General features: G+C 40.4%; 3 non-coding genes across 3 annotated transcripts; 2 read left to right on the forward strand and 1 right to left on the reverse strand.

The window, feature by feature from the left end:
* Window positions 1–11,043: 11,043 nt before the first annotated feature.
* LOC122022008 lies at window positions 11,044–11,149 on the reverse strand. The gene has a single exon (XR_006122758.1). It is a non-coding gene; the product is annotated as a small nucleolar RNA R71 (small nucleolar RNA).
* A 23,202-nt stretch (window positions 11,150–34,351) lies between these two features.
* On the forward strand, window positions 34,352–34,458 carry LOC122022136. Its single transcript, XR_006122867.1, has one exon. It is a non-coding gene; the product is annotated as a small nucleolar RNA R71 (small nucleolar RNA).
* A 12,893-nt stretch (window positions 34,459–47,351) lies between these two features.
* Window positions 47,352–47,457, forward strand: LOC122022041. The gene has a single exon (XR_006122790.1). It is a non-coding gene; the product is annotated as a small nucleolar RNA R71 (small nucleolar RNA).
* Window positions 47,458–72,089: the final 24,632 nt, after the last annotated feature.

The following is a 72,089-nucleotide window of genomic DNA, read 5'->3' on the forward strand; positions in this document are numbered from 1 at the left end:
CGGGTGACGTTTGACGAAACCAAAGTACATAACTCCTTATGTAGGGATCTATGGTGACTTCAGGTCTAAGGACTAGTAGTCATACTAATAGCCACATGAGAAAGTATATGACACTCATATAGCGATCCATGATACTTTCTCATGGCGGGTCATTCAGTATACATTCTCTAATGTATACCCATGTGTCAACTTGATATCTCTATATCCATGACTTGTGAGATCAAGTCATCGAGTTGACCTACATGCTAGTCTTATTGCATTAACATTGTCCCTGAATGTTAATACTCGACTAGGAATGATTAAGAGTAGTGTTCCCTATATCATCTCACTATCGGTTCAACTAACCGATTGATATAGGTGAGAACCGTCTACTCAAGGACATTATTATACTTAGTTTATTTGGCTCCAATACAAGTAAGTGCAATAACCAAAATCAAAATGTCTTTATTTATATAGAATATGATACAATAAGTCCAAAATACAATCATCAAATGATTTGCTCTAAGGCTCTAGCTAACAATTTCCACTCACGACAACTATTTTTTATGTCCCTTTTTCAATATTTTTTTCATTCACTTCTTTTTTCCTTTTTCATACATTAAGTGATTGCATTGTGCAACACTTAAACACATAAGTTCATAAGCACAAAAATTGGGATATTTTAATTTTTCCAAATGAGCTTACAAGATTCGAGCCTCATCTAGTAACCAAAATGAAGTTTGAGAAATTACCATGGAAACCAAGTACTAAACAAATAGGATGAATCATGACTATTTCAATTATATCAACTATTCAAGCTCAAGTTAAGTGAAGTGAATGTAAGATCCTTAAGGTTAAGCTAAAACTCAAACTTATTTCCATATGATACTTAGCTCACATCATGCTACTCAAGATAAAGAAAAGAGGTACACTAAACATACTAGCATCATTTACAATATCATGAATCAAGATAAAAATGTGCTAATAATTTTGCTTTTGGACAAGTAAGCATAAAAGTGAGAATTGATATTTTCAATAGAAATGTCACAAAACACTTCAAAAGACAGTCAAATGACCATAAAAAACAATCCAAACAAAGCAAAACAAATGCAAGACAAACTAAAAATACAGAAATTTCAGGTTGCAAACCACCTCCCCCCAGACTTAAACTTTTCATCGTCCCAATGAAATCAATATGGTGGTGGAGGTGGACGAGGAAAAGGAGGTTTACGTGGACGACCAATAGGAAAACTAGGAAAGCCTGGAGTCTCACTCAAGATCTTATGATATTTATAGAGGGCATCCACTTGTTGACTAGTAATGCTCATGCCCTGCATGAATTCTCTCATTCTATCTTGATCAATATCATAGTCATGAACAAATTCAGCCACTTGACCTTGAAAATTTCTCGTAAACTGAAAATGATCTTGCACCTCTCTAAACTAGTCATCTGATAAAGAAAAATGACCCTCCAACATTACTCGTTGGGCCTCCTGCTTCTCATGAAGCGAGTCTAGAGATGTGCAAAAATTAGAAAAATTAAATCTGGAATGACCTGTACCATGGGCAAAAGAGTGTCTAGCAGGTTCCAGATATCTGGAAGGCTGCGGGTGTCCAGATGATGAGGGCTCAAGGTGGGGCTCACTTTCTCCAGATATGGAAGGAACATTCTCAGGATCTATATCAGTGATAACCCAATTAGCAAGGTTGCGAATAGAGGTCGGCTCGGGATAAGGAAGAGGTAATGGAAAACCATTCTTCCTAGGAAAAGTAAAACCATTCTCATCCCTACAAATCATTTTCATGGAAAAACATGCATCAATATTAATCATGTTATTGCCATGAATGATCTCTAACACATCTAGATCACAACCCAAATTTATAGCTATTTGAGTAATCAACCCACCAAAAATAATTGCTCTCGAGGATGCCTTCCCAGCTCTCACCAAGGTTTGCAATGGAAATTGGAATCAAAGTCAGCCTTGTGTAACATAGCCCACAAAGCATAAAGCTCCACTTTCTTAATGACTCCATCACTTTCCCCTCTACCAAAAATAGTTTTACTCATAACACGATGTAATTACCTAAAAATAGGGTTTTGCATATGGGAAACCTTAGCTCTTGAGAGCTCATAAGGTTGATCCAATCTAGTGATCAAATTTCAAAAATGATTCAAATTGAATCTTGAGTCAAACCTGCGAGAGATACCGGTAGACAATCCAAAATAATTATTGAAGTTACTAAATGTCCACTGAAACTCTTGATTCATTAATCTAAAAGTTATTTTGCCAACATAATCATCTTCATTAGCAAAGTGAACATCTAGTGAACTCAAGAACTCCAGTATGATACAAGGATATGTAGGTAGATGTGTGTACATAATATCATTCCAATCAAGAGACTCAATCATCCAATCTACATCATCTCTAATTCCTAGAATATCTAAAATAGTTGGGTCCATATATCGTGTACACACAATCTTTCTATTGACAAGAATTTCAAATCTAAATTTATGGTCCTCATTTCTAAACACAATATTGAATTCATTCTTGTTACCTTCATCGCGTGCAATCCTCGTTCCTTTGCCCTTTGTTGGCTCCTTTCCTTTTTCCTTTGTTGGCTCCCTTCCTCCGCTTGATCCACCTCTTCCCTTGCAAAGTTTCTTCAAAATATTAGACATGTTGTCAAGCTTAAGTAGGGAAAGGTGCTATTTTGTTGGAGAAGTAAGATCTTGTAAGAATAGATCTTGAAAGCAAGATCTTTGGGAAAAGGAATTTTAGATCTTGGAGATAGGAGAGGAGAAAAGTGTTGTTAAGATCTAGATCTTGATTAAGTTTGTGGAGAGAAATGAGTTTGAGATCTAGATCTGAGAAGATTAGAGGAAAGGTTGAAGATGAGTAGAGTTTGGGAGAGAGAAGTGACTTGAGGGTATGGAGGTGTGTGGTCGACACGGCCTGGGCACGGTCATGCCTTATAGACATGGCTAAGGCAAAATCACTCCACACAGGCCGTGTAGATCTACACGGCCCTAACCTTCTCCTTCTCGGGTAAGTCCGCACGGTCGTGCTGATTTGCACGGGCACAACAACCTTCTTCTCGGGGTTGTTCACATGGTCGTGTCTGAGACACGGCTGTATCCTTCTTCTTCTTGGGTAATTCTGCACGGTCGTGCTGGTTGGCACGAGCAGTGCAGCCTTCTTCTCTAGATTTCTCACATGGTCGTGCGTGGCACATGGCCGAGCACATCTCCTTCTCGGGTAGGTTCACATGGCCATGTGCTCCTTCTCTGTAATCTTTACACGGCCATGTCTGGTATACGGCCGAGCTCTATTTTGCTCAATATTGGATGATTCTACTCCTTCCCGACTTCTCCAATGCTTCCATGCCCATGAAGTAATCATGTTCAACTCATGAAAGTGAAAAAAAAACAACCTAAAAACAAAAATAACTATAAATTTAAAAGTACTAATTAATGAAAAGAAAAACTTGAGCTAAAAATTACTAAAGAAACCCTTGGGTTGCCTCCTAAGAAGTGCTTGTTTAAGGTCATTAGCTCGACCAATCTTCTTAGTCCTTTTCTCCTTTTCTTGCCCTTGGAGGGTAGATGTATTTTTCATTTTTATTGTGAGGTCTCCTCCCAACATCACTTGTCGGATCATGTCCCTCATCCGGCGGCCTCCCGTGAGGATGGAAATTCCAATCCTCTAGTTTGTAAGTGTCCACCTCACTACAAACACTTACCAAGAGAGAAGAGACATGGTTAGAAGAATTTGATAAATCATATTCCAACCTTTCCTTACCAATTACCAATGAAAGTTTATGAATTTTAGCAGCAATAATTGCCCCAGCTATTGTTGGAACCCCAAGGTTATTTTGGTGTGATCAACAAGTTAAGTTAGGTCCTGTGTGTTTTTTAACCTTGTGTCTAAGTGTGCAAGAGCTTAGGAGCACAGGTAGTCAAGCGGAAGACGCGGCTAGCAAGAAAAATGGCACGCGATGCATCCGAGGGAGGAGACGCTGCGGAAGAGTACACCAGCAGACGAAAATGAAGCGTGCGGTGGTTCCGAGAGACGAGAAGCCGGAGCGGAAGACTGCTCGAGGAGCAAGAGATGCAGCTAGCGAGAAGGTCAGCACGAGGTGCGACCGAGGGACAAAGTCTGCGGATGAGAAGGAAACATGAGGCGATTTCGAGGGATGAGAAGTCGGAGCAGAAACCTGCTCGAGAAGACCGGAAGTTATGTTTGGGTGAGCCCTATTCTGAATGGCAGAGATCACCCAAACAAGCGGAAGACTCGGTCTGAGGCGAATGGAGCCGGAGCAGAAGACCCGGGTGGAAAAAAAGTCAACAGGGTTAACTTTTCCCTTTGGGGCGCCTGGAACAGCCTAGGGCGCCCTGAGCTGCCTGGGGCGCCCGGACCTCTCCGAGGCGCTCGAAACCCTTCCAGGCGCTCAGAGTTGACTTTTTTACAGGATTGAGTTTTGACTCGATCTGAACATTGGGGGATAAAGTTTATCCCCCCAGGTCACCCGGAACCCTTTGGGGCACCCCGACCAAGGCTATAAATATAGCTTTGGTCCAGAAGCTTTTTCAATAATCAAACGAACTCAAGAATTGTAATTCCAACACTTGTGTGCTTTAAGTTTAGAGTTGAGCTTCTATTTCTGTGCTTAAACGCTGTAAGAGGCTTCTCCGCCTGAAGGAGATATTCTAGTGTGCTTCATCTTCCTTGGATTAACAACCTCCCCGGTTGTAACCAAGTAAATCTCTTTGTCTCTTACTTTTAGTTTATTTGTTTAATTTATTTATGCAAGTATTCTGTTGAGAATTCAAGAAGGGTTGGTTTTTGTTTTTGTGTTTGCAGGCTATCCAACCCCCCTTCAAGTCGGCCGCCAACGGTCCAATAAGTGGTATCAGAGCTAAGGCACCTCAGAAGGACTAACCGCCAACAGAAGCAACAAAATGATGGATGGAGCTAGCATCTGTTAGAACTTTCAAGCCGCAAAAATGGCTTTTTACATTTTGGAAACCCTGAAGTTCTTGCCACGGATCTATGCAAAGATAAAAAATTTACATATACATAGTTTTCTCCTAGATCTACACTAGATCTACATGGTAGAGATTATACCTTTGTAGCGAAGCCCTTCGCTTATCCTGCTCGTCCAAAAGGTGCCGGATCTCGAAAAGTGTCAAGTGAACACTCCTCTACAAGTATCCACACAGACAAAAGGTGGAGAAAAAATCACTTAGAGTGTACTAGCACTCTTGGGTGGCTCGACAATGGAGGAGAGGGAGAGATGAGAAGAGAGGAGGAAGAAGATGATGTCTTGAATGAGCACTTGATTGCTTCACATAAAGTGGCCGGCCACTTCATGAGAGGTTTTATACCTCCATGTAATACCAAGAGTCATGGCTCTTGTGTTGGGTTTTTCGGGCCGCAAAAACCGCTTTTTACCTTGCGGAAACCCCGAAACCCCCATTCCACGGATCCGTGCAAAGAATAAAAGTAGGAAAACTTCGAGTATGAGTTTTCTAACCTATATCTACACTAGATCTACAAAGGAGAAAGGTTTACCCTTGATGCGAAGCCCTTCGCATAATCCCGCTCGTCCAAAGTTCATCGGATCTCGAGAGTATCAAAGTAGATACTCCTCTATGTGTATCCACACGAACAAATGATGGAGAAAACAACTAAAAAGTGTGCTAGCACCCTTAGATGTTTCGGCCAAGGAGGTGGAGGAGAGGGAGAGAAGATGAGAGCTTGAGAGGAGGAAGAAGATGAAATCAATTAGCACAATTTGGATTACTCTTAATCCAATTTTGTTTATCACATGAACCTAATCTCCATCTAATTGTCCTTTGTGTGTGACCCTATAGCTTCTTGTAATGTTGGCAATGCTCCAAAACCCATTTAGAAGCATAAGTAATGAGCGGTATCAAGCAACACATCATTATTACCCAAGTTACAAGAATGTTGAGATCCAACATCACCTTGTGACTACTAATTGTGACTCCTCACAATATATGACAATGACCTTCTATCCTAGACATCTAGATTGATCAATATGAGACATAGACCGTGTAATCCTCTAATCAATCTAAATCTTGAACTCCAAGTAGACTCACTCAATCAAATGAGCTCAATATCTCATATTGACTCATTTGGGCATGGTCATGCACTTATTGGTCTCACTCTATCAAGAATATCGACATCTCATATAGGAGGGACAGATCTCATCTACATCACATCCCTCTGCATACCGTTCGCCTTTATAGTCCACCCGCCACGGTGACGCTGATGAAACCAGCAACTCCCATGGGAACCATGGTGACTTGCAGTCCGCGACTAGTAGTCATACAGCCACATGAGATGACACTCATATACCATCCATGATACTTTCATGGTGGGTCATTCACATTCTCATCGCATACCATGTCAACCGATATCTCTATATCCATGACTTGTGAGATCAAGTCATCTAGTTGACCTACATGCTAGTTTCGCCGCATTAACATTGTCCCTGAATGTTAATACTCGACTAGGAATGATTAAGAGTAGTGTTCCCTATATCATCTTACTATCAATTCAACCAATCGATTGATATAGGTAAGAACCTTCTACTCAAGGACGCTATTATACTTAGTTATTTGGCACCATTAAAAGTAAGTATAATAACCAAAACAAATGCCTTTATTTATTTACAAGAATATGATACAACGAGTCCATACAACAATCATCAAATGATTGGGTCTAGGGCTCTAACTAACAATCTCCCACTAGCACTAGTGCCAATCAGTGTAGGCTCTAAGGCCTAATGACCTAGTGTTGTTAACTAGAGCCCTAGAGCCAATCATTTGATGATTGTATTATGGACTTATTGTATCATATTCTTATATTAATAAAGGCATTTGTTTGGTTATTATACTTACTTGTATTGGTGCCAAATAAACTAAGTATAATAACGTCCTTGAGTAGAAGGTTCTTACCTATATCAATCGATTGGTTGAATCGATAGTGAGATGATATAGGGAACACTACTCTAAATCATTCCTAGTCGAGTATTAACATTTAGGGACAATGTTAATGCAATAAGACTAGCATGTAGGTCAACTCGATGACTTGATCTCACAAGTCATGGATATGGAGATATCAAGTTGACACATGGGTATGCATTGGAGAATGTATACTGAATGACCCGCCATGAGAAAGTATCATGGATCGTTATATGAGTGTCATATACTTTCTCATGTGACTATTAGTATGACTATTGGTCCTTAGACCTGAAGTCACCATGGTTCCCTACATAAGGAGTTATGTACTTTGGTTTCGTCAAACGTTACCCGTAACTGGGTGAACTATAAAGGCGATTACTGGGTATATAACGAATTATGCAGAGAGATGTGAGTGATTTAGATGGGATCTATCCCTCCCATATGACAGGAGCGACATCGATATTCTTGATAGAGTTAGACCACGAAGTGCATGACCATGCCCAAATGAGTCAATATGAGATATTGAGCTCATTTGATTTAGTGAGTCTACTTGGAGTTCAAGATTTAGATTGATTAGAGGATGACACGATCTATGCCTCACATTGATCAATCTAGATGTCTAGGATAGAAGGACAATGTCACATATTGTGAGGAGTCACAATTAGTTGTCACAAGGTGATGTTGGATCTCAACATTCGTGTAACTTGGGTAGCAATGATGTATTGCTAGATGACGCTCATTGCTTATGTTTCTAAAGGAGTTTAGAAATATTGCCAACGTTACAAGAACCTATTGGGTCACACACAAAGAACAAGTGGATGGAGATTAGGTTCATATGATGAACCAATTGGATTAGGTTCATATGATGCACCAAAGATTGGATTCAAATTAGATTATTGAGTTAGACTCAATTAGATTCAATTGTTGAATGAGTCTAATTTAAATATGATTCATTGAGTCAATTTATATTAATGAATTGAGATTCATTAAATTAAAATTGACTTGAATCAAAGATTGGATTTAACTCAACAAGGAAGAGAATTGGTCAATTTTGACTTGACCAAATGGAAGTTGAAACATCAAGTTTGACTTGATGTATTGCCACATCATGAAGGTTGACTCATCCTACATGGCATGACTAACCTTGCCACATCATCTCCACATCATCAAGGGAGATCAAGAGGTTACAATTCTCCATTTAATGTGGTCGGCCACATAAAATGGGGAGTTACCCATGTGTGGCCGGCCACATAATGAAAAATGGTTTCATTTTTTTGTGGCATTGATTTGGTGTTGAATGCTTCTTCCTCCTTAGCTCTCTTTCTCCTTGTCTTGCGTTGCCGTGGGTTTCAAGAAATTGAGAAGGTGTGTGAGTTGTGTTCCAAGAGAATAAGTGAGAGTGAAGGTCACAAAGGAGGGTACCTAGAGGAGTATGTGAGATTCCTTTTCTTTCTCTCCTTTCTCTCCTTTTAAATCCTACGCGAGAGCCCTAGAAAGTGCTAGCACACTTGGGGTGCTCTTGATGTGCGTAGATTATATACTCTTTTATGCATGTTTTTACGCACATTTACATACTTTGAGCATGCTTGATCTATGCATTTTTATACTTCCAGCTTTCCTTTTAGCATATTTACTCTTTTGGTTCGGAGACCTGCTTTTTGTGCATTTTCTGTACACAGGAGTCGATTTGGAGAAGAATCTACATCTTTGGGCATGCATTGGAGGAAACGAAGGGGGAAAGCACCGGGCCGTGTACCTTACACGGCCATGCACTGGGATGGAGCTCGGGCCGTGTGGAGTTTGGCACCAACAGAAGAGGGAGATGACATGGCCGTGTGAACCTCGCACGGCCGTGTCAAGATTTGAAGCCAACCAGAGCAGAAGCCTTACATGGCCGTGTGGATCTACACGGCCGTGTGAGATTTCCAGAGACCAAGCAGGCTGCGGCCGTGTGCACAACACGGCCGTGTAGCATTTCCAGAGACTAAGCAGGCTGTGGCCGTGTGCACCACACGGCCGTGTAGTATTTCCAGAGAGCAGGAGGGCCTTGGCCGTGTGCACCACACGGCCGTGCAGCATTGGCAGAGAAGGAACTGGACATGGCCATGTGGATCTCACACGGCCGTGTCACGGGGCCGTGTGGCGCCCGATTCCCTCCTCTATTTAAACCCTTCTTCATGAATTGAAAGGGGATCTCTCCCCTTTTGGGAGAAAGCAAGATTTGGTGGTTTCCTCCCATTCTTGGGAGGATTTCTGGGCGATTCTAAGGGAGATCTCGACGATTTCGACTCCGGAGCGTGGATTGGATCCGAAGACGAAGCTTCTTCGTAGATAAGTTTTCTCTTCCTCCCTTTTCTTGGTTTCTTGGATTGGGGGATTCAAGGAATGCTTGTAAACTCTATTTCTTCGGGTTTTCTTTCTCGATTCATGGAGTAGATCTTGTATTCTAGGGTTAAGGGAGTATTTGTATGATGGATTGATGTAATCTCTAATGGATTTGCCATTTTCTTGTTTCAATGACATTGACTTGCTTGTATCAATTAGATCTTGAATGATTAATGGTGATTTGTGCTTAATTCTCATTCTTGATTGATTGTTTGGATTTCTTGTGGACTTTATAAAGATAAACTCTCACTCGATCATCCGAGGGATCCATGTGACAGGTGCAAGCCCGTGTAAGGACGTTTGAGAGATAATCTTGAAGAGGAAATAGGGATATTCAAGAGAGTAGGATGGATTTTATGACTAGCTGCTTGTATCTTGATAGATTAATGAGTCGTGGGCTTCTACGTTGATATCCGAGGAAGGCATAGTAATAGGTGCACTTCTGTGTAAGGACAACATAGGTACATGTCTAATTAATCCTATTTAGATACATTTCTCAGTCCTTAGCCGGTTGTCTATTGCAAGAGGGAACCGACAACTTTCTACATGTTTGGCAATTGAGGGATAAGAATTGGTGAACCATTTACATTCAAGAAATCTTACAAAGAAACCGAAACTCCTAGAATCTCCCTTTATCATAACCCAAAACACTAGACTCTTATTTGTTGATCTTTAAGACTAGATTTGTTTACCTTTACTTTGCTTTTGAAATGATTGGATAGTTGTTTAGCTAATTCGCATTGAGGCATTTCTAGTGCTTATTCCAGTCCCTGTGGATACGATAATCTTTTATATTACTTGCGACATTTCCGTACACTTGCGGAGGGTAACAAGTTTTTGGCGCCGTTGCCGGGGACTGCGCTATAACATTAGGAATTATCAATTGAGTTAGACTAAACATAACTTTTCTTTCTTTCTTTACATTTTCATAGTTGTAACTTTAGAATTCTGTTTCTATAAGCTTTTCTTTTCTTGAATAACATTCTTGACAATTCTTTTTGTTGCAATTCTAATTCTAATTCTAACTTTGCATTCTTGATTTCTAGTACTCTAATCTAACTTTTCTCTGTTTTATCTTTTGATCTTGTTTCTATCTTCTTTTTTTTTGTAAACATATCTTGCAATTTTTAGTATATGAATTATTCTAGACATTTTTCTTTTTCCTTTTATCTTTTCTTTCTTGTTTTCATTATGCACCTTCTTTCTTGCAATTTAAATTCGGCATTTGCTTTCTTGCTTTTCATATTGCATTTTATTTCTTGTTTTTGATTCTTGATAATTTTCTTTTTCTTCTTGAATATCCATGAGCTCTAACATGTCAAGCAGGACCATGAGAAATTTTTCTACACCCTTTTATGCAAGATTTTTATCTCCCATTGTGCAACCTCAAATTGAAGCAGAAAGTTTCCAACTAGACCCAGAGATAATTTTCATGATATAAGGTCACAAATTTGGAGGAGAAGTATCAGAAAGTCCTTATCTGCATCTTGAAACATTTTTAGAGATTTGTGATTTGGTGAAATGTGAAGGAGTATCAGCAGATGCAGTTCGATTGATGACATTTCCTTTCAGTATCAAGGATAAAGCAAGGACTTGGCTATATTCTCTCTGTCCTCAAAGCATCACAAGTTGGGAACAATTGGAGAAGCAATTTCTGAATCATTTTTTCCCTCCAAGTAGAACGGTGTATATGAGGAATTGCATAACAAATTTTTCTCAGGCATATGGAGAATCATTATTTGAAGCATGGGATAGATTCAAGAGTCTTCAAAGGCAGTGCCCTCATCATGGTTTTGAAAAATGGTTGATTTTGCACATATTCTATGGGGGAATTTCTTTCTCAGACAAGACTTTATTGGATTCATCAGCTGGAGGTTCTTTTATGGACAAAAGTGTAGATGAAGCTTATTCGTTAATTGATCAAGTGACATTGAACCTCCATGAATGGTCGAACAAAAGTTGGATGGAATTTCCCTCAGATATTCAAAAAGTGCAAGCCATGAATGTAAGAGAGCCTGTCAAACAAAATGAAATTCAACCACCTAAAAATGTTGAAATTCACAAGTCACAGTGTGAGGAGTTCAAACATTTGGGGGCAAAGCTTAATAGTATTGTTTCAAAATGGTTTAAAGAAGATCCCCCTCCTACACAGTCAAGATCCAATGAAAAGTGTAATGATGTGGGGTTGAGAAGTGGCAAAAATCATGAAGAACTTCTGAAGAATGACATGTTTAGAATTGAGGAGAAGAATAATAGAAGATCACAAGAACTCAATTCCATTTCTCTAGGAAGTTCCCAAAGGCCAGAAGTACCTTTCCCTCAACGATTAATCACACCAACATTAGATAAGCAAGTTGGACCTCCTCCAAAAGCTCAAAGGAAATTTAGGAAAAAGGAAGTTCAGTCTTTCCCAAGACCTTCACTAAGGGTTCCTTTTCCACAAAGGTTAGTGGGGGTCAATGAAAATAAAGATTTCGGCAAATCCTGTGACACTAATATGGTTGAGTGCAGATTTTTGAATATATATGAAGATGAAGATTTTTCAGATGAGGATTTTATTGATAATATAGTGGTAAATAAGTTTTCAGATCTACCTCAAAATTTTATAAGGTGTTATAGTGACATTGAATTTTCAGATGATGAATGTGATGTGGTAGATCAACTTAAAACTGCAAGTGAAGTTATTGATCCTCTTGTTATTGATTCTCCTATTGAGGACATAGATGTTGGTTTATTTTTTGATGTATGTGTTGATGATGATGATATGGAAGAATGTGTAGGGAGCTGTGTTGTGGAAGCAGCATCTCAAGGATCACCACCTTTGTCAAGACAACCCTTAGAGGTTTTAAGAATTGATCATGTTTTGGAACAATGTGTAGAGACTTATGCAGAGCTAGCAGAGTCTCAAGAATCACCATCATTGATATCATCAACACCTAAGCTAGAGACAGAACCATCATTTGATTCAGAGGAAGTCACATCTACATGTTTAGAAATTTCAGGTATTTCTCAGCAAAGTAAGGTTAGTATTTCTTGTGATCTTTTGGAAAACTTTATGGAGGTACCTATAATTGACTTTGTTGGATGTGATTCAGTTTTTATTACTTATTCATCTTATCTTGATATGGTTCTAGCTCTATACTATATAACATGCTTGTGGGAGATTTGTTTTTCTTTTGGATGTGCAGATTTCACATGGGCCAATAATTGGAAGCTCAATCTGAACCGTCTTCGACCACCTGAAAAAATTTCCAAGAAGACGAAGATGGAGAGAGTTTTACTTTACTTTGTAGCTCCTTTGATGAAAGCTCCCTCCATAATAAGAGCCCTTGGTAGGAGGGTTCTAAAATATCTTACCCCTCCAAGAGCAAGATTTAGATGAATCTAATGAGGTGGTCGAGCTAATGACCTTAAACAAGCGCTTCTTGGGAGGCAACCCAAGTTCATTTTCCTTATTTTCTTTTATGTCTTTAGTTCTCTCTTTATAATAAACATGTATCATCTACTTAATTTTTCTTGTCTATCTTATTGTTGTAGAATTCAAAGTTGTGGAAGAATGTGAGTATTGGATAGAGGAGTATCTAAAAAAAAAAATATGAATGTCAACCATTTGGAGCTCATCACTTGGTAACTTCTCTTAAAATCTCCTCCACATTGTTTTTAGTTTTCATTGGGACAATGAAAATTTTAAGTCTGGGGGGATGCATTAGATGCATTTGATTTGCTTTGTTTGTTTTTGTTTTTTGCTTATGTCTTGCATTTTGGTTTTGATTTTTTGTGGCATACATCTTGAGAACATCAAAACTTCACTTATATGCTTTCTTGGATTCAAGTGAAATGTTAGCACGATTATTGTCTTGATTCATGATGTTCGAATGATGCTACTAGTAAACTTTGTGTAGTTCTTTTTTCTATCTTGGGAAGCATTAATAAGCTAAGAATCTATGGTGATGAGTTTTAGTTTTGGTTCAACCTTAAGGATTTTATCTTCACTACACTTGTGCTTGATGCTTGAATAGTTGATGTCATTGAAATAGTCATGATTCATCTTGTTTGCTTAGTACTTGGTTTCCATGGTAATCTCTCAACTTTCATTTTGGTTACTGGATGAGGCTCAAATCATTAAAGCTCATTTGGAAAAATCAAAATATCCCAACATGTGTGCTAAAAGTACATTTGTGAATAAGTTTTGCACAATGCAAACACTTATAAAAAAAAAATGAACAATAAGGGATATAAAAAACAGTTGTCATGAGTGGAATCTAGCAAGTCACCCCTTTGAGACCGAGTTAGGTTACTGGAGAAATGACTGCTTAGCTTCCCTTGAGATTGAGCACACCTTTGAGACCTTGGGTTAGTTGAGAAATATGAACCAAGTGAATGGTGAGTAAGTGCCTATCACTGGTTACTTGTCTTTCACTGGAAACATTAGGAATTCAAATTTGATGACGACTTGACTAGGACATGGATTGAAACTTGAAGGGTGTTGAGTTACTTTTACACTGCGCACAAGATTCTTATGCTTGAACCATACCTTATTTGTTTCCATGATCAAGCTTGTTAATGAAACTTTTTAATAGAGTTAGGAAAGTGCACTGGGTTTTATGAATGTGTTGTAGAACATATGAATTTAGATCGGAATGCTTGAGGACAAGCAAAGGTTTAAGTCTGGGGGTGTGATGTGAGTAGATTATATACTCTTTTATGCATGTTTTTACACACATTTACATACTTTGAGCATGCTTGATCTATGCATTTTTATACTTCCAGCTTTCCTTTTAGCATATTTACTCTTTTGGTTCGGAGACCTGCTTTTTGTGCATTTTCTGTACACAGGAGTCGATTTGGAGAAGAATCTACATCTTTGGGCATGCATTGGAGGAAATGAAGGGGGAAAGCACCGGGTCGTATACCTTACACGGCCATGCACTGGGATGGAGCTCGGGCCGTGTGGAGTTTGGCACCAACAGAAGAGGGAGATGACATGGCCATGTGAACCTCGCACGGCCGTGTCAAGATTTGAAGCCAACCAAAGCAGAAGCCTTACATGGTCGTGTGGATCTACACGGCCGTGTGAGATTTCCAGAGACTAAGCAGGCTGCGGCCGTGTGCACCACACGGCCGTGTAGCATTTCCAGAGACTAAGCAGGCTGTGGCCGTAATATTTCCAGAGAGCAGAGGGCCTTGGCCATGTGCACCACACTACCGTAACCAGGGCAGAAGCCGGACATGGCCGTGTGGATCTCACACTGCCGCGGGGCCGTGTGGCGCCCGATTCCCTCCTCTATTTAAACCCTTCTTCATGAATTGAAAGGGGATCTCTCCCCTTTTGGGAGAAAGCAAGATTTGGTGGTTTCCTCCCATTCTTGGGAGGATTTCTGGGCGATTCTAAGGGAGATCTCGACGATTTCAACTCCGGAGCGTGGATTGGATCCGAAGACGAAGCTTCTTTGTAGATAAGTTTTCTCTTCCTCCCTTTTCTTGGTTTCTTGGATTGGGGGATTCAAGGAATGCTTGTAAACTCTATTTCTTCGGGTTTTCTTCCTCGATTCATGGAGTAGATCTTGTATTCTAGGGTTAAGGGAGTATTTGTATGATGGATTGATGTAATCTCTAATGGATTTGCCATTTTCTTGTTTCAATGACATTGACTTGCTTGTATCAATTAGATCTTGAATGATTAATGGTGATTTGTGCTTAATTCTCATTCTTGATTGATTGTTTGGATTTCTTGTGGACTTTATAAAGATAAACTCTCACTCGATCATCCGAGGGATCCACGTGACAGGTGCAAGCCCGTGTAAGGACGTTTGAGAGATAATCTTGAAGAGGAAATAGGGATATTCAAGAGAGTAGGATGGATTTTATGACTAGCTGCTTGTATCTTGATAGATTAATGAGTCGTGGGCTTCTACGTTGATATCCGAGGAAGGCATAGTAATAGGTGCACTTCTGTGTAAGGACAACATAGGTACATGTCTAATTAATCCTATTTAGATACATTTCTCAATCCTTAGCCGGTTGTCTATTGCAAGAGGGAACCGGCAACTTTCTACATGTTTGGCAATTGAGGGATAAGAATTGGTGAACCATTTACATTCAAGAAATCTTACAAAGAAACCGAAACTCCTAGAATCTCCCTTTATCATAACCCAAAACACTAGACTCTTGTTTGTTGATCTTTAAGACTAGATTTGTTTACCTTTACTTTGCTTTTGAAATGATTGGATAGTTGTTTAGCTAATTCGCATTGAGGCATTTCTAGTGCTTATTCCAGTCCCTGTGGATACGATAATCTTTTATATTACTTGCGACATTTCCGTACACTTGCGGAGGGTAACAGCTCTCTTCTCCATCCTTGAGTGTTAGAGAACACATCTTGTTCGTGTGGATATCACTAGAGAGTTGTCTACGTTGACAACTTCGAGATCCAGCGTACCTTGGACTTGCGGGATTGCGAAGGGCTTCGCTTCGAAGGTATAAATCTTTTCATGTAGATCTAGGAGTATATCTAAGTTGTAAACTCGTACTCGTAAAATTTTGTTCTATACTCTTCGCACGGATTCGTTGGCTAGGGTGATTCGGGGTTTTCGCAACGCGAAAAACCCAACAGTGGTATCAGAGCCACGTGCGAAGCTTGTACAAGTTTAATTTGATTTTTATGAAAAATTAAAGGTTCTGTAATATTCTGTAAATTTAGTTTTTTTTTATGATTTTTATGGGTAATTTTCTCGTAGAAGCGAAGCACAAGTGTTTCGGCACTTGTAGGCTTCGGCTACCGGGAAGATTTTTCCAAAACGGCTTGGTTTCATCCTAAAACTTTTTGGGACAGTGGGCTTAGGTGCTGTTAGATCGCAAAGGAAGCCTCGCGATGGTTAGATCGCAGGTAGGGGCGCTGCCCCTGGCCCCGCAAGGGGATTCGTTCCGCGATTGCGCCCGAAAACGCTAAACGGGACCGCCGGGAAAAATTTACTCATAAAATTGTAAAAATTATGAAAATTACAGAAAATTATGAAAAATATATAATTTAGAATTATATAATAATTTTGTGATAGTCATGGCCCAAAAAAAACCCAATGTGATTGGATTTGTGTTGTAATTCATAATACGGCCTGCGTGCCGTTATGTGATGTGCGTGCTGTATTTTATTTTTTTTTCACGACTTGCGCGTCGTGCCTTTCTCTTATATTCTGGTTGTAAATTAGATTTAGACTTGAATGTAACTCGAGTTTCAAAATTGTAATGTAAATTTTGAAGCGGTGGAAGGTCCACACGAGACGGAGTTACGAGGAGGGCGCGAGCAACACAAGGTGGTCAAAGGAAGAAGCTTGAGAAGCTGTTGACCTTAGGTTGACCATCCGATCTTCTCATTGGCTTGAGAAGATCGTAGTAGGGTCATGACATAATCACAAAATTATTTGATTAATTATTTAATTAATTGTTTTGTGTGTATGTGATGCATGCTAGTTAATTAAGTAATTAATTAGTGCCTTACGATTAGATTAGATCTAAGTCACATGATGCACCCTTCGATTAGATTAGATCTATCGAGTATATGATACGCATCATCGTTTAGATTAGATCTAAATCACGTCAACTCGTAATGCCTACCATGCCGTGATACCTACCACTACCTCGATCGCATGTTGTTGTTGAATCTGCCAAAGCAGAGCAACACATACTATCTTGGTAGCGTACGGAGGGACAATCTTGGTCCCGCCTATCAACGCATGGGTGAGTACAACTCAATTAGATTGAGTATTCCTAGTTAACTCGGTTGGATCGAGTATAACTATAGGCATTCTTCCAACGGTTGGAAAGATAGGTCAAAATCACATATATATTAACTCTCGGGCGTATTAGCCAAAGCTAACTCGAGTTTTAATATAAATGCGGATCTTGATCCTATAAACAAGAGTTGCATAGAGATGTAATTGGTAATCGTTACCTACCGATCATACTAAATCTTGGGCGTATTAGCCAAAGCTAACTCAAAGGGTTAGTATGATGTGGATCTTGTCCCACATGAATTATAGAATTCAGTGGGAGCATTATTTAGTTAAAGGCCTAATTAAAAGATTAAGAATATGATATTTATTTCTGCATTTATTTTTGTTGTAGAATTTCCATGATGTCAAACACGAACAACTTCTCTCTGCGTTCTGTCCTTAAGAAGGACAAGCTCAACGGAGCAAATTTCCTGGACTGGTACAGGAACCTGAGAATAGTTCTCACCCAAGAACGTAAACTGTACGTTCTGGAGCAGCCCATTTCGGAGGCTCCTCCTGCCACTGCCACGCGAGCAGACCGAGATGCTTACAAGAAGCATCAAGATGATGCATTAGATGTGTCCTGTCTTATGCTCGCGACCATGAACTCTGAGCTTCAGAGGCAACATGAGTTGATGGGCGCTTACGATATGGTTGAACATCTTTGTCACCTATATCAAGGACAAGCAAGGCACTGGAAGAGGAACTCCAAAGAATACCTGGAAAATCTTACGAAGAAGAGAAATAAGATTTCTACTTCAGGTATACATGTTATAGAAGTCAACCTCTCTATTTCTTCATCGTGGGTATTAGATACCGGATGTGTTTCGCACATTTGTACTAATGTACAAGCGCTGAGAAATAGCAGGGCATTGACGAAGGGTGAGGTAGACCTACGAGTAGGCAATGGAGCACGGGTTGCTGCTATTGCTGTAGGAACTTATCATCTATCTCTGCCCTCTGGGCTTGTACTAGAATTAGATGATTGTTGTTATGTGCCTGCCTTGACTAAGAACATAATTTCAGTTTCTTGTTTGGACAAGAAAGGATTTTGGTTTACAATAAAGAACAAATGTTGTTCCGTCTATTTAAACGATATGTTTTATTGTAGTGCACATCTGATAAACGGACTCTATATTCTAGACCTTGAAAGCCCTATCTATAACATAAATACCAAGAGGTTCAAGTCAAATGACCTGAACCAAACATACCTCTGGCACTGTCGCTTAGGTGATATAAATGACAAGCGCTTATCCCAGCTCCATAAGGATGGTTTGCTGGACTCATTTGATTTTGAATCATATGAGGTATGCGAGTCATGCCTACGAGGCAAGATGACCAAGACTCCCTTTAGTGGGCACAGCGAGAGAGCGACTGATTTGTTAGGACTCATACATAGTGATGTATGTGACCCTTTCAATGTCGCTGCTAGAGGCGGTTATAGGTACTTCATCACATTTACTGATGACTTCGGTAGATATGGTTATGTGTACTTGATGACACATAAGTCTGAATCCTTTGAAAAGTTCAAAGAATTCAAGAATGAAGTACAGAACCAGCTTGGCAAGAGTATTAAGATACTTCGATCCGATAGAGGTGGAGAATACCTTAGCCATGAGTTTCGTGACTACCTAGCTGAGTGTGGGATTCTATCCCAACTCACTCCTCCTGGAACACCACAGTGGAATGGTGTATCCGAAAGGAGGAATCGTACCCTATTAGATATGGTACGATCTATGATGAGTCACACAGATCGTCCGACATACCTTTGGGGCTATGCTCTAGACACGGCAGCTTTTATACTCAACCGAGTTCCATCCAAGGCCGTGATAAAGACACCATATAGGATATGGACTGGGAGAGATGCCCAGGTGTCTTTCATGAGGATTTGGGGTTGTGAGGCTTACGTTCGATGTCAAGTCTCAGACAAGTTAGGATCCAAATCTGACAAGTGCTACTTTATAGGATATCCCAAGGAAACTAAGAGATATTACTTCTACATTCCCAGTCAGCACAAGATAGTTGTGGCAAAGACTGGAGTCTTTCTAGAAAGGGACTTTGTTTCTAGAAAGACTAGTGGGAGTACATTCGATCTTGAAGAAGTTCAAGATGCGGATCCTAGCACTGAAGCCTCGATGGAAGTTGAACTGGAACCACAAAGTGTTATGGATGATGTTGTTCCACAAGGAGTTGAGGAACAACAACCAGTTCAAGTAGACCTACCTCTTCGCAGGTCTGATAGGGTACGTCGTCAGCCTGAGAGATACTCATTTCTCTTGTCTGACCATGATGACATAGTGCTCATAGAGGATGAGCCTACCACCTATCAGGAAGCTGTGATGAGACCAGATTCCGAGAGATGGCTAGAAGCCATGAGATCCGAAATGGATTCTATGTACACCAACCAAGTATGGACTTTGGTTGATCCACCTGAAGGGGTAAAACCCATAGGGTGTAAGTGGGTCTTTAAGCGAAAGACTGACATGGCTGGACTTATCTATAAGGGTCACTTGGTAGCTAAAGGTTTCAAGCAGATTCATGGTATTGACTATGATGAAACCTTTTCTCCAGTAGCGATGTTTAAGTCCATTCGGATCATGCTTGCTATTGCAGCCTACCATGACTATGAGATATGGCAGATGGATGTCAAAATCACGTTTATGAATGGAAACCTGCTCGAGGATGTGTACATGACACAACCTGATGGTTTTGTAGATCCACAGCATACTAGCAGAGTATACAAGCTGCATAGGTCCATTTATGGACGAAAGCAAGCTTCTCGGAGCTGGAATCTTCGATTCGATGATACAATCAAATAGTTTGGTTTCATCAAGAACGAAGATGAGCCTTGTGTCTACAAGAAGGTTGTAGGGGACATAGTTGTCTTCCTCATATTGTATGTGGATGACATACTACTCATTGGGAAGGACATCCCTTTGCTTCAGTCTGTCAAGACCTGGCTAGGGAGTTGCTTCTCAATGAAGGACTTAGGTGAGGCATCCCGCATTCTAGGGATACAGATCTATAGAGATAGATCTAAGAGATTGCTTGGCCTAAGTCAGAGTACATACATTGACAAGGTACTCCTTCGGTTTGCCATGCAGAACTCCAAGAAGGGATTTCTGCCGATGTCACATGGCGTGAGTCTTTCGAAGACTCAAGGTCCCTCTTCTAGAGAGGAGAGAGACCGTATGGATCAGATCCCTTATGCCTCAGCCATAGGATCGATCATGTACGCCATGCTATGTACTCGACCTGATGTCTCGTATGCTTTGACCATGACGAGCAGATACCAGTCAGATCCAGGTGAAAGTCACTGGATAGCGGTCAAGAATATTCTTAAGTACTTAAGAAGGACTAAAGAATATTTCTTTATATATGGAGGCAATGATGAGCTAGCTGTAAAGGGTTACAGTGATGCAAGCTTCTAGACCGACCAGGATGACTATAGATCGCAGTCGGGGTTCGTGTTCTGCATAAATGGTGGTGTTGTGAGTTGGAAGAGTTCGAAGCAGGACACAATAGCTGATTCTACAACAGAGGCCGAGTACATTGCTGCATCAGAGGCAGCAAAGGAGGCAGTTTGGATCCGCAAGTTCATCACTGAACTTGGGGTGGTTCCTAGCATAGCTGACCCCATTGAGCTCTATTGTGACAACAATGGAGCTATAACACAGGCGAAGGAACCTCGCTCACACCAGCGGACCAAACATATACTACGGCGCTTCCATCTCATTCGAGAGATCACCAAGAGAGGAGATGTGAAGATTTACAGAGTACCTACAGAGGCTAACATCGCAGATCCCTTGACCAAGGCTTTGGCACATAGGAAGCATGATGGTCACACTAGGTCATTGGGGCTTAGAGCCTACACTGATTGGCACTAGTGCTAGTGGAAAATTGTTAGCTAGAGCCCTAGAGCCAATCATTTGATGATTGTATTATGGACTTATTATATCATATTCTTATATTAATAAAGGCATTTGTTTGGTTATTATACTTACTTGTATTGGTGCCAAATAAACTAAGTATTATAACGTCCTTGAGTAGAAGGTTCTTACCTATATCAATCGATTGGTTGAATCGATAGTGAGATGATATAGGGAACACTACTCTAAATCATTCCTAGTCGAGTATTAACATTCAGGGACAATGTTAATGCAATAAGACTAGCATGTAGGTCAACTCGATGACTTGATCTCACAAGTCATGGATATGGAGATATCAAATTGACACATGGGTATGCATTGGAGAATGTATACTGAATGACCCGCCATGAGAAAGTATCATGGATCGTTATATGAGTGTCATATACTTTCTCATGTGACTATTAGTATGACTATTGGTCCTTAGACCTGAAGTCACCATGGTTCCCTACATAAAGAGTTATGTACTTTGGTTTCGTAAAACGTCACCCGTAACTGGGTGGACTATAAAGGCGATTACTGGGTATATAACGAATTATGCAGAGGGATGTGAGTGATGTAGATGGGATCTATCCCTCCCATATGACGGGAGCGACATCGGTATTCTTGATAGAGTTAGACCACGAAGTGCATGGCCATGCCCATATGAGTCAATATGAGATATTGAGCTCATTTGATTTAGTGAGTCTACTTGGAGTTCAAGATTTAGATTGATTAGAGGATGACAAGGTTTATGTCTTACATTGATCAATCTAGATGTCTAGGATAGAAGGACAATGTCACATATTGTGAGGAGTCACAATTAGCAGTCACAAGGTGATGTTGGATCTCAACATTCTTGTAACTTGGGTAGCAATGATGTATTGCTAGATGCCGCTCATTGCTTATGTTTCTAAAGGAGTTTAGAAACATTGCCAACGTTACAAGAACATATTGGGTCACACACAAAGAACAAGTGGATGGAGATTAGGTTCATATGATGAACCAATTGGATTAGGTTCATATGATGCACCAAAGATTGGATTCAAATTAGATTATTGAGTTAGACTCAATTAGATTCAATTGTTGAATGAGTCTAATTTAAATATGATTCATTGAGTCAATTTATATTAATGAATTGAGATTCATTAAATTAAAATTGACTTGAATCAAAGATTGGATTTAACTCAACAAGGAAGAGAATTGGTCAATTTTGACTTGACCAAATGGAAGTTGAAACATCAAGTTTGACTTGATGTATTGCCACATCATGAAGGTTGACTCATCCTACATGGCATGACTAACCTTGCCACATCATCTCCACATCATCAAGGGAGATCAAGAGGTTACAATTCTCCATTTAATGTGGCCAGCCACATTAAATGGGGAGTTACCCATGTGTGGCCGACCACATAATGAAAAATGGTTTCATTTTTTTGTGGCATTGATTTGGTATTGAATGCTTCTTCCTCCTTAGCTCTCTTTCTCCTTCTCTTGTTGTTGCCGTGGGTTTCAAGAAATTGAGAAGGTGTGTGAGTTGTGTTCCAAGAGAATAAGGGAGAGTGAAGGTCACAAAGGAGGGTACCTAGAGGAGTATGTGAGATTCCTTTTCTTTCTCTCCTTTCTCCCCTTTTAAATCCTACCCGAGAGCCCTAGAAAGTGCTAGCACACTTGGGGTGCTCTCTTCTCCATCCTTGAGTGTTAGAGAACACATCTTGTTCGTGTGGATATCACTAGAGAGTTGTCTACGTTGACAACTTTGAGATCTGGCGTACCTTGGACTTGCGGGATTACGAAGGGCTTCGCTTCGAAGGTATAAATCTTTTCATGTAGATCTAGGAGTAGATATAAGTTTTAAACTCATACTCGTAAAATTTTGTTCTATACTCTTCGCACGGATCTGTTGGCTAGGGTGATTCGGGGTTTTCGCGATGCGAAAAAGCCGTTTTCGCGGCCCGAAAAACCCAACAAGTGTGACCATCATGCTTTCTCTGTGCCAAAGTCTTGGTCAAGGGATCTGCGATGTTAGCCTCTGTGGGTACTCTGCAAATCTTCACATCTCCTCTATCGATAATCTCTCGAATGAGATGGATGCGCTGTAGTATATGTTTGGTCCGCTGGTGTGAGCGAGGTTCCTTAGCCTGCGCAATTGCTCCATTGTTGTCACAATAGAGCTCAATGGGGTCAGCAATGCTAGGAACCACCCTAAGTTCAGTGATGAACTTGCAGATCCAAACTGCCTCCTTTGTTGTTTCTGATACAGTAATATACTCGACCTCTGTCGTAGAATCAGCTACTGTGTCCTGCTTCGAACTCTTCCAGCTCACAGCACCACCATTAATGCAAACACGAACCTGACTGCGATCGATAATCATCTTGATCGGTCTGGAAGCTGGCATCACTGTAACCCTTTACAGCTAGCTCGCCATCGCCTCCATATATCAAGAAATATTGTTTAGTCTTTCTCAAGTACTTAAGAATATTCTTGACCGCTATCCAGTGACACTCACCTGGATCTGACTAGTACATGCTCGTCATGCTCAAAGCATACGAAGCATCAGGATGAGTATATAGCATGGCGTACATGATAGATCCTATGGCTGAAGCATAAGGGATCTTATCCATGCGGTCTCTCTCCTCTCTAGAAGAGGGACTTTGAGTCTTCGAAAGACTCACACCATGTAATATCGGCAGAAATTCTTTCTTGGAATTCTGCATGGCAAATCGTAGTAATACCTTGTCAATATATGTACTTTGACTTAGGCTAAGCAATCTCTTAGATCTATCTCTATAGATCTTTATGCCTAGAATGCAGCCTGCTTCACCTAAGTCCTTCATTGAGAAACAATTCCCCAGCCAAGTCTTTACAGACTGCAGCAAAGGGATGTCATTTCCAATGAGTAGTATGTCATCCACATACAATACAAGGAAGACAACTGTGTTCCCAACAACCTTCTTATAGACACAAGGTTCATCTTCATTCTTGATGAAACCAAACTGTTTGATCACATCATCAAATCAAAGATTCCAGCTCTGAGAAGCTTGCTTTAGTCCATAAATGGACTTATGCAGCTTGCATACTCTGCCAGTATGTTGTGGATCTACAAAACCCTCAGGTTGTGTCATGTACACATCCTCGAGCAAGTTTCCATTCAGAAACGTGGTTTTTACATCCATCTACCAGATCTCATAATCATGGTATGCTGTAATAGCAAGCATGATCCGAATAGACTTAAACATCGCCACTGGAGAAAAGGTTTCATCATAGTAAATACCGTGAATTTGCTTGAAACCTTTAGCTACCAAACGACCCTTATAGATAAGTCCATCCATGTCAGTCTTTCTCTTAAAGACCCACTTACACCTAATGGGTTTGACACCTTCAGGTGGATCAACCAAAGTCCATACTTGGTTGGTGTACATGGAGTCCATCTCGGATCTCATGGTCTCTAGCCATTTCTCAGAATCTGGTCTCATCACAGCTTCTTGATAGGAGGTAGGCTCAGTCTCAACGAGCATAACATCATCATGGTCAGACAAGAGAAATGAGTATCTCTCAGGCTGACGACATACCCTATCAGACCTGCGAAGAGGTAGGTCTACTTGAACTGGTTGTTGTTCCTCAACTCCTTGTGGAACAATCTCATCATCCACAATATTTTGTGGTTCCAGTTCAACTTCCATCAAGGCTTCAATGTTATGGTCCATATCTTGAACTTCTTCAATATCGAACGTACTCCCACTAGTTTTTCTAGAAACAAAGTTTCTTTCTAGAAATACCCTAGTCTTAGCCACAAACACTTTGTTATGACTGGGATTATAGAAGTAATATCCCTTCATTTCCTTGGGATATCCTATAAAATAGCACTTATCATATTTGGGTCCCAATTTGTCCAAGACTTGACGTCGAACGTAAGCCTCACAACCCCAAATCCTCATAAAAGATACCTGGGCATCTCTCCCAGTCCATATCCTATATGATGTCTTTATCACAGCTTTTGATGGAACACGGTTAAGTGTGAAGGCTGCTGTGTCTAGAGCATATCCCCAAAAAGATATAGGAAGATCTGTGTGACTCATCATAGATCGTACCATATCTAATAGGGTACGATTCCTCCTTTCAGAAACACCATTCTACTGTGGTGTTCCAAGAGGAGTGAGTTGGGATAGAATCCCACATTCAGCTAAATAGTCACGAAACTCATGGCTAAGGTATTCACCACCTCGATCTGATCGAAGTTTCTTAATACTCTTGCCTAGTTGGTTTTGTACTTCATTCTTAAATTCTTTGAACTTTTCAAAGGATTGTAATTTATGTGTCATCAGATACACATAACTATATCTACTGAAGTCATCAGTAAATGTAATGAAGTACCTATAGCCACCTCTGGCAGTGACATTGAAAGGTCATATACATCACTATGTATAAGTCCTAACAAGTCAGTTGCTCTTTCGCTGTGTCCACTAAAGGGAGTCTTGGTCATCTTGTCCAGTAGGCATGACTCGCATGTCTCATATGATTAAAAATCAAATGAGTCCAGCAAACCATCTTTATGGAGCTGGGATAAGCGATTCTCATTTATATGACCTAAGCGACAATGCCAGAGATAGGTTCGGTTCATTTCATTAGACTTGAACCTTTGGTACTTATGTTATAGATGGGGTTCTCTAAGTCTAGAATATAGAGTCCGTTCATCATAGGTGCACTATAATAGAATATATCTTTTAAATAAATGGAACAACATTTGTTCTTTATTATAAAAGAAAAGTCTTTCTTGTCTAAACAAGAAACTGAAATTATGTTCTTTATGAGAGCAGGCACATAATAACATTCATCTAATTCTAGTACAAGCCCAGAGGGCAGAGATAGAAAATAAGTTCTTACAGTAACCCGTGCTCCATTGCCTACTCGTAAGTCCACCTCGCCCTTCGTCAATGTCCTACTATTTCTCAGAGTCTGTACACAAGTACAAATGTGAGAAGCACATCCGGTATCTAATATCCACGATGAAGAAATAGAGAGATTAACTTCTATAACAAATATACCTGAAGTAGAAATCTCATTTCTCTTCTTCTTAAGATCTTCCAGGTATCCTTTGCAATTTCTCTTCCAGTGCCCAGTCTGATCGCAGTGGAAGCAGGTAGCATCCTTGGCAACCCCTCCTTTAGGTTTCATTACCTTGCCTTTGCCCTTGGCTTGGGACTTTCCCTTACCTTTAGACTTTCCCTTGCCTTTATGCTTTTGCACCATCAAAATGGAGTTGGTCTTTACCTTCTTAAGGTTGAGCTCCGCAGTTCGCAACATGCTTAGTAGCTCAGGCAGTGGCTTATCAATTTCGTTCATGTTGTAATTCATGACAAATTGACTGTAACTTTCTGGCAAGGATTGCAAGATCAAGTCAGTGGCCAGTTCTTGGCCAAGTGAGAATCCCAACCTCTGTAGGTTCTCTATGTACCCAATCATCTTGAGTACATATGGACCTACGGGAGTCCCATCTTGCATCTTGCACTGAAACAGTGCCTTAGAGATCTCGAATATCTTGTTCCTTGCTTGTCCTTGATATAGTTGACGAAGATGTTCAACCATATCATAAGCAGTCATCAACTCGTGTTGCTTCTGAAGCTTAGAGTTCATGGTTGCGAGCATGAGGCATGATACATCTAATGCATCATCCTGATGCTTCTTATAAGCATCTCGGTCAGCTCGTGTGGTAGTGGCAGGAGATGCCTTCGGAATGGGCTGCTCCAGGACGTACAGTTTTCTTTCTTGTGTGAGAACGATTCTCAGATTCTTGTACCAGTCCAGGAAATTAGCTCCATTGAGCTTGTCCTTGTCAAGGACAGAACGCAGGGAGAAAGTGTTCGTGTTTGTCGACATGGCAATCTACAACAATAAAAATACGGAAAGTAAATACCATATTTCATTTATCATTTAATTAGGCCTTTAACTAAATGATGCTCCCACTGAATTATAGGGCTTTTGTAGAATCAAGTCATGGATGTGGTCAAACCACACTACTAGATTCATACCAATTAGCTATAATTCTCGCGATACAAGATCCACATCATACTATTCCTTGAGTTAGCTTTAGCTAAATCACCCAAGACTTAGTATGATCAGTAGATAACTAATTATCAATTACATCTCTATGCAACTCTTATTTATAGGATCAAGATCCTCATTTATACTAAAACTTGAGTTAACTTTGGCTAAATCGCCCAAGATCTAGTATAAATGTGATTTGTATCCTATCTTCCAACCATTGGAGAATGCCTATAGTTATACCCGATCCAATTGAGTTAACTAGTTATACTCAATCTAATTAAGTTTGTACTCACCCAAGCTTTGATAGGCGGGACCAAAATTGTCCCTCCGCACCCTACCAAGATAAAATGTGTTGCTCTACTTTGGCAGATTCAACAACAACAAATGATCGAGGTAGTGATGGGTATCAAAACTTGGTAGGTCATTCCGAGTTGAGTTGATTAAGATCTAATCTAATCATTAATTTGTATCATATACGCATTAAGGCACTAATTACCTTACATTAGCATGCATCACATACACATAAAGAATATAACAATATTCAAAGATAATGTGACATGGTTATGGCCCTACTACGATCCTCTTTAGCCAAAGAGAAGATCGAATGGTCAACCTAGGGATAGCACCTTCTCTAAGGTCTTCATTTGACCACCTTGTGTTGTCGGCTTCCTTCTTGTAACTCCATCTTTAATTATACATTACAAAAGTGAAACTCGAGTTACATTCGAGTCCAAAACTATTTTACAATAGGAATATTAAAAGAATGAGGGCACGACACACAGGTCGTGTAACAAAATATAACACTCACAACCAAATGACGGCTCGCAGGCCATATTATGAATTACAACACATAATTTCCAATCATATTGGGTCTTTTGGGCCATTACCATGAACACATCACACACATATTCAAAATATGCATTTTTCATAAATTTTCATAAATTTACTACTATTCTAACAACCCTTTATGAGCCGCAACTTCGCGGCAGTCTAGTTTGTTGATTTTTTCGGTCGAGGTCAAGTAACAACTCCCCTTACGGGGTTAGGGGCAGCACCCCTACTCACAAAATTAATTTTTGTGAGTGTTACATAGACCTTACAGCACCTAAAATCATTTAGATCACCGATTTGGCCGAGACCAACTCATTTGCAGAAAATTTTCTCTTAGTGGCTGAAACCTCCAAGTGACTATACACTTGTTGTTTTGCCCCAAGAGAAATATACTCATAAAGATTTTAAAATTCAGTAAATTTACAGAAATTTATAGATTTGCAAATTTTATATAAAATGCAAATAAAACTAGTATATGCTTCGCACGTAGCTCTGATACCACTGTTAGAACTTTCGAGCTGTAAAAATCACTTTTTGTATTGCGGAAACCCCGAAATTTTTGCCATGGATCCGTGCGAAGATAAAAAATTTACATATACATAGTTTTCTCCTAGATCTACACTAGATCTACATGGTAGAGATTATACCTTTGTAGTGAAGTCCTTCGCTTATCCCGCTCGTCTAAAAGGTGTCGGATCTCGAAGAGTGTCAAGTGAACACTCCTCTACAAGTATCCACACGGACAAAAGGTGGAGAAAAAACCACTTAGAGTGTGCTAGCACTCTTGGGTGGCTCAGCAATGGAGGAGAGGGAGAGATGAGAAGAGAGGAGGAAGAAGATGATGTCTTGAATGAGCAATTGATTGCTTCACATAAAGTGGCCGGCCACTTCATGAGAGGTTTTATACCTCCATGTAATACCAAGAGTCATGACTCTTGGTCTCCCTCATGAGGTGGCACACAATGATGTGGCCTTGATGATGTGGAATACCATCATTGGCCTACCCATGCCAAGTCACAAATGAGGTGGCATTTGGTCAAGTCAAACTTGACCCTTCATCTTCCCTCTCAAGTCAAGTCAAACTTGACCTATTAATCTCCCATGGTTGATCAAATCCAACCTTTGATTCTAGTCTATTTAATTTAATGAATCTCTATTCATTGAATTAAATTGACTAAATGAATCATAATCTAAATTAGACTCATTGGACACATGAATCAAATTGAGTCCAACTCAATTAGTCTAATTTGTATTACTCTTAATCCAATTTGGTTCATCACATAAACCTAATCCTCTTGGTCCATCATATGAACCTAATCTCCATCTAATTGCACTTTGTGTGTGACCCTATAGGTTCTTGTAATGTTGGTAATGCTCCTAAACCCATTTAGAAGCATAAGTAATGAGCAGTATCTAGCAACACATCATTACTACCCAAGTTACAAGAATGTTGAGATCTAACATCACCTTTGTGACTACTAATTATGACTCTCACAATATGTGACAATGTCCTTCTATCCTTGACATCTAGATTGTTTAAATTGAGGCATAGACCATGTCATCCTCTAATCAATCTATATCTTGAACTCCAAGTAGACTCAGGTGGCGTTTGGTTAAATGATGAGAATGACTATGGGTATGGGTTTAATAGTAAGGTGGAATGAGAATGAGAATGGGAATGAAACTCATCTAGTTATATGGGTTTTGTTGATTTCCATAAATCTAGAAATCATTCCCAAATTATCATTCACAAACCCATAATCCAAACAATATCTTTTACTATCATTCCATTCCCTCATTCTCAAACCCATCAACCAAACACCCCCTCACTCTAATCAAATGAGCTCAATATCTCATATTGACTCATTTGGGCATGGTCATGCACTTAGTGGTCTCACTCTATCAAGAATCATGATGTCACTCCCGTCATATAGGAGGGATAGATTCCATCTACTTCACTCACATCCCTCCACATAATTTGTTACATACCCAGTAATCGCCTTTATAGTCCACTCATTTACAGGTGACGTTTGACGAAGCCAAAGTATGCAACTCCTTACGTAGTGAACCATGGTGACTTCAGGTCTAAGGACTGATAGTCATACTAATAGTCACATGAGAAAGTATATGACACTCATATAACGATCCATGATACTTTCTCATGGTGGGTCATTCAATACCCATGTGTCAACTTGATATCTCTATATCCATGACTTGTGAGATCAAGTCATCGAGTTGACCTAATACTAGTCTCATCACATTAACATTGTCCCTGAATGTTAATACTTAACTATGAATGATCAAGAGTAGTGTTCTCTATATCATCTCACTATCAATTCAACCAATCAATTGATATAGATAAGAAACTTCTACTCAAGGACACTATTATACTTAGTTATTTGGCACCAATACAAGTAAGTATAATAACCATAAAGAAATGCCTTTATAAGTATATAGGAATATGATACATCGAGTCCATACAACAATCATCATATGATTGACTCTAGTGCTCTAACTAACAGCATCTACCCACCAACATTCGAGGGGGAGTTTATTTTATGGAAGCAACATATGAAGGTATATCTAAACACAGATTTTGGTATTTCATTAATTATGAAATTTGGTTATGAAGCACAAAGACAATGAATGGAGAAGAAATCAAGAAATATCTCTGGAATGAGAAGCAACGTAATGAATTGATGGCAAACGCTCGGGCTGAATTTCATGTTCTAAGCGTAATACCAGATGAAGATATTGACAGAGTCAAAGAATATATAAGTGCAAAAGAACTTTGGGAAAAGTTCTTAAAGACCTACGAAGAACCAGCTGAAGTCAAATCCAACTCTTCGATGGACACCAAGTCACCATCAGAACAGTCAGAGAATAAGGAAACTGCCAAGACAGTCGAACTCCATCCCGAGGACACAGAAAGCTCATCCCAGATGAGCATCGATGAAGGGGGAGAGACTTTAGAAGAAAGCAACACAGCAGGGGGAGAATCAACAGTTGACAAGGTAAGTCAGGTATGGTCTCTACCTTCTGAACAATTGGTTTAATCAATTGAAAAGTTGCCTGAAGATTTTTACAAATTCGAAATTAAATCATCGAAAGAGTTTTTCAGATTAGAAAATCTTTTGTTGAAAGAATTTAGCAAATTAGAAGCATTGCCAAAAGATTCTTGTGAGTTACAAAATACTTTGTTGAACGAATCTTGCAAATTAGAAACATTGCCGAAAGATTTTTTACCAATTATGTTGTCGAAAGAATTTTCTGCATGCTTAATATTTTTTGTTTTAAATCTGGAAAATTATGATTTGAGAAATTATGATAGACTAAAATAGAAATTTAGATATCATAATAATATTAAAGAAATGACAATAACTTGAGAACGAATTTTGTTTAAATAAATAAATAAATATTTTTGCCTAAGTTAAAAGCTTTTCTGAAATTGGAAATTTCTGCTTAAATTTTTTACTTGGAATTTTCAAAAATATTTTTACAAAATTTCCTAAGTCAGAATTATTTTTACTTAAAGTGATACTTAGAAATTTTTTTTGAGACTGCTTATGTGAAAATTATTGCAAAAATTTTCAAAGTTCTCAAAATTTTCTAAGTCTTAAACCCTTAGATTTTTTTCCCGGAACCCCATTTTTTTTATGTGATCAAAGGGACAGAAGGAAAAGTATAAGTCTAGGGGGAGATAGATTAAAAATAATTTTTCTATCTGTTTGCACTTAATTGCAAAAATTAGTTAGTTTATTTTAATGTCTATTTTTACCCTAGCTTAACTTGGGTTGATCACATCAAAAAAGGGGAGATTGTTGGAACCTCAAGGTTGTTTTACTGTGATCAACAAGTTAATTAGGTATTGTGTGTTTTTAACATTGTGTCTAAGTGTGCAGGAGCTTAGGAGCACAGGTAGTCAAGTGGAAGACGCAGCTAGCGAGAAGGATGGCACGTGGTGCGTCCGAGGGATGAGGCGCTGCGGAAGAGTACACCGGCGGACGAGAAGGAAGCGTGCGGTGGTTCCAAGGGATGAGAAGCCGGAGCGGAAGACTGCTCGAGGAGCAAGAGACGCAGCTAGCAAGAAGGTCGGCACGAGGTGCGACCGAGGGACGAAGTCTCCGGATGAGTATGATGGCGGGCAAGAAGGAAACACGCGGCGATTCTGAGGGACGAGAAGCCAGAGCGGAAGCCTGCTCGAGAAGACCAGAAGTTGGGTTCGAGTGAGCCCTATTCCGGATGGTAGAGATCACCCAAACGAGCAAAAGACTCGGTCTGAGGCGAACGGAGCCAGGGCAGAAGACCCTGGTGGAAAAAAGTCAACAGGGCTGACTTTTCCCTCAGGGGTGCCCGGAGCTGTCCGGGGCGCTCGGAACAGCCCGGGGCGCCCGGAGATGTCTGGGGCGCCCGGACCCCTCCGGGGTGCCCGAAACCCTTCCAGGCACCCGTAGTTGACTTTTTCACAGGATCGAGTTTTGACTCGATCTGAATGTTGGGGGATAAAGTTTATCCCCCCTAGGGCGCCCGGAACCCTTCGGGGCGCCCCGACCAAGGCTATAAATATAGCCTTGGTTCAAAAGCTTTTTTCAGCAATCAAACGAACTCAAGAATTATAATTCCAATGCTTGTGTGCTTTACGTTTAGAGTTGAGCTTCTGTTTCTGTGCTTAAACACTATAAGAGGTTTCTCCGCCTGAAAGAGATATTCTAATACGCTTCATCTTCCTTGGATTAACAACCTCCCCGGTTGTAACCAAGTAAATCTCTTTTGTCTCTTACTTTTAGTTTATTTGTTTAATTTATTTATGCAAGTGTTCTGTTGAGAGTTCGAGAAGAGTTGGTTTTTATTTTTGTGTTTGCAGGTTATCCAACCCCCCCCCCCCCTTCAAGTCGGCCGCCAACGGTCCAACGACTATAGCAAGAAAAGGTCTTCCTAAAATGATAGGAATTTTTGGATCTTCTACCATGTCATGTACCACAAAATCTTTGGGAATTATAATCCCACCAACCTCTACCAGCACATCTCAATAATGCCCATAGGATACCTGCAAGAATGATTAGCTAATTGTAGTGTCATGGTAGTAAGTTTAAAGTTTTTTAGACTTAATTTATTACAAATTGAATATGAAATGAGGCTAACACTTGCCCCCAAATCATAAAAAGCTTTTTCTATAAATTCAACTCCTATATTACAAGGAATATAAAAGCTTCCTGGATCTTTAAGCTTTGGGGAAATGTCTTTTCAAACAAAGCGCTACATTCCTCAGTGAGTGCTATGGTCTCGATGTCTCCTCTTCTTCTTTTGTTTGACATGATATCCTTCAGAAATTTGGCAAACTTTGGCATTTGTATGATTGCATCAATTAAAGGAACTTCAACACAAATTTCTTTAACTTTTTCCAAAAAATCTGTCAAACTCTTCATCCTTCTTTAACATAACTAATCTTTGAGGGAAAGGGACTACTTGACTTTGAGGGTTAAGTGGAAGAGTCTCTTCAACCTTATTGGTACTCTTCTCTTTATATTGAATCTGAATTGGTTCAAGTGCTGGAGGAGAGAGCTCTTCTTCAGTTTTCATCCCTTTTAGAGCAGTAACTTGAGGATCACCCAAGGTACGTCCACTCCTAAGCTCAATTCTATTGTAATGCTCTACTGGGTTGACATCAGATTTTCCAGGAAATTATCCTGGTGCTCTTAAAGATGATGAAGCTAACTGGGTAATTTGGCTATCTTGAATCTTTTGATGCTTATCAGAATTATCCATTCTATGAGTTAGCTTCAAAATATCTTGCTTCATTTAATTTTGATTGGAGATAATTTCCTCAAGCATCTTCTCAATTTTAGAAAATTGATAAGCTTGAGAAGATTATTGTTGTTGAAAATTTTGTTGCCCAGGCAGGAAACTTTGTCTTGCCCCCATAGATGGTCCTTGTTCTTGATTGTTTCTATAAGAAAAATTAGGATGATTCTCCCACCCAGGGTTTTATGTGTTTGAAAATGGATTGTTCTATCTCTGATTAAAACCCATGATAGCATCACATTGCTCTAACTGATTTATTTGTGCAGAGATAGCTCCCAAAGGATATGAGTCTTGAGAATGATCAGAACTTCCACATGTTTCACAGCAACATACTATGGCATTTACCGTGTTAGAATTTGTTCCCATATTTTCTAGCTTCTTAGTAAGAGCATCCAGCTTTGCAGTCATTAAGGTAACTACATCTACATCAAGCTTTCCTAATGCTTTTGTTGGATTTGTATAAGAATAGCCTCCACTTCTCTCTATTGTCGATTGATGATGATTCTGTGCTACACTTTCAATTATATCTTCAGCCTCATCTAAACTTTTATTCATAAGTGCCCCTCCAGCTGTTGAATCAAGGGACACCTTAGTATGATAATTGATGCCATTATAAAATATGTGCAACACCAACCATTTCTCCAATCCATGATGTGGGCATTGTCTGAGTATACTATTGTATTTATCTCATGCTTCAAATAAAGATTCTGAGTCAGATTATCTGAAGCTTGCAATAAGATTTCTCATATGAGTTGTCTTGCTTGGAGGATAGAATTTGTCTAAGAATTGCTGCTCACATTGTTCCCAAGTGGTAATGCTATTAGGACGTAAAGAATTCAGCCATTGTTTAGCTCTATCTCGTAAAGAAAACCCAAACAATAATAGTCTCACTGCTTCTGAAGGAACACCATTCATTTTCATGGTATTGTAGATTTCATAAAAGACTTCCAAATGCTGATTAGGATCTTCATGCAGTCCACCTCCAAATTAATTTTGTTGAACCATAGAAATTATTACAGGCTTAATCTCAAAATTATTAGCTTCAACAAAGAGTCTTGTAATGCTTGAACGGAACCCTCTGACATAAGGTGCTGCATAATCCTTAAGTGGTTTATTTTTCATACTTGAATGTTCTTGTTCTTCTTGATGTCTTTGTGAGGTTCTCCTTCTATGAATGGTTCTATCAATCTCAGGATCAAGAGGAAGTAAATCACCTACAAATTTAGATCTTCGCATACAAGAAGAAGATTAAAGAATTTAATTCAAAGAAAAGAATAAAGAATACAAAGAATTGGATTTTACAAACAAAAGAATAATGAATGCAAAGAAAGGATTTCAAAAAAAAATTCAGAACAGAATTAGAAAACTAATTACAAGTTAGATGTAAGAGAAGAATAGAAAAGAAAAGTTTAGTCTAACTCAAATGATAATCTCTAATGTTATAGACACAGTCACCGGCAATGGCGCCAAAAACTTGTTACGTACCGCAAGTGTACGGTTACGTCGTCAATAATAAAAGAATATTGAATCCACAGGTACTGGTTATAACCACTAAAATGTCTCAAAGCGAATTAGCTAAACAATCAAACAAGAGATTATATGATCTAAGAAACAACTAAAGAATAGAAGTGAAAGATTAAATGCAGAAACTTAGTTTTGTGAAGGTTCTAGGAGTCTTGGTTTCTTTGTAATACTCATTAATGTAAAACAATCTACCAATTCTTATCCTCAATTGTAATGTATTTGTAAGAAGTCACAGGTTATTTCCTGCAGAAAACACCGGTCAAGGACTCTCATCTAAACCTTAAGCAATCAAATAGTTATGATTCTTATGAAGTCCGTTAGCAGGGCAGCCCTATCACAACGCCCCTCGGGTATACAATTTAGAGAATTCCTCTACAAGATTCCACAGGAAATACAAATAATCAATCAAGAATGGTAATTAGGTACAAAACACAACAATCCATACAAGATTGAATTGATACAAAACATAACAATATCATTGAATCAAGAAGATGGCAAATCCTTGAATCTTACATCAATTTACATCACAAATACTCCCTCCATCCTAGAACAATAAGATCTACTCCATAGAACACAAGAAAAGAACTGAAGACAAGAAGATTGCAAACATTCTGATCTCAATCAAGAAAAGAGAATGGAAATGCTTATCTAAAGACGACGAGTGATCTTCGGAACCAATCCATGTTATCGGAGTCGAATCTGTTGGTGCAACCTTAGGTCAAGGTTGACCTGGTTGACCCGACTCGAGTTGACCTGACTCGAGTTGTATTTTGATGTTTGACGAGAACAGAAGAGTTGTATTTTGATGGGAGATTGTTGGTGCAACCTTAGGTCAAGGTTGACCTGGTTGACCTGACTCGAGTAGACTTGACTCAAGTTGTATCTTGATGTTTGACAAGAACAGAAACTTGGGAGGTTGTGGGTGCAACCCTTGGTCAAGGTTGACCTGGTTGACCCGAGGTGAGTTGACTTGGCACGGAAAAGTCCAAGCAGGGAGCTTGGCACGAGAAAAGTCCAAGCAGGGAGCTTGGCACGGGAGAAAGTCCAAGTATGGAGACTTGGCACGGAGAAGTCCAAGTATGGGAACTTGGAAGTGAAAGACGGAGAGGGCACGGTAGCTCGTTCTCCGGACGTGGTCAGAGAGGGCTCGGTAGCTCGTTCTCTGGACCGGATGTGGAAAGTCCTGGTGAGTGAAGCCAGGCAGACGGAAAGTCCTGGTGAGTGAAGCCAAGCAGTGGGAAAGTCCTGGTGAGTGAAGCCAGGCAGTGGGAAAGTCCTGGTGAGTGAAGCCAGGCAGTTGGAAAGTCCTGGTGAGTGAAGCCAGGCAGATTGGAAATCCTGGTGAGTGAAGCCAGGTGAAAACCCTAGTGAGTGAAGCTAGGTGAAAGTCCTGGTGAGTGAAGTCAGGCAGTGGGAAAGTCCTGGTGAGTGAAGCCAAGCAGTTGGAAAGTCCTGGTGAGTGAAGCCGGGCAGATTGGAAATCCTGGTGAGTGAAGCCAGGTGAAAACCCTAGTGAGTGAAGCTAGGTGAAAGTCCTGGTGAGTGAAGCCGGGCAAGGGAAAATCCAGATGGATCAAGGGTGATCGGACATCTGGTGTTGAGAAGGTCAAGTAGGTCAAGGGAGTCACCGAATACTTGACACGAAGAGAAAAGTCCAAGTGGGTCAAAGGGATTGACCGGACACTTGGTGGGGAGTCTTAGCAGGTCAAGGGAGTGACCGGATGCTAAGCATGATGTACCAAGAGGTCAAGGTTGACCGGATATTGGTTTAGACTTGGTTTGGGCAAAAACCAAGACCTAGATCGGTCTGGTGACCGATCCACTGATACTGTGGTTTCCTGATCGGTCTGGAGACCGATCAGAAAGCGATCAGTGTGCCAGCAGGAAGCCTGATCGGTCCCCGGGACTGATCAGGGTACGCACAGAGAGTTGGGCAACTCTCTGTGAAAGCCTTCTGATTGGTCTGGGGACCGATCAGCATAGAGCCTGATCGGTCTCCATGACCAATCAGAAGAACCCTGGACCGATCAGGGTGGAGCCTGATCAGTCCAGGTCTAGCCGTTGTGACTCAACGGCTAGATTATTTCGGGCTTCTGTGTTCTGGCCTTTTTGCTTGTAGGTTCGCAGGTTGGCTCAGGATATCAGAGGTTATAAAAGGAGATCGAGGGCTGCTACAGTTAGCAACTTCTTCTTCTCCGAAGCTTCTGCTTCTTCTTGTTCCTGCCTCTTCTTCTTGCTCCTGCAAGTTCTTCTGCGAGCTTTGCTGAGCTCTTCATTCCTGAAGCTTTTTGTGAGCTTCCACTCGGCTGGGACCAACTGATCAGTTGCTGTTGCTGTTGTGGTTGGATCCGAGAAGCTGCTGCTTCATCCAGTCGAAGAGAAGGCAAGTAAGTGAAGGTGTTTCATACATTTGTATTGTATTTTGCTTCTTGCTGCTTTCTACTCCTGTATTGCTTTTGCAAAACATTATGGCGAGGTTTCTCCACCCAGAAGGAGTGTTACATTAGCCGGTTCTCCGGGGTCTCATCTACCGACGGATTGATCGGATTCGTCCACCTTACGGACACGCCGAGGAGTAGGAGTTTCATCTCCGAACCTCGTTACATCGACGAGTTTGAGGTTTGCTATTCTTCGCTTTCGTTTTTATTCGTTTTATTTCCGTTGCGCTAACTTGATTTGTAGAAAGAAACGAAGTATTTGGGGACGGCTATTCACACTCCCCCTCTCTAGCCGCAATCCATCGATCCTAACAGAATCATGGATGGAAACGCCTCTTGATCGCTGGAAACCACGCCCAAGATGTGGAAAGAAGCCTCCAAAATGGATCTCCTCAAAGGGAGAGCCTCCTCCCTTTTAAAGAGGAAGAAGCCCCTTTATATAGAAGAGGGTATTTGGGTGCCTCCTCCAAAACTTTATCCCCCAACGTTCAGATCGCGTAAATCGCGATCTTGGTCAAAATCAGGTTCCGGGCGCCCCGGAGGGCTCCGGGCGCCCCGGACTGTTCTGGGCACCCCGGAGCCCAAAGTCAACAGTCGTTGACTTTTTCGTCCAGGACCTCTTCTCTGGTTCAGTCCCGCCTCGGTCCGGTTCTTCTCCTCCGGATCCGCTCACTTGGGTGATCTCTGCTATCCGGAAAAGGGCTCACCCGAACCCAACTTCCGGTCTTCTCGAGCGGGCTTCCCTCCGGCTTCTCGTCCCTCGGAATTGCCGCGTGTTTCCTTCTCGTCCGCCAGCGTACTCATCCGCAGTCTTCGTCCCTCGGTCGTCGACCTTCTCGCTAGCTGCGTCTCTTGCTCCCCGAGCAATCTTCCGTCGTCCCTCGGAACCACCGCGCGCTTCCTTCTCATCCGCCGGTGTACTCTTCCGCAGCACCTCGTCCCTCGGACTGCCGTCCTTCTCGCTAGCTGCGTCTTCCGCTCGATTACCTGTGTTCCTAAGCTCCTGCACACTTAGACACAAGGTTAAAAATACACAGGACCTAACTTAACTTGTTGATCACACCAAAACAACCTTGGGGTTCCAACAGTCTCCCCCTTTTTGGTGTGATCAACCCAAGTTAAGCTAGGGTAAAATAGACATTAAATAAAATTAAGTAAATTAACTTAATTTGCAATTTAAGTGCAAAAAGATAGAAAAAATAAATCTATCTACCTCCCCCTAGACTTATACTTTCCCTTCTCCCCCTTTGATCACAAAAAAAATGGGGTTCCAAGAAAAACAATCTAAGGGTTAAAAACTTAGAAAAAAATATTTCAAAAAAAAAAAATCTAAGTTTTTAAGAAATTTAGAAAAATTTTCTAAGTAATTTAAGCTGAGATTTCTAGTTTCAAAGAAATTCTTAACTTAGGAAAAAATGATTCTTGAGAATATTTTAAAAAATCCTAAAAATATTTTTGAGATTATTTCTAAGTATAAAAAATCCTAAGTAAAAAATTTAATTAGGATTTCTAGTTTTTTTTTTTTAAATGACTTAGGCAAAAAAAATTTCTAAGTAAGTAAATTTCTAATTTGAAATAAAATGTTTTGAATAACCTTTTTCAAACACTAATTAATTCTTGTATTAATGCTTCATTAGTAAGTTAATTAAACATTTATTTCAATATTTTGGCTTCCAGGTCGTGGCGAGGCACTAGGCCTTCTTGGTTATTGGAGCAACAACCACTTGCTTAGACAAAGCCTCATAAAGAAATTCTTTGTTTAATTTTCTCACTTAAAGCGCTAATTTTAATTAAAATTAATTTAAGCATGATTTAGGAACCCAATATAGGTTCCAACGTACTGGATTAACTAAAAAGTTTTTGGGGACATATTTTTTTGAAATATTTCTAATTTGTCCAGGGTGATATTTAAAGTACCAATTTAAATTATTAAATCTTCTAACATTGGTTTTAGATGAACATGCATGGTTTCTCAAGTTATCTACTTGCATTTTCAACTCATCATTTTCAAGTTTCAATTTTTCATTTGCTAGTTTTAATTTATCTAATTCTTATAAGGGACAAGACTTAGCTAGAATTACTTTTAAATTTTTATTTTCACTTTCTAATTTGCAGCAATCTTTTGTTAAAAGTTTAACGAACTTAAACATTTTATCGGGAGGAAGAGATCGTACTTGACTTACCTTGTCGATCTCGTTGTCCGTTTCTCCCCCTGAGCTACTGCTTTCTTTTGACGTGTCTCCCCCTTCATCGATGCTCTCGATGCTCATTTCGGAAGAGCTTGAATCGCAGTCGTCGTCTTGATGACTCGCCATCAGTGCGAGTCCGGAGAAAGCTTCGACTTCCGATTCGGACGATGTATCGTCCCACGTCGCCTTTAGGGCCTTTCGCTTTTGGATAGGCTTCTTACCCTTTTCCTTGTCCTTGTTCTTCAGCTTTGGGCAGTTGTCCTTTACGTGCCCTTCTTCGTCACAGTGGTAGCAGCGGATCGTTCTTCTCTTCTTTCCCTGCGAATGGTTAGTAGATCTGGATTTACAAAGTTTCTTGAATCTTCTTACCATCATTACCATTTCCTCGTCATCGAGAGAGGATTCCGATTCTGGTTTGTCTCTCGAGGCTTTGAGGGCGACGTTGTTTTTAGGCTCCTTCATTCCTGCACATCTTGACTCATGCACTTCAAATGTTGAAAAGAATTCTTCTAATGAAATCTTTTCTAAATCTTTAGAAATGTAAAATGCATCTACTAATGATGCCCATTTTGTATTTCTAGGAAAGGAATTTAAAGCGTACCTGAGCGAATCTCGGTTACTTACCTTTTCTCCGAGATTCGAAAGACCGATGATAATTTCTTTTATTCTCGAGTGTAGGTGCGCGACTGACTCGTCTTCCCCAAGTCGCAGGCTGGTGAGCTGATTGCGAAGCAGATCTCTTCTGGCGAGCTTAGCTTCGGGCGTTCCTTCGTGCAGCTCGAGGAACTTCTCCCAAAGTTCCTTTGCAGAGTTGTATTTACCAATCCTGTTGACTTCTTGAGGCGGAAGAACGCTTAGCAGATGGTACTCTGCTTTGCCGTTCGCCACGAAGTCGGCCTGCTCCTTTTTTGTCCATTTATCTATTTCCTTGTCCTCTGGAGCTTGAAAACCAAGTTTCATTGTTAAAAATAATTCAATATCTGTTGTAAGAAATACCTGCATATGTTTTTTCCAAGTGGCAAAGTCCCCTTCGAATTTCGGCGGATGAATGCTTGGTCCGGCCATCTCGTTGCTTCGTTTGGCGGTTAGTCTTCCTGAAGCGCCTTGGCTCTGATACCACTTGTAGGACCGTTGGGCCGGCTAGAAGGGGGGGTTGAATAGCCCTGAATAAAAAAACAAAAAGACCCTTCTCGAACAATTAAGCTAACACTTGAAAAAATATATTAAGCAGAAAATAAAGCATAAAAAACGAGACACCGAATTTGACTTGGTTACAACCGGGGAGGTTGTTAATCCAAGGAAGATGGTTGCACTAAGAACTCCTTCAGGCGGAGAAGCCTCGTTTACAGCAGTGTAGGCACAAAAAGAAAGAAGCTAATCAAAGCAATGGAAGCACACAAGTGTTGTTACAATTTCTGAATTGATTAAAAAGCTTCTGGACCAAGGCTATATTTATAGCCTTGGTCGGGGTGCCTAGAAGGGTTCCGGGCGCCCTGGGGGGATAAAACTTTATCCCCCAACGTTTAGATCACGTAAATCGCGATCTTGGTCAAAATCAGGTTCCGGGCGCCCGGAAGGGTTCCGGGCGCCCCGGAGGGCTCCGGGCGCCCCGGAGCCCAAAGTCAACAGCCGTTGACTTTTTCGTCCAGGACCTCTTCTCTGGTTCAGTCCCGCCTCGGTCCGGTTCTTCTCCTCCGGATCTGCTCACTTGGGTGATCTCTGCTATCTGGAAAAGGGCTCACCCGAACCCAACTTCAGGTCTTCTCTAGCGGGCTTCCCTCCGGCTTCTCGTCTCTCGGAATTGCCGCGTGTTTCCTTCTCGTCCGCCAGCGTACTCATCCGCAGTCTTCGTCCCTCGGTCGTCGACCTTCTCGCTAGCTGCGTCTCTTGCTCCCCGAGCAATCTTCCGCTCCGGCTTTCGTCCCTCGGAACCACCGCGCGCTTCCTTCTCGTCCGCCGGTGTACTCTTTCGCAGCACCTCGTCCCTCGGACTGCCGTCCTTCTTGCTAGCTGCGTCTTCCGCTCGACTACCTGTGTTCCTAAGCTCCTGCACACTTAGACACAAGGTTAAAAACACACAGGACTTAACTTAACTTGTTGATCACACCAAAACAACCTTGGGGTTCCAACACAAATAAGAAAAGATTTTAACAAAATTAAAATCTTTCTTTAATCCTTTGTAGAAAGCTATAAAAGGAAAGATTTTAAAATTTTAAAACTCACTTTTAAAACCATGTGGATGTCTATAAAAGAAAATTTTTAAAAATAAAATTTATTTTTTAAATCCCTTCATGAATGGCTATAAAAGGAAAGATTTTATCAAAAAATTTATTTTTAATAAAATCTCCTTTTCTCTTCTTTTCATGGTTGGCCCCATGCTTGGTCATCAAGCATGGCTTGGCCAGCCCTAGTCTTGGGCTCCAAGCTTGGCTTGACCGACCACTAAGCTTGGACATCAAGCTTGGCTTGGCCGGCCCCTAAGCTTGTGTAAGAGGCTGGGCTTTGGGTGGATAAAAAGCTTTATAAATAAGAGGCTACAATAGGGACTGAGAGGAGGAATTGGTTTTGGAGCTCTATGGGCTTGAGCTTCCCGTGTTCACCCCGAACACCCAACTCAAGTTCATCAATAATAACTTATACCACTAAAGAGTTATTATTGCACTACCGCACCAATCCCATATTACAATATGGGCTCATTCTTATCATGAGTGCGCTAATCTCCCTGTGTTTAAGATATTGAATGTCCATTAATTAAATGAGTTACTGACAACTCACTTAATTAATATCTAACTTCAAGAGTAGTACTACTCAACTTCATTATCATATCAGACAAAGTCTACCTGCAGGGTTTACATGACAATCCTTATGAGTTCCTTATTGACTCTTCGCAAGTGTATGGAAATGTCGTAAGTAATAATAAAAGATATCATATCCACAGGGACTGGAATAACACTAAAGATTTATCAACGTGAATTAGCTAAACAACTAATCAATTGATTATCAAAAGATAAATGCAACTATGCAAAGGAAAACAAAGAGATGAAAGAATAACAAACAAGAATCAGGGCTTTGATAAAAGGGGTGTTCTAGGAGTTTTGGTTTCTTTGTAAGGTTCTTCAATGTAAATGATCTACCGAATCTTATTTCTCAATTGTCCATCATTTGTAGAAGGTTGTCGGTTCCCTCTTGCAATAGACAACCGGCCTAGAACTAAAATTTATACCTAAACGTGATCAATTAAGAATGAATCTATGTTATCCTTACACGGGCTTGCCTGTCATGTGCATCCCTCAGAAAATTAACATAGGATTCATCACTACTCAACCGCATCAAGATATAATATATGAACACATACAATCTATCCTACCCCCTTGAATTACCCTATTTCACCCTCAAGATCATTCCTCAAACGTCCTTACACGGCCATGTTCCTATCACGAACGTCCCTCAAAAAATTGAATGAGAAACAATCCATACAAGATCCACAAGATATTCAAACATTCAATCAAGCATGGTAATTAGGCACAATCACAACAATCCATACAAGATCAAATTGATACAAACAGGGCAAAATCATAGAAATAGAAAATTGGCAAATCCACAAGAGTTTTACATCAAATCATCCTTACAATTACTCCCTCCATCCTAGAACAATGAAATCTACTCCATGAAATGAGGAAAGAAATCCGAAGAGAAGAAAATTACAAGCATTTTTGATACCAAATCCAAGAAAAGGAAGAAAGAAAGCTTATCTACGATGAAGAACCGTCTTCGGATCTAATCCATAATCTTGGAGTCGAAACGTTGAAGATCTCCCCTTGAATCGCTGCAAAATCCCTCCAAGATGAAGAATAATCACCCCAAATCTTGATTCCCCCCAAAAGGGAGAATATCCCTCTTCAATTCATGAAGGAGGTCTTATATAGAGGGGAGGTTTGGGCGCCACACGGCCCCGAGGCACGACCATGTGAGGTTCACACGGCCAAGGCCACTCCCTTCTCTGCCTACCTTACACGGCCGTGACATGCTTCTTCCACAACTCCCTTTGCATGGTCGTGTAGATCTACACGGCCTGCACTGCCTCTGCCTCTGGAAACCTTACATGGCCATGTAGTGCACACGACCAGGGCTTTCTTGGTCTCTGGAAACCTTGCACGGTCGTGTGGTATATACGGCCGAGGCTTTCTTGATCTCTGGAAACCTTGCATGGTCGTGTGGTGTACACGGCTTGGCTCCTTTTGGCTTCAAATCTTGGCACGGCCGTGTGAGGTTCACACGGCTGAGGCCACTTCCTTTTCTGCTGCAATCACATGGCCAAGGATCTCTACACGGCCTGGGAAACCCCCCATGGTAGGGTCGTGTGAGGTTCAAGAACAGCGCCTTCCTCTCTAGCTTCGCTTGCAGATTTGGCCTCGAACATGAATCCTTCACCAAATTCGACCCCTGTATACAAAAAATGCGCAAAAGCAGATCTCCAAACAAAAGAGTAAATATGCTAAAAGGAAAGCTGGAAGTACGAAAATGCATAGATAAAGCATGCTCAAAGTATGCGAATGTGCGTCCAAACATGCTTAAAAGTGTATATAATCTACGCATATCACACCCCCAGACTTAAACCTTTGCTTGTCCTCAAGCAAAATACATCAATCTAAATTCATATATTTTACAATGTTCTCATATCCCTAATGCATTCTCCTAACTCTATCAAAAAGTTTCATTAACAAGCATGATCATGGAAACAAGTTAAGTATGGCTCAAGCATAAGTCTCTTGTGCACAGTGCAAGGTAACTCAAAACTCTTCAAGTTTCAATCTATGTCCTAGTCAAGTCGTCATTGAATTTGAATTCCTAATATTTCCGGTGATAGGCACTTACTTGGCACACACTTGGTTCATATTTCTCAATCAACCCAAGATCTCAAAGGTGTGCTCAATCTCAAGAGAAGCTAAGCAATCATTTCCCCAGTAACCTAACTCGGTCTCAAAGGGGTGACTTGCTAGATTCCACTAACGACAACTATTTTTTATATCCCTTATTCAAATTTTTTTTCTATTTTTTTCACTCTTTTTTTTTCATAAGTATTTGCATTGTGCAAAACTTATTTACAAATGTACTTTTAGCACAAATGTTGGGATATTTTGATTTTTCCAAATGAGCTTACATGATTTGAGCCTCATCCAGTAACCAAAATGAAGTTTGAGAAATCACCATGGAAACCAAGTACTAAACAAACAAGATGAATCATGACTATTTCAATGATATAAATCATTCAAGCATCAAGTAGAAGTGAAGTGAAGATAAGATTCTTAAGGTCAAGCCAAATCTCAAACTTATCTCCATATGATACTTAGCTTATTTCATGCTACTTAAGATAGAGAAAAGAGGTTCATTAAGCATACTACTAGCATCACTTAAAACATCATGAATCTAGATAATGAACGTGCTAACATTTAATCTTGAAGACAAGAAAGTATATAAGTGAAGTTTTGATGTTCTCAAGATGTATGCCATGAAAAATCAAAACAAAATGCAAGACATAAGCAAAAAAACAAAAGCAAACAAAGCAAATCAAATGCATCTAATGCATCCCCCCAGACTTAAACTTTTCATTGTCCCAATGAAAACTAAAAACAATGTGGAGGAGATTAAAAGTAAAAGAAGTTACCAAATGATGCATGCCAAATGCCCATGTCATTAACTTCTCCATCATGTAGTTACACTCCTCCTAATCTTTGAGTCCTATAAAAGAAGATTGTCAACAAAAATTAAGTAGAGGATACATGCTTATTATAAAGAATGAAATGAATGTAAAAAGAACTAAAGACAAATGAAAACAAAGAAAATGAACTTGGGTTGCCTCCCAAGAAGCGCTTGTTTAATGTCATTAGCTCGACCACCTCATTAGATTTATCGAAAGCTTGCTCTTGGAGGGGTAAGATATTTCAACACCCTCCTACCAAGGGCTCTTATTATGGAGGGAGCTTTCAATATAGGAATTACAAAATGAAGTATTGCTCTCTCTATCTTCGTCTTCTTTGAAGTTCTTTCAAGTGGTCGAAGACGGTTCAGTGTGAGCTTCCAATTATTAGCCCAAGTGAAATCTGCACATGCAAAGAAAATACAAATCTCCCACAAACATATTAGATAAGATAGAGTCATAACCATATTAAGATAAGCAGAATAAGAAATAAAAACTGAATCACATCAAACAAAGTCAATGATAGGTACCTCTATAAAATTTTTCAAAAGATCACAAGAAATACTAACCTTACTTTGCTGAGAGATACTTGAAATTTCTAAACATGTAAATGTGACCTCCTCTGAATCAAATGATGGTTCTGGCCCTGGCTCAGATGTTGACGATATCAAAGATGGTGATTCTTAAGACTCTGCTAGCTCTGCATAAGTCCCTACACATTGTTCCATAATATGATCAATTCTTACAACCTCTATGGACAAAGGTTGTGATCCTTGAGATGTTGCTTCCACAACACAGCTCCCTACACGTTCTTTCAAAACATCATCATCAACACATACATCAAAAAATAAACCAACATCTATATCCTCAATAGGAGAATCAATAACAAGAGGATCAATAACTTCACTTGCAGTTTTAAGTTGATCTACCACATCACATTTATCATCTGAAAGTTCAATGTCACTATAACACCCTATAAAATTTGGAGGTAGATATGAAAACTTATTTACCACTGCATTATCAATAAAATCCTCATCTGAAGAGTCTTCATCTTCATCTCATATACATTTAAAAATCTGCACTCAACCATATTAGTGCCACAAGATTTGCCGAAGTCTTTATTTTCATTGACCCCCACTAACCTTTGTGGAAAAGGAACCCTTAGTGAAGGTCCTGGGAAAGATTGAACTTCCTTTTTCCCAAATTCCCTTTGAGCTTTTGGAGGAGGTCCAACTTGGTTATCTAGTGTTGGTGTGATCAATCGTTGAGGGAAAGGTACTTGTGGCATTTGGGAACCTCCTAGAATAATGGAACTGAGTTCATGTAGTCTTCTATTGTTCTTCTCCTCAATTCTAAACATGTCCTTCTTCAAAAGTTCTTCATGATTTTTTTCAATTCTCAACCCAACATCATCACACTTTTCACTAGATCTTGTCTGCGAAGGAGGGGGATCTTCTTTAAACCAATTTGAAACAATACTTTCAATCTTTGTCCCTAAATGTTTGAACTCCCCGTTCTGTGATTTGTGATTTTCAAAACTCATAGATGGTTGAGTTACAATTTGTTTGACAGGATCTATAGCATTTATGGCTTGCACTTCTTGAATGTTTGAGGGAGATTTCATCCAACTTATGTTCGACCATTCATGGAGGTTCAATGTCACTTGATCAATTAACATATATGCTTCATCTACACGTTTGTCCATAAAAGAACCTCCAGCTGATGAATCCAATAAACTCTTGTCTAAGAAAGAAATTCCCCCATAGAATATGTGCAGAATCAACCATTTTTTCAAAACCATGATGAGGGCACTGTCTTTGAAGACTCTTGAATCTATCTCATGCTTCAAACAATGATTCTCCATATGCCTGAGCAAAATTTGTTAAGCAATTCCTCATATACGCTATTCTTCTTGAAGGAAAAAAAATGATTCAGAAATTGCTTCTCCAATTGCTCCCAACTTGTGATGATTTGAGGATGGAGAGAATATAACCAAGTCCTTGCTTTATCCTTGATACTGAAAGGAAATGCCATCAATCGAACTGCATCTGCTGACACTCCTTCACATTTCACCATATCACAAATCTCTAAAAATGTTTCAAGATGAAGATAAGGACTTTCTGATACTTCTCCTCTAAATTTGTGATCTTTTATCATAAAAATTACCTCTGGGTCTAGTTGGAAACTTTCTGCTTCAATTTAAGGTTACACAATGGGAGACAAAAATCTTGCAGAAAAAGGTGTAGAAAAATTTCTCATGGGTCTGCTTGACATGTTAGTGCTCATGGAAATTCAAGAATAAAAAATAAGAAATAAAATGTAATATGAAAAGCAAGAAAGAAAATGCAGAATTCAAATTGCAAGAAAGAAAGTGCATAATGAAAACAAGAAAGAAAAGAAAAAAGAAAAATGTCTAAAATAATTCATATGCTAAAGATTGCAAGATATGTTTACAAAAGAAAAGAAGAAAGAAACTAAATCAAAAGAGAAAACAGAGAAAAGTTAGATTAGAGTGCTAGAAATCAAGAATACAAAGTTAGAATTAGAATTAGAATTGCAACAAAAAGAATTAACAAGAATGTTATACAAGAAAAGAAAAAATTATTGAAAACAGAATTCTAAAGATTAAGTTCAACTATGCAAATGAAAAGAAAAGAAAAGTTATGTTTAGTCTAACTCAATTGATAATCCTTAATGTTATAGCGCAGTCCCCGGCAACGGTGCCAAAAACTTGTTGACGTTCCGCAAGTGTATGGAAATGTCGTAAGTAATAATAAAAGATATCGTATCCACAGGGACTGGAATAACCACTAAAGATTTATCAACGTGAATTAGCTAAACAACTAATCAATTGATTATCAAAAGCTAAATGCAACTATACAAAGGAAAACAAAGAGATGAAAGAATAACAAACAAGAATAAGGGCTTTGATAAAAGGGGTGTTGTAGGAGTTTTGGTTTCTTTGTAAGGTTCTTCAATGTAAATGATCTATCGAATTTTATTTCTCAATTGTCCATCATTTGTAGAAGGTTGTCGGTTCCCTCTTGCAATAGACAACCAGCCTAGGACTGAAATCTATACCTAAACGTGATAAATTAAGAATGAATCTATGTTGTCCTTACATGGGCCTGCCTGTCACGTGCGTCCCTCGGATAATCAACATAGGATTCATCACTCCTCAACCGTATCAAGATATAATATATGAACGCATACAATCTATCCTACCCCCTTGAATTACCTTATTTCACCCTCAAGATCATCCCTCAAACGTCCTTACACGGGCATGTTCCTATCACGAACGTCCCTCAAAAAATTGAATGAGAAACAATCCATACAAGATCCACAAGATATTCAAACACTCAATCAAGCATGGTAATTAGGCACAATCACAACAATCCATACAAGATCAAATTGATACAAACAGGGCAAAATCATAGAAATAGAAAATTGACAAATCCACAAGAGTTTTACATCAAATCATCCTTACAATTACTCCCTCCATCCTAGAACAATGAAATCTACTCCATGAAATGAGGAAAGAAATCTGAAGAGAAGGAAATTACAAGCATTATTGATCCCAAATTCAAGAAAAGGAAGAAAGAAAGCTTATCTATGATGAAGAACCGTCTTTGGATCCAATCCACAATCTTGGAGTCGAAACGTTGAAGATCTCCTCTTGAATCGCTGCAAAATCCCTCCAAGATGAAGAAGAATTGCCCCAAATCTTGATTCCCCCCCCCCCAAAAGGGAGAAGATCCCTCTTCAATTCATGAAGGAGGTCTTATATAGAGGGGAGGTTTGGGCGCCACACGGCCCCGAGGCACGGCCGTGTGAGGTTCACACAGCCAAGGCCACTCTCTTCTCTGCCTACCTTACATTGTCGTGTGTGATACACGGCCGTGTGTGATACACGGCCGTGACATGCTTCTTCCACAACTCCCTTTGCATGGCAGTGTAGATCTACATGGCCTGCACTGCCTCTGCCTCTGGAAACCTTGCACGGCCATGTAGTGCACACGGTCAGGGCCTTCTTGGTCTCTGGAAACCTTGCACGGTCGTGTGGTAAACACGGCCGAGGCTTTCTTGATCTCTGGAAATCTTGCATGGTCGTGTGGTGTACACGGTCTAGCTCCTTTTGGCTTCAAATCTTGGCCCGGCCGTGTGAGGTTCACACGGTCGAGGCCACGTCCTTTTTTGCTGCAACCACACGGCCAAGGATCTCCACACGGCCTAGGCAACCCCCCATGGCAGGGCCGTGTGAGGTTCAGGAACAGCGCCTTCCTCTCTAGCTTCGCTTGCAGATTTGGCCTCGAACATGAATCCTTCACCAAATTTGACCCCTGTATACAAAAACTGCACAAAAACAGATCTCCGAACATAAAGAATAAATATGCTAAAAGGAAAGCTGGAAGTACGAAAATACATAGATAAAGCATGCTCAAAGTATGTGAATGTGCGTCCAAACATGCTTAAAAGTGTATATAATCTACGCACATCATTCCTCTTGGGGACATCATCAACCTAGACCACTAGGACACAGTTTCCTTTTATACTTAACAACACATCATATAAATAATATCATTTCCCAACTTATCGGGCCTATTGATTTAACGAACTAAATCTCACCCTTTGATAAATTAAAGAAATAAATACTAAGTATACGTGTTTGTTATTATATCGGGATTAAGAGTACGCACATCCATAATAACTGAGGTTTTGTTCTTTTATTAAGTCAGTATAAAAAGAACTACCTCAAATGGTCCTGCTCAATACACACATAGTGTACTATTATAATTTTATAGTCAAGATAAACTAATACTAAATTACACTAAAACCACTTCAATGGTTTGTCCCATTCCATCTTGGTTGTGAGCTACTATTTATAATTTATAAGGAACTGATAACATGATCTTCTGTGTGACACCACACACTTTGTTATCTACAATATAAATTAAATGGACAACTACATTTAAACATAAATATAGATATTTGACCAATGTGATTTCTAAATAAATGTTTATACAAAAAGTTAGGCTTTTAGTATACATCCTAACACCTAAGCCCAATGAGCACACCGGAATCAAACAAGATATGTTATGGAATGGTGGTATGATCCAAGGACCTAAGCTCTGTGAGTGCGCTAGAATCAATCAAGATATGTTCTAGGATGGTGGTATGATCCGGGGACCTAAGCCTAGTGAGCGGGACCAGAATAAAGGGGAACTCCGGTCCTAAGTTCGGACTACCCCTACCAACCTAGCGCTAGGGTAGTTGTCTGATCAACAACTTATGTTACGGTACTGCTAAGTGCAACTAGGCCACCACAACTGTATGTTTATAAGTACGCATGCAAGTATGTTCAAGTCATGTTCATGTTCATGTTTATGCCTATGCTTATGTTTATGTTTATATTTATGTTGTGTTTAAGTTTATGTTTATGTTTATGTTTATGTTTATATTTATATTTATGTTGTGTTTATGGTTATGATTGTATTATGTTCATGTTATGTTTATATTTACGTTTATGTTTAGGTCTATGTTTTGTTCATGTTATGTTTATGCCTATGCCTATGGACATGCTCGTGATCAAGTCTATCATTATGTTTAGTTCATCTACCATGCTTACCCGAGCAATCTTTTGCTCCCAGCAATATTTTGCTCTAGCTTCTCATCCCTCAGAAACATCGCATGCTCCCTTCTCGTCCGCCGATGTACTTTTCCACAACACCTCATCCCTCAAATGCACCGAGCCCATCAGCTCTCTCCCGTGTCATCCTTCTCGCTAGTTGCGTCTTTTGCCCGACTTCCTATGCTCCTAAGCTCCTGCACACTTAGACACGGGGTCAAACACAATAGGTCCTAACTTAACTTGTTTGATCACATCAAAATAACCTTAAAGTTCCAACAAGAAGGATAAATCCGCATAGAACACGGATGGAATTAGGGGTGATTTGACAAAGAGGAATGTGGAAGTATCGGCTCACTTCCGAGAAAAATGGGTGAATAGGAAAGTGGAGGTCGGTTCTAATTTGTTCTTTAAAGAAGGTCACATATCCCTGCGGTGGTCGAGAGAGTCTGTGAATCTCCGAAGGGATAACGATGTGCATAGTAGAGGATACTTCATAGTTGACACGAAGATCGTCTAGGTTTATTCCACAAAAAGTTGACACGGAAGAATCTATAGCGGGAAAGAGGAAGAAGGGAAGTCAAAAGCGCTAAGGAAAGAAGAAAAGGGGCAGAGGATGCTAGCTAAGCACGGAGAAGTCTGAAGGGGATATCAAATGGATTATTTATAGTTGTCAGGAGAGACGCCAGAAGAAACACCTCAGTATCCGCACCAATCCAGTGATCTGCAAACGAGGTAATTGGTGTCAGCTGCAAGTGCGCAAGTGATATTGGTCGTTGGATCTTCCTCGAGCATCATGAAAAAGGGTTTTATCAGAAAAGATTTGCTCAAGGGACACGTGGTAAAAAGGTATGATAAGCCTTTGTGATGACAAAGACAAGTGATACGACAATAGTTCTCGCTCGGGCATATGAGAAGACCCTGAAATTACAGTGGTCCATGATAGGTCGAGAAATTATTTCCTATAACCCAATTGGGATGATAGAGTGGCCTGAAAGGGTTAACTCCTGATCAAGCATAATAGCCCTTCCTGATACCTGCTCTGGTGATAAGATCGATCAGGGTTCTCTTCCCAATCTGGTGAATAGCACCCTCTAATACCCGAGCAGGTGATAAACCAACCAGGCCTCCAGGACGGGATTGAACACTTAACTAGAAATGCCTAAAGGACTTATATGAGCCCATTGGATGTGTGGATACCACATAACACACCGACGGCATGTCTGTTCACACAACACTTATAGAGCATCAAAAGGCACAGTGTATATAAAGGCGTGATTCATCAACACTTACATAATACCTTAAGGATAAAGTTAGAGGGTACTTAAAGCCTTACATTAAGCAGAGTGATTACCATACTGTTGGAACCCCAAGGTTGTTTTGGTGTGATCAAGAAGTTAAGTTAGGTCCTGTGTGTTTTTAACCTTGTGTCTAAGTGTGTAGGAGCTTAGGAGCACGGGTAGTCGAGCGGAAGACGCAGCTAGTGAGAAGGACGGTAGTCCGAGGGACGAGATGCTGCAGAAGAGTACACCGACGGACGAGAAGGAAGCGTGCGGTGGTTCCGAGGGACGAAAGCCGGAGCGGAAGATTGCTCGGGGAGCAAGAGACGCAGCTAGTGAGAAGGATGGCACGTGGTGCGTCCGAGGGATGAAGACTACGGATGAGTACGCCGGCGGACAAGAAAGAAACACGCGGTGATTCCGAGGGATGAGAAGCCGGAGGGAAGCCCGCTCGAGAAGATCGGAAGTTGGGTTCGGGTGAGCCCTTTTCCGGATGGCAGAGATCACCAAAGCGAGGGAACCGGAGTTGAAGACCCGGACCGAGGCGAAAAAAGTCAACCGGAATTGACTTAGGGTCCGGGGCGCCCGAAACTGTCCGAGGCGCCCGGACCAGCCCGGGGTGCCCGGAACCCTTCCGGGTGCCCGGAACCCTTCCGGGCACCCGGAGATTGACTTTTGACCAGTATCGAGATTTGGCTCGATCTGATCATTGGGGGATAAAGTTTATACCCCCCCAGGGCGCTCGGAAGGGTTCCGAGCACCCGGAGATTGACTTTTGACCAGTATCGAGATTTGACTCGATCTGATCGTTAGGGGATAAAGTTTATCCCCCCGCCCCCCGGGGCACCCGGAACCCTTCGGAACACTCCGATCAAGGCCAAAAATATAGCCTTGGTCCAGAAGCTTTTCAACAATCACGAGCATTTCATTTCCAAACACTTGTACGCTTTAGTTGTAGTTAAGCTTCTATTTCTGCACTTCAACGTTGTAAGAGGCTTCTCCGCCTGAAGGAGATTTTAGCGCTTAATCTTCCTTGGATTAACAACCACATCGATTGTAACCAAGTAAATATCTTGTGCGCCATCTTTTTATGTTTTTAATTAACTGCTTAATTTTATTCATGCAAGTGTTAGCTTAAAGCGATCGAGGAAGGGTTGTTTCATTTTTATCTTGCAGGATATCCAACAACCCCCCTTCTAGCCATCCCAACGGTCCTACAAGTGGTATCAGAGCCGAGACACCTCAAAAGGACTAACCACCGTCTGAAGCAACAAAATGATGGCCGGAGCTAGCGACTACCCACCTGCATTCGAGGGGGAGTTTTCCGTCTGGAAACAAAAAATGGAGGTATACCTTAACTCAGACTTTGGTATTTCTTTCATAATGAAATTTGGTTATGAAGAACCTAAGAAAGTGTACGGAGAAGAAATCGATAAACGTCTCTGGACTCACAAGAAACGTGAGGAGTTTATGGCAAACGCGCGAGCTAAATTTCAAATTCTAACTGTAATACCAAAGATCTCGACAGAATCGGAGAATACAAGAATGTAAAAGAACTTTGGAAAAAGTTCTTGAAGATCTATGAAGAACCAGCTGAAGCCGAATCCGATTCCTTGATGGACATCGAGCTGCCGACAGAACAGCCCGAGAATGAGGAAATTGTCGAGATAGTCGATCTCCATCCCGAGGACACAGAAAGCTCATCCCAGGTGAGCATCAATGAAGGGGGAGAGATATTGGAAGAAAGTAACTCAACAGGGGGAGAATCAACCACTGACAAGGTAAGTCAGGTATGGTCTCCACTTTCCGAGCAATTGGATAAATTTATTGAAAAATTGCCTGAAGATTTTTTTTGAATCAGAAATTGAATCTTCAGAAAAGTTTTTTAGATTAAGAAATCTATTATTAATAGACTCTTGCAAATTAGAATTTTTGTTAAAAAATTACTGCAAACTACAAAATATTTTTTCAAACGAATCTTGCACATTGCCGAAAGAATTTTTTAAATCATCGGAAAAAAATTTCGGATTAAAAAATCTTTTGTCAAACGAATCTTGCAAAACACAAAAATTGCCGAAAGAATTTTTACCTATTATTTTGTTGAAAGAATGTTGCCAAATAAAAGTATTGCCAAAAGATTCTTGCAAGTTACAAAATACTTTGTCAAACGAATCTTGCAAACTTGAAACATGTTTGAAAGATCTTTTACCAAATATTTTGTCAAAAGAATTTTCTGCATGTTTAATATTATTTACCTTAAATCTGAAAAATTATGATTTAAGAAATTATGATAAACTAAAATGGAAATTTAGATATCATGATTATGTTAAAGAAATGACAATAACTTGAGAACGATTTTTTTAAAAAAAAATCCTAAGTTAAAAGTTTTTTTTGGAGTTAGAAATTTCTGCATAAATTTCTTTTTTTCTTCAAAAAATCTTTATAAAAACTTAGAAATGTTCTCTGATATTTGTGACTTCAAAAAATTCTAAAACTTTTTAAAGATAAAATTTTCAAAACTTTCTAAGTCTTTAACCCTTAGATTTTTTCTTGACATCCCAATTTTTTTTATTTGATCAAAGGGGGAGAAGAAAGAGTATAAGTCTAGGGGGAGGTAGAAAATTAAAAATCAAAATTTTTTTGAAATTTAATGTTTTCTATCTTGTTGCAAATTATTGCAATAAATTGTTTTATTCTATGTCTATTTTTTACCCTAGCTTAACTTGGGTTGATCACATTAAAAAGGGGAAGATTGTTGTAACCCCAATGTTATTTTGGTGTGATCAACAAGTTAAGTTAGGTGCTGCGTATTTTTAACCTTGTGTCTAAGTGTGCAGGAGCTTAGGAGCATAGGTAGTCGAGTGGAAGACGCAGCTAGCGAGAAGGACGGCAGTCCGAGGGATGAGGTGCTGCAGAAGAGTACACCGGCGGACGAGAAGGAAGCGTGCGGTGGTTCCGAGGGACGAAAGGCGGAGTGAAAGATTGCTCGGGGAGCAAGAGATGCAGCTAGCGAGAAGGACGGCACGCGGTGTTGAGTACGTCGGCGGACGAGAAGGAAACACGCTGCGATTTCGAGGGACGAGAAGCCGGAGGGAAGCCAGCTCGAGAAGATCAGAAGTTGGGTTCGGGTGAGCCCTTTTCCGGATGGCAGAGATCACCCAAGCGAGGGAACCGGAGTTGAAGACCCGGACCGAGGTGAAAAAAGTCAACCGGAGTTGACTTAGGGTCTGGGGCGCCCGGAACTGTCCGGGGCGCCCGAACCAGCCCGGGGCATCCAAACCAGCCTGGGGCGCCCGGAACCCTTCCGGGGCCCCGGAGATTGACTTTTAACCAGTATCGAGATTTGACTCGATCTGATCGTTGGAGGATAAAGTTTATCCCCCCAGGGCGCCCGGAACCCTTCGGGGCGCCCCGACCATGGCTATAAATATAGCCTTGGTCCAGAAGCTTTTCGACAATCACGAGCATTTCATTTCCAAACACTTGTACGCTTTAGTTGTAGTTAAGCTTCTGTTTCTGCACTTCAACGTTGTAAGAGGCTTCTCTGCCTGAAGGAGATTTTAGCGCTTAATCTTCCTTGGATTAACAACCACATCGATTGTAACCAAGTAAATTTCTTGTGCGTCGTCTTTTTATGTTTTTAATTTACTGCTTAATTTTCATGCAAGTGTTAGCTTAAAGCGATCGAGGAAGGGTTGTTTCATTTTTATCTTGCAGGATATCCAACAACCCCCCTTCTAGCCAGCCCAATGGTCCTACAAGTGGTATCACAGCCGAGACACCTCAAAAGGACTAACCACCGTCTGAAGCAACAAAATGATGGTCGGAGCTAGCGACTACCCACCTGCATTCGAGGGGGAGTTTTCCGTCTGGAAACAATAAATGGAGGTATACCTTAACTCAGACTTTGGTATTTCTTTCATAATGAAATTTGGTTATGAAGAACCGAAGAACGTGTACGGAGAAGAAATCGATAAACGTCTCTGGACTCACTAGCAACGTGAGGAGTTTATGGCAAACGCGCGAGCTAAATTTCACATTCTAACCGTAATACTAAAGATCTCGACAGAATCGGAGAATACAAGAACGCAAAAGAACTTTGGGAAAAGTTCTTGAAGATCTATGAAGAACCAGCTGAAGCCGAATCCGATTCCTTGATGGACATCGAGCTGCCGACAGAACAGCCCGAGATTGAGGAAACTGTCGAGATAGTCGATCTCCATCCCGAGGACACAGAAAGCTCATCCCAGGTGAGCATCAATGAAGGGGGAGAGATATTGGAAGAAAGCAACTCAACAGGGGGAGAATCAACCACTGACAAGGTAAGTCAGGTATGGTCTCCACTTTCCGAGCAATTGGATAGATTTATTGAAAAATTGCTTGAAGATTTTTTTGAATCAGAAATTGAATCTTCGGAAAAGTTTTTTAGATTAAGAAATCTATTATTAATAGACTCTTGCAAATTAGAATTTTTGTTAAAAAATTCCTACAAACTACAAAATATTTTTTCAAACGAATCTTGCACATTGCCGAAAGAATTTTTTTATATCATCAGAAAAAAATTTCGGATTAAAAAATCTTTTGTCAAACGAATCTTGCAAAACACAAAAATTGCCGAAAGAATTTTTACCTATTATTTTGTTGAAAGAATGTTGCCAAATAAAAGTATTGCCAAAAGAGTCTTGCAAGTTACAAAATACTTTGTCAAACGAATCTTGCAAACTTGAAACATGTTTGAAAGATCTTTTACCAAATATTTTGTCAAAAGAATTTTTTGCATGTTTAATTTTATTTACCTTAAATCTGAAAAATTATGATTTAAGAAATTATGATAAACTAAAATGGAAATTTAGATATCATGATTATGTTAAAGAAACGACAATAACTTGAGAACGATTTTATTAAAAAAAAATCCTAAGTTAAAAGTTTTTTTTGGAGTTAGAAATTTCTGCATAAATTTCTTTTTATCTTCAAAAAATCTTTATAAAAACTTAGAAATGTTCTCTGATATTTGTGACTTCAAAAAATTCTAAAGTTTTTTAAAGATAAAATTTTCAAAACTTTCTAAGTCTTTAACCCTTAGATTTTTTCTTGACATCCCAATTTTTTTTATTTGATCAAAGGGGGAGAAGAAAGAGTATAAGTCTAGGGGGAGGTAGAAAATTAAAAATCATAATTTTTTTGAAATTTAATGTTTTCTATCTTGTTGCAAATTATTGCAATAAATTGTTTTATTCTATGTCTATTTTTTACCCTAGCTTAACTTGGGTTGATCACATTAAAAAGGGGAAGATTGTTGGAACCCTAATGTTATTTTGGTGTGATCAACAAGTTAAGTTAGGTCCTGCGTGTTTTTAACCTTGTGTCTAAGTGTGCAGGAGCTTAGGAGCATAGGTAGTCGAGTGGAAGACGCGGCTAGAGAGAAGGACGGCAGTCCGAGGGATGAGGTGCTGCGGAAGAGTACACCGGCGGACGAGAAGGAAGCGTGCGGTGGTTCCGAGGAACGAAAGGCGGAGCGAAAGATTGCTCGGGGAGCAAGAGATGCAGCTAGCGAGAAGGACGGCACGCGGTGTTGAGTACGTCGGCGGACGAGAAGGAAACACGCTGCGATTTCGAGGGACGAGAAGCCAGAGGGAAGCCCGCTCGAGAAGATCAGAAGTTGGGTTCGGGTGAGCCATTTTCCGGATGGCAGAGATCACCCAAGCGAGGGAACCGGAGTTGAAGACCCGGACCGAGGTGAAAAAAGTCATCCGGAGTTGACTTAGGGTCTGGGGCGCCCGCAACTGTCCGGGGCACCCGGACCAGCCCGGGGCATCCAAACCAGCCTGGGGCGCCCGGAACCCTTCCGGGGGCCCGGAGATTGACTTTTAACTAGTATCGAGATTTGACTCGATCTGATCGTTGGAGGATAAAGTTTATCCCCCCAGGGCACCCGGAACCCTTCGGGGCGCCCTGACCATGGCTATAAATATAGCCTTGGTCTAGAAGCTTTTCGACAATCACGAGCATTTCATTTCCAAACACTTGTACGCTTTAGTTGTAGTTAATCTTCTGTTTCTGCACTTCAACGTTGTAAGAGGCTTCTCCGCCTGAAGGAGATTTTAGCGCTTAATCTTCCTTGGATTAACAACCACATCGATTGTAACCAAGTAAATATCTTGTGCGTCGTCTTTTTATGTTTTAAATTTACTGCTTAATTTTATTCATGCAAGTGTTAGCTTAAAGCGATCAAGGAAGGGTTGTTTCATTTTTATCTTGCAGGATATCCAACAACCCCCCTTCTAGCCAGCCCAACGGTCCTACAAGTGGTATCAAAGTCGAGACACCTCAAAAGGACTAACCACCGTCTAAAGCAACAAAATGATGGTCGGAGCTAGCGACTACCCACCTGCATTCGAGGGGGAGTTTTCCGTCTGGAAACAATAAATGGAGGTATACCTTAACTCAGACTTTGGTATTTCTTTCATAATGAAATTTGGTTATGAAGAACCGAAGAACGTGTACGGAGAAGAAATCGATAAACGTCTCTGGACTCACAAGCAACGTGAGGAGTTTATGGCAAACGCGCGAGCTAAATTTCACATTCTAACCGTAATACCAAAGATCTCGACAGAATCGGAGAATACAAGAACGCAAAAGAACTTTGGGAAATGTTCTTGAAGATCTATGAAGAACCAGCTGAAGCCGAATCCGATTCCTTGATGGACATCGAGCTGCCGACAGAACAGCCCGAGAATGAGGAAACTGTCGAGATAGTCGATCTCCATCCCGAGGACACAGAAAGCTCATCCCAGGTGAGCATCAATGAAGGGGGAGAGATATTGGAAGAAAGCAACTCAACAGGGGGAGAATCAACCACTGACAAGGTAAGTCAGGTATGGTCTCCACTTTCCGAGCAATTGGATAGATTTATTGAAAAATTGCCTGAAGATTTTTTTGAATCAGAAATTGAATCTTCGGAAAAGTTTTTTAGATTAAGAAATCTATTATTAATAGACTCTTGCAAATTAGAATTTTTGTTAAAAAATTCCTGCAAACTACAAAATATTTTTTCAAACGAATCTTGCACATTGCCGAAAGAATTTTTTATATCATCAGAAAAAAATTTCGGATTAAAAAATCTTTTGTCAAACGAATCTTGCAAAACACAAAAATTGCTGAAAGAATTTTTACCTATTATTTTGTTGAAAGAATGTTGCCAAATAAAAGTATTGCCAAAAGAGTCTTGCAAGTTACAAAATACTTTGTCAAACGAATCTTGCAAACTTGAAACATGTTTGAAAGATCTTTTACCAAATATTTTGTCAAAAGAATTTTTTGCATGTTTAATATTATTTACCTTAAATCTGAAAAATTATGATTTAAGAAATTATGATAAACTAAAATGGAAATTTAGATATCATGATTATGTTAAAGAAACGACAATAACTTGAGAACGATTTTTTTAAAAAAAAAATCCTAAGTTAAAAGTTTTTTTTGGAGTTAGAAATTTCTGCATAAATTTCTTTTTATCTTCAAAAAATCTTTATAAAAACTTAGAAATGTTCTCTGATATTTGTGACTTCAAAAAATTCTAAAGTTTTTTAAAGATAAAATTTTCAAAACTTTCTAAGTCTTTAACCCTTAGATTTTTTCTTGACATCCCAATTTTTTTTATTTGATCAAAGGGGGAGAAGAAAGAGTATAAGTCTAGGGGGAGGTAGAAAATTAAAAATCAGAATTTTTTTGAAATTTAATGTTTTCCATCTTGTTGCAAATTATTGCAATAAATTGTTTTATTCTATGTCTATTTTTTACCCTAGCTTAACTTGGGTTGATCACATTAAAAAGGGGAAGATTGTTGGAACCCTAATGTTATTTTGGTGTGATCAACAAGTTAAGTTAGGTCCTGCGTGTTTTTAACCTTGTGTCTAAGTGTGCAGGAGCTTAGGAGCATAGGTAGTCGAGTGGAAGACGCGGCTAGAGAGAAGGACGGCAGTCCGAGGGATGAGGTGCTGCGGAAGAGTACACCGGCGGACGAGAAGGAAGCGTGCGGTGGTTCCGAGGGACGAAAGGCGGAGCGAAAGATTGCTCGGGGAGCAAGAGATGCAGCTAGCGAGAAGGACGGCACGCGGTGTTAAGTACGTCGGCGGACGAGAAGGAAACACGCTGCGATTTCGAGGGACGAGAAGCCAGAGAGAAGCCCGCTCGAGAAGATCAGAAGTTGGGTTCGGGTGAGCCATTTTCCGGATGGCAGAGATCACCCAAGCGAGGGAACCGGAGTTGAAGACCCGGACCGAGGTGAAAAAAGTCAACCGGTGTTGACTTAGGGTCTGGGGCGCCCGTAATTGTCCGGGGCACCCGGACCAGCCCGGGGCATCCAAACCAGCCTGGGCCGCCCGGAACCCTTCCTGGGGCCCGGAGATTGACATTTAACCAGTATCGAGATTTGACTCGATCTGATCGTTGGAGGATAAAGTTTATCCCCCCAGGGCGCCCGGAACCCTTCGGGGCGCCCCGACCATGGCTATAAATATAGCCTTGGTCCAGAAGCTTTTCGACAATCACGAGCATTTCATTTCCAAACACTTGTACGCTTTAGTTGTAGTTAAGCTTCTGTTTCTGCACTTCAACGTTGTAAGAGGCTTCTCCGCCTGAAGGAGATTTTAGCGCTTAATCTTCCTTGGATTAACAACCACATCGATTGTAACCAAGTAAATATCTTGTGCGTCGTCTTTTTGTGTTTTTAATTTACTGCTTAATTTTCATGCAAGTGTTAGCTTAAAGCGATCGAGGAAGGGTTGTTTCATTTTTATCTTGTAGGATATCCAACAACCCCCCTTCTTGCCAGCCCAATGGTCCTACAAGTGGTATCACAGCCGAGACACCTCAAAAGGACTAACCACCGTCTGAAGCAACAAAATGATGGTCGGAGCTAGCGACTACCCACCTGCATTCGAGGGGGAGTTTTCCGTCTGGAAACAATAAATGGAGGTATACCTTAACTCAGACTTTGGTATTTCTTTCATAATGAAATTTGGTTATGAAGAACCGAAGAACGTGTACGGAGAAGAAATCAATAAACGTCTCTGGACTCACAAGCAACGTGAGGAGTTTATGGCAAACGCGCGAGCTAAATTTCACATTCTAACCGTAATACCAAAGATCTCGATAGAATCGGAGAATACAAGAACGCAAAAGAACTTTGGGAAAAGTTCTTAAAGATCTATGAAGAACCAGCTGAAGCCGAATCTGATTCATTGATGGACATCGAGCTGCCGACAGAACAGCCCGAGAATGAGGAAACTGTCGAGATAGTCGATCTCCATCCCGAGGACACAGAAAGCTCATCCCAGGTGAGCATCAATGAAGGGGGAGAGATATTGGAAGAAAGCAACTCAACAGGGGGAGAATCAACCACTGACAAGGTAAGTCAGGTATGGTCTCCACTTTCCGAGCAATTGGATAAATTTATTGAAAAATTGCCTGAAGATTTTTTTGAATCAGAAATTGAATCTTCGGAAAAGTTTTTTAGATTAAGAAATCTATTATTAATAGACTCTTGCAAATTAGAATTTTTGTTAAAAAATTCCTGCAAACTACAAAATATTTTTTCAAACGAATCTTGCACATTGCCGAAAGAATTTTTTATATCATCGGAAAAAAATTTCGGATTAAAAAATCTTTTGTCAAACGAATCTTGCAAAACACAAAAATTACCGAAAGAATTTTTACCTATTATTTTGTTGAAAGAATGTTGCCAAATAAAAGTATTGCCAAAAGAGTCTTGCAAGTTACAAAATACTTTGTCAAACGAATCTTGCAAACTTGAAACATGTTTGAAAGATCTTTTACCAAATATTTTGTCAAAAGAATTTTCTGCATGTTTAATATTATTTACCTTAAATCTGAAAAATTATGATTTAAGAAATTATGATAAAATAAAATGGAAATTTAGATATCATGATTATGTTAAAGAAACGACAATAACTTGAGAACGATTTTTTTAAAAAAAAATCCTAAGTTAAAAGCTTTTTTTGGAGTTAGAAATTTCTGCATAAATTTCTTTTTATCTTCAAAAAATCTTTATAAAAACTTAGAAATGTTCTCTGATATTTGTGACTTCAAAAAATTCTAAAGTTTTTTAAAGATAAAATTTTCAAAACTTTCTAAGTCTTTAACCCTTAGATTTTTTCTTGACATCCCAATTTTTTTTATTTGATCAAAGGGGGAGAAGAAAGAGTATAAGTCTAGGGGGAGGTAGAAAATTAAAAATCAGAATTTTTTTGAAATTTAATGTTTTCTATCTTGTTGCAAATTATTGCAATAAATTGTTTTATTCTATGTCTATTTTTTACCCTAGCTTAACTTGGGTTGATCACATTAAAAAGGGGAAGATTGTTGGAACCCTAATGTTATTTTGGTGTGATCAACAAGTTAAGTTAGGTCCTGCGTGTTTTTAACCTTGTGTCTAAGTGTGCAGGAGCTTAAGAGCATAGGTAGTCGAGTGGAAGACGCAGCTAGTGAGAAGGACGGCAGTCCGAGGGATAAGGTGCTGCGAAAGAGTACACTGGCGGACGAGAAGGAAGCGTGCGGTGGTTCCGAGGGACGAAAGGCGGAGCGAAAGATTGCTCGGGGAGCAAGAGATGCAGCTAGCGAGAAGGACGGCACGCGGTGTTGAGTACGTCGGCGGACGAGAAGGAAACACGCTGCGATTTCGAGGGACGAGAAGCCAGAGGGAAGCCCGCTCGAGAAGATCAGAAGTTGGGTTCGAGTGAGCCCTTTTCCGGATGGCAGAGATCACCCAAGCGAGGGAACCGGAGTTGAAGACCCGGACCGAGGTGAAAAAAGTCAACCGGAGTTGACTTAGGGTCTGGGGCGCCCGGAACTGTCCGGGGCGCCCGGACCAACCCGGGGCGTCCAGACCAGCCTGGGGCGCCCGGAACCCTTCCGGGGGCCCGGAGATTGACTTTTAACCAGTATCGAGATTTGACTAGATCTGATCGTTGGAGGATAAAGTTTATCCCCCCAGGGCGCCCGGAACCCATCAGGGCGCCCCGACCAAGGCTATAAATATAGCCTTGGTCCAGAAGCTTTTCAACAATCACGAGCATTTTATTTCCAAACACTTGTAGTCTTTAGTTGTAGTTAAGCTTCTGTTTCTGCACTTCAACGTTGTAAGCGGCTTCTCCGCCTGAAGGAGATTTTAGCGCTTAATCTTCCTTGGATTAACAATCACATCGGTTGTAACCAAGTAAATATCTTGTGCCTCATCTTTTTATGTTTTTAATTTACTGCTTAATTTTATTCATGCAAGTGTTAGCTTAAAGCGTTCGAGGAAGGGTTGTTTCATTTTTATCTTGCAGGATATCCAACAACCCCCCTTCTTGTCGGCCCAATGGTCCTACACATACAAGTTATTTAAAAGTCGGGAAAGCACTTTCAGGAAGCTCACCGAGAAGGCGAGCCCGATCCAAGAAGTCCTCAGGAGGGGTAGACTGGAGAAATCCTTCCCCTTGTAGTTGCACCTGAGCTCCCTCACCACCGTAGCATAGCATGTCATTTATAAGGGTGCCAACCTTGGTCCCAAATGTTGTGGAGGTGAGAAAGGTGGTCTTATGTGCCGCAAGGTGGGCATCTTCCCCCGCCTTGTACTCTTGCAGCTCACCCTTGGCCTTGGCAGCGTCATCCTATGCCCCGACCAACTATTGGCGAGCGACTCCAATCTCCGCCCAAGCCACAGACAGCTCCTCCTATACGGACTTCAGATCGGCCTGAGCTGCATCCACCTACTTTTGGAGGGCAGTTTCCTGGTCAAGGCCAGCAGACAGCTCAGCCGCTTTAGCTGCCAAATCCGCTCGCAGGGACGCTTGGGCCTTCTGGAGGTCTTGCACTTGGGAAGAGAGGTTGGCAACCTCTGCTTCCTTAGCCTCCAGGTCAGCTACGATTTGCACCCGTCTCGCGCTGTCTGATTTGAGCTTGGACTCGTTGGTCCTCAAGGTGGCTTCCAAGCATTTCACCTTCTTAGACTCGGCATGAGCCAGGTCTCGGGCGGTCTGAGTTTGGTCTTCCACCGTCTACAGGTGGGCTTGCACCTGGCTCTCCAGGGTCGTCAAGTCAAAAACATGCCCTATGGTTGAAGAAGACGCCATCCCCTGAATTTGAGCCTTTAAAGACCTGTTCTCCCTAAGGAGACTAGCTAAGTACTGGTATAAGCTCATCCCAATGAGCTAGGTCTGCAAAAGTACAAGCGAAGTCAGCAGTGCTATAAGATTATAAAGAGGGAGCCAATTAAAATTTACTGAGGTCAGATGTTGGGAGAATTGATTGACCAAGTCTAATTGGGGGTAGTCCAGAATTAGATTGGCCATGCTTGTCCAGCAATCGACCAAGGCACTATGTAGCTACACCTGACCGCAGGGGGAGGAAGTGCTAGGAGAAGGGGTCGGACCCACCTCTTGGAGGGATGGTAGTTGAAAAGAAGAGGCGAAGGTGAGTCATCCTTTAGGGCACTCATTAGGATGAGAAGAAGAAGCAGGGGCCAAGGACGATTGCTGGCTGGTGGCCCGAAGAGCGGGGGACACAGAAGGTCCGGCCTAGCCTTTTGCTCGGGAGGTTGTCTGCTCCTGAGCCAGGGCAAGAGTAGGAGAAGAGATTGCAGCCTCGGACAGGGTCGGAGTTCTTGTCCAAGCAGGAGTTTGTGTCTTGGATGACGCCCAGGAAATGGGCTGAAGGTGTTGGAATTTCATTCTGTTTAAATTTCCCTGTACACAAAAAAATGTACAAGAACAAAACTTTTCCTAGCAACCCGCATGTTTGATCAAACATGTATTTGATCAATCAAGCAAGTTCTTGAATGATCAAAGCATACCTTGATCAAAGTACAAGATCGCTGGCCTCTTGTGTTGGTATTCAAAATCGATACATAGAAACTAAAACCAATTGCGCAGCGGAATTAAAGAACTAGTTGTACCTTTTCTTTGTAACTAAAGACCTCTTGATCTTCTGATGTATCCCTCTTCTTTTCTTGGACGTCGTTTGGGTGACGATCTACCAAGACAACACCACCCTCCTTCTCTTCTCGGTTTCCAAACCACCGGCTACAAAAGGAGGCTCTAGGATGGGCCACCTTCTAATCTTCTTCCTCTTCTTCCTCTTCTTCAAGCTGCCGGCCACCAATGGATTGCTAAGAAGGAGCGCCAGCCCTAGCTAGGAGAGGAAAGGGGGGTGGGGGCAGCCCTTGCAAGGTGAGGAAGAGGCAACCCTAGCAAGGTGAGGAGGGGCGCCGGCCCTAGCAAGGGAAGAGGGGCGCCGGCCCTAGCAAGGGAAGAGGGGTGCCGGCCACAAGGAGAGAAGAGGATTGTGGAGAATTAGAAAATTAGGTTTTAGAAGTCACCACCTACTCCTTTTTATAGGTTTATCGTCGGTTACAAAGAAAGAAAAATAATAGAATTCTTTTTAGAAAAAATCTTTCTTTCTATAACCGAATTCTGTTTTAAAAAAATCTCTCTTTCTATAACCAAGTTAAATCAAACCAAGTTAAGTTAAACCAAACCAAGTTAAGTTAAACTAAACCAAGTTAAACCAAACCCAGTTAAGGATGGGTAAATGCGAGGCTTTATATAGAGGCTACAACAGGGACCTAGAGGATGAATTGGTTAAGGCCTCCTGATGGGCTTGGGCTTCCTTTGTTCGAATCGAACACCCAACCCAAGTCCATCAATAATAATCCATACCACTAAAGGGTTATTATTGAACTACCGCACAAATCTCATATTACAATATGGGCTCCTTCTTATCATAAGTGTGTTAATCTCCCTGTGTTTAAGATATCGTATGTCTATTAATTAATTGAGTTACTGACAACCCAATTAATTAACATCTGATTCCAAGAATAGTACCACTCAACTTTATTATCATGTCGGACTAAGTCCACCTACAGGGTTTATATGATAATCCTTATAAGCTCCTCAAGGAGACATCATCAGCCTAAATAATTAGGACACAGATTCCTTCTATAATCAACAACACACCATATAAATAGTATTATCTACCAACTCATCAGACATATTGATTTAATGAATAAATCTCACACATTGATAAGTTAAAGAAATAAATACTAAGTATATGTGCTTGTTATTATATAGAAATTAAGAGGGTACACATTCATAATAATAGAGGTTCTGTTCTTTTATGTAGTTAGTATAAATCGAACAACCTCAAACGGTCCTGCTCAATACACACAGTGTACTAGTGTAATTTTATAGTCAAGACAGACTAATATCAAATTACACTAAAATCGTGTTAGTTAGAGCCCTAGAGCCAATCATTTGATGATTGTATTATGGACTTATTGTATCATATTCTTATATAAATAAAGGCATTTGTTTTGGTTATTATACTTACTTGTATTGGTGCCAAATAAACTAAGTATAATAGCGTCCTTGAGTAGAAGGTTCTTACCTATATCAATTGTGTAGAAGGTTCTTACCTATATCAATTGATTGGTTGAATCGATAGTGAGATGATATAGGGAACACTACTCTTAATCATTCCTAGTCGAGTATTAACATTCAGGGATAATGTTAATGCGACGAGACTAGCATGTTGGTCAACTCGATGACTTGATCTCACAAGTCATGGATATAGAGATATCAAGTTGACACATGGGTATGCATTAGAGAATGTATACTGAATGACCCGCCATGAGAAAGTATCATGGATCGTTATATGAGTGTCATATACTTTCTCATGTGACTATTAGTATGACTATCAGTCCTTGGACCTGAAGTCACCATGGTTCCCTACATAAGGAGTTACATACTTTGGTTTCGTCAAACGTCATCCGTAACTAGGTGGACTATAAAGGCGATTACTGGGTATGTAACAAATTATGCGAAGGGATGTGAGTGATGTAGATGGGATCTATCCCTCCTATATGACGGGAGTGACATCATTATTCTTGATAGAGTGAGACCACTAAGTGCATGGCCATGCCCAAATGAGTCAATATGAGATGTTGAGCTCATTTGATTGAGTGAGTCTACTTGGGATTCAAGATTTAGATTGATTAGAGGATGACACGGTCTATGCCTCATATTGATCAATCTAGATGTCAAGGATAGAAGGACACTTGTCATATATTGTGAGGGGTCACAATTAGTAGTCACAAGGTGATGTTGGATCTTAACATTCTTGTAACTTGGGTAGTAATGATGTGTTGCTAGATACCGCTCATTACTTATGCTTCTAAATGGGTTTAGGAGCATTGTCAACGTTACAAGAACTTATAGGGTCACACACAAAGGGCAATTAGATGGAGATTAGGTTCATATGATGAACCAAGAGGATTAGGTTTATGTCATGAACCAAATTGGATTAAGAGTAATCCAAAGTAAACTAATTGAGTTGGACTCAATTTGGTTCATGTGTTAAATGAGTCTAATTTAGACTTAGACTCATTGAGCCAATTTAATTCAATGAATAGAGATTTATTAAATTAAAATTGACTTGAACCAATGGTTAGATTTGATCAACCATGGGAGAGAAGTGGTCAAGTTTGACTTGACTTGAGAGGAAGATGAAAGGTCAAGTTTGACTTGACCATTGCCACCTCATTTGTGAGTTGGCATTAAGTGGGCTAATGATGATGTGTCACATCATCAAGGTTAGCACATGTGTGTGCCACCTCATGAGAGAGATCAAGAGTTGTGACTCTTGAAATCCCATGGAGGTTTATAAGCCTCAAAAAGGTGGTCGGCCACTCAATTCACAAGTGTGAGTTTCATTTGGTTTTGGTAACCTCCTTCTTCTTCCTCTCTACCTTTCTTCTCTCCCTCTCCTCCACCATTGCTGATCCTCTAAGGTTGCTAGCACATCTTTAGAGGTTCTCTCCATAGATTTGTTCGTGTGGATACACATAGAGGGTTGTACACTTGACAACCTTGAGATCCGGCGAACCTTGGACGAGCGGGATTTACGAAGGGCATCGCATCAAGGGTAAACTCTTTTCTTTATAGATCTAGTGTAGATCTAGGTTAGAGAAACTCGTACACATAGAAAATTTTTTGTTTTATAACTTTGCACGGATCCGGTGGCATGGGATTCGGAGTTTCCGCAACGCAAATAGCTGATTTTGTGGCCCGAAAAACCCAATAGTATCTGAGCCACGTGCGAAGCGTGTACGAGTTTCATTTATATTTTTATGAAAAATATCAGTTTTGTAACTTTCTGTAAATTTATGATTTTTATGTATTTTATGGGTATTTTTCTCGTAAAAACGAAGCAACAAGTGTTTGAACACTTGTAGGCTTCGACTACCTAGAAACACCGTCCGAATCGGCAAGGTCTCGCCCAATACATTTTGGGACAGCGACTTAAGGCGCTGTAGGATCGCTTAGGAATACTTGCAACGGTTATATCGCAAGTAGGGGTGCTGCCCCTAACCCCGCAAGGGGCTTCGTTCTGCGATTGCGCCCGAAAATCGCTAATTGGGACCGCCGGGAAGTTACGACTCATAAAATCGTAAAAATATTTTAAAAATTACAAAAATTTATGGAAATCACATAATTTAGAATTATGTATCATTTTTTGATGGTCATGGCCCAAAGAACCCAATTTGATTGGAAATATGTGTTGTAATTCATAATATGGCATGCGCGCCATTTTGTGTGCTTGTGCGTGTTGTACTTGATTCGCGACCTGCGCGTCGTGCCCTTCTATTTATATTCCTGTTGTAAAATAGTTTTTAGACTCGAATGTAACTCGAGTTTCACCTTTTGTAATGTACAAAATTGGAGCGGTGGAAGGTCCACTCGAGACGGAGTTACGAGGAGGGTGCGAACAACACATGACGGTCAAAGGGAGGAGCTTGAGGAAGCTATTGACCTAGGTTGACCAACCGATCTTCTCATTGTCTTGAGAAGATCGTAGTAGGGCCATGACTAATCACAAAATTTAATTAATTGCTTGTGTGTGTGTATGTGATGCATGCTAGATTAGTAATTAATTAGTGTCTTAACGATTAGATTAGATATAAATCGCATACATGATGCACCTCCATGATTAGATTAGATCTAAATCGAGTATTTGATACACATCGTTGATTAGATTAGATCTCAATCGCGTCAACTCAAAATGCCTACCATGCCGTGATACCCATCACTACCTCGATCACATGTTGTTGTTGAATCTGCCAAAGCAGAGCAACGCATATTATCTTGGTAGGGTGCGGAGGGACAATCTTGGTCCCGCCTATCAATACATGGGTGAGTACAACTCAATTAGATTGAGTAACTAGTTAACTCAATTGGATCGAGTTTAACTATAGGCATTTTCCAATGGTTGGTAGATAGGTCAAAATCACATTTATATTAACTCTTGGGTGATTTAGCCAAAGCTAACTCAAGTTTTAATATACATGCGGCTCTTGATCCTATAAACAAGAGTTGCATAGAGATGTAATTGGTAATTAGTTACCTACTGATCATACTAAGTCTTGGGCGATTTATCCAAAGCTAACTCAAGGAGTAGTATGATGTGGATCTTGTCCCGCACGAATTATAGCTAGTTAGAATCTAGTAAGTGTGGTTTGACCACGACCATGACTTGATTCTACAAAAGTTCTATAATTCAGTGGGAGCATCATTTAATTAAAGGCCTAATTAGATGATTAATTGGAATATGATATTTATTTTTCTGCATTTTTCTGCATTTTTCTGTTGTAGATTACCATGTCGTCAAACACGAACTCCTTCTTCCAGCGTTCTGTCCTTGATAAGGACAAGATCAATGGAGCTAACTTCCTGGAATGGTACAGAAATCTGAGAATAGTTCTCACTCAGGAAAGAAAATTGTACGTCCTGGAGCAGCCCATTCCCGAGGCACCTCCTGCCACTGCCACGCGAGCTGATCACGATGCTTACAAGAAGCATCAAGATGACGCATTAGATGTGTCATGTCTTATGCTCGCGACCATGAACTCTGAGCTTCAGAAGCAACACGAGTTGATGGGCGCTTATGATATGGTTGAACATCTTCGTCAACTATATCAAGGACAAGCGAGGCACGAGAGATTCGAGATCTCTAAGGCACTGTTTCAGTGCAAGATGCAAGATGGGACTCCCATAGGCCCATATGTACTCAAAATGATTGGGTACATAGAAAACCTACAGAGGTTGGGATTCCCACTTAGCCAAGAGCTGGCCACTGATCTGATCTTGCAATCCTTATCAAATAGCTATAGTCAATTCGTTCTAAATTATAACATGAACGAAATTGACAAGCCATTGCCCGAGCTACTTAGCATGTTAAGAACTGCTGAGCTCAACCTTAAGAAGGTTAAGCCCAATTCCATTCTGATGGTACAAAAGCATAAGGCCAAGGGCAAGCCCAAAGGTAAGGGAAAGTCTCAAGCCAAGGGCAAAGGCAAGGCACTGAAACCCAAAGGAGGGGTTGCCAAGGATGCTACCTGCTTCCACTACGGTCAGACCGGGCACTGGAAGAGGAACTGCAAAGTGTACCTGGAAGATCTTAAGAAGAAGAGAAGTGAGACTTCCACTTCAGGTATATATGTTATAGAAGTCAATCTATTTATTTCTTCATCATGGGTATTAGATACCGGATGTGCTTCTCACATTTGTACCAATGTGCAGGCGCTGAGAAATAGCAGGGCATTAACGAAAGGCGAGGTGAACCTACGAGTAGGCAATGGAGCACGAGTTGCTGCTGTTGCTGTAGGAACTTATTCTCTATCTCTGCCATCTGGGCTTGTACTAGAATTGGATGATTGTTGTTATGTGTCTACTTTGACTAAGAACATTATATCAGTTTCTTGTTTAGACAAGAAAGGCTTTTCATTTATAATAAAGAATAAATGTTGTTCAGTTTATTTAAATGATATGTTCTATTGTAGTGCACCTCTGATGAACGGACTCTACATTCTAGACCTTGAAAACCCTATCTATAACATAAGTACCAAGAGGTTCGAGACAAATGACATGAACCAAACCTATATCTGGCACTGTCGCTTAGGTCATATAAATGACAAACGCTTATCCCAGCTCCATAAAGATGGTTTGTTGGACTCATTTGATTTTGAATCTTATGAGACATGCGAGTCATGCCTACTGGGCAAGATGACCAAGACTCCCTTTAGTGGACCCAGCGAGAGAGCGACTGACTTGTTAGGACTTATACATAGTGATGTATGTGGCCCTTTCAATGTCGTTGCCAGGGGTAGTTATAGGTACTTCGTTACATTTACTGATGATTTCAGTAAATATGGTTATGTGTATATGATGACACATAAGTCAGAATCCTTTGAAAAGTTCAAAGAATTCAAGAATGAAGAACAAAACCAGCTTGGCAAGAAAATTAAGATACTTCGATCTGATCGAGGTGGAGAATACCTTAGCCATGAGTTTCGTGACTTTCTAGCTGAGTGTAAGGATCCTATCCCAACTCACTCCTCCTGGAACACCACAGTGAAATAGTGTATCCGAAAGGAGGAATCGTACCCTATTAGATATGGTGTGATCTATGATGAGTCACACAGATCTTCCTATGTATCTTTGGGGCTATGCTCTAGACACAGCAGCCTTCATTCTCAACCGAGTTCCATCTAAGGCTGTAATAAAGACACCATAT

This window comes from Zingiber officinale, chromosome 9A (assembly GCF_018446385.1).
Source record: "Zingiber officinale cultivar Zhangliang chromosome 9A, Zo_v1.1, whole genome shotgun sequence".
In the NCBI taxonomy this organism is placed as follows: domain Eukaryota; kingdom Viridiplantae; phylum Streptophyta; class Magnoliopsida; order Zingiberales; family Zingiberaceae; genus Zingiber; species Zingiber officinale.